Source organism: Ascaphus truei, chromosome 11 (genome assembly GCF_040206685.1).
Source record: "Ascaphus truei isolate aAscTru1 chromosome 11, aAscTru1.hap1, whole genome shotgun sequence".
In the NCBI taxonomy this organism is placed as follows: Eukaryota; Metazoa; Chordata; class Amphibia; order Anura; family Ascaphidae; genus Ascaphus; species Ascaphus truei.
Genome location: NC_134493.1, coordinates 54,527,128 through 54,580,129, shown reverse-complemented (window position 1 = coordinate 54,580,129; position 53,002 = coordinate 54,527,128). Strand labels below are relative to the sequence as shown.

The window sequence follows — 53,002 nt, the reverse complement described above, 5'->3', positions numbered from 1 at the left end:
CCGAACATCAGCCTCCACACCCGCGCGCACCTCCTCCTCTCCCCGTGTCTCCCGCGCTTTCAGCCCCCCCCCCCCCTCGGCGCCGCTACAGTCAGCGGGGGAGCGAGCGCCCGGGACACAGCGGGGGAGCGGCCACAACAAGCTGCCTCCCGCCTCAGATCCACGTGAGAGCTTCCGGACGCGTGAGTGAGCGGCCTTCACCTCCCCTCACCCCCCTTCACCTCACCTCCCCTCACCCCCCCTCCCCCCCCGGCGCCGCTACAGTCAGCGGGGGAGAGAGCGCCCGGGACACAGCGGGGGAGCGGCCACAACAAGCTGCCTCCCGCCTCAGATCCACGTGCGAGCTGCCGGACGGCTGAGGGAGCGGCCTTCACCTCCCCTCACCCACCCCTCACCTCCCCTCACCCACCCCTCACCTCCCTCCACCTCCCCTCCACCCCCCCCCTTCACCTCCCCTTCACCCCCCCCTTCACCTCCCCTTCACCCCCCCCTTCATCTCCCCTTCACCTCCCCTTCACCCCCCTCCACCTCCCCTTCACCTCTCCTCCACCCCCCCCTTCACCTCTCCTCCACCTCCCCTCCACCGTCCCCCTCCCCTCCACCCCCTTCACCTACCCCCCTCCCCTCCACCCCCCACCCCCTTCACCTACCCCCCTCCCCTCCACCCCCCACCCCCTTCACCTACCCCCCTTCGCACCACCTGCCCCCCACCTCCCCACCACCTCCCCCCCCTTCCCACCACCTTTCCCCTTCCCACCACCTCCCCCCCCTTCCCACCACCTCCCCCCCCTCCCCACCACCCCTCCCCCTCCTCCCCACCACCCCCCCCCCCCTCCAGAAACAGCTGCCCATGTCTATGTTGGTTAGAGTATATATAATATAATAGATCAGCAGACAAAGAAAGAACTCTGTAAAAACCAGATGCTACCTTGAAATCCCTTAAGCTGTTTCTGATACTAAATTAGCCTATCTCTGTGTATCTTTTTATTGTATACTCATACTCAAGATATGATTAGCTAAATAGATTGACCTATTATACTTACCTTAACACTCCAACTAATATCAGCCACAACAATATGGGGATTTTTAATACTGTATCTGTGTTTTTAAGGTCGATATAGACATAATAAAATGTTATTGTTTTTGATTTCTGCGGTGATTCTGACAATACTTACCTGTTGACGCAGCAATTCTGCAGGACAATCCTTGGTGTCCACAAATATACTGCATATGATTAGAGTGCTGCGTATAGAGGGTTGCCTTTCTGATCAAAATATCCTTTTGATCAACACTGTTAATATGATATACTCATCTTGCAGTTCTGCTGCAGCCGGCAGAGCTGTTATTAAAAAATAATATGAGATTCACAACGCGAACTACAGGAAGATTAGGAAAGATCTGAAAAAAACCTCGGTCAAAATTAACCTGCTTCCTCCTTGTGCACTCGACCTCTTCGGGGCACTTCCCGTGTCTGGCCCGTGCTCACCACCTAAGAGATCTGGAGAGAGACATGGCATCAACTTCATCTGGAGTGGGCAAAAGCCCAGAATTAAGAAAGGAAGCCCGATGACACCCTTACCCCCACCCCAAGTGGATTAACTCCACCGAACCTGCTACATTATTAGTGTGCACATCTTTTATCTAATCTCCTTCAGTTATACGACTGTTAATCCTCAAATCTCCTGCCAAATTTGTTCTTTTCCCCCCTACGTTCCTTGAAATGAGAAGGCCATTACCAGCCAGACAAATAAAATGTAGCAGGAATTTCAGACCCAAAGAAAAGGAAAATATTTTCGCGAAAACACGGAAAATTTTAACTTACAGGGTGATTGAATCTTCCTAGGGAAGATGATGACACAGGTCCATTGTTTTGTTTAACCTGTTAAGTGGGACTGCCCCTGACAAGCAGTTAACCTGAAAATCAGGGCATCGCTGTTCATTCCCGAGACCAAACTGTTCAGATGCACAGGAGTCGAGAAATGGAATTTTGGTTTCCATGGACATCAAATATTTATCCGCAGCCAGCAGCTCCCTTTCTGCTCTCGCTCTCTCTTTCCCGGCATCAAATGTTAATGCAGAGCACAGAGCCAGTGCGAGGAGCGGAGGCGGCCTTTGATGCAATATTTAGGTCTTCTTACTTAGACACGGCAGGCCGACCCCATGAGGCGACCACCTGCCTGGGTGCCTGCTCTCTCACCGCGAGCGGCCTTCTGGATAGAGAAGCAACATCAGAGAGGAGGGTTTCGTCTGTTGAACTGGAGAAGGTTTCCATTAGGTGCAAAGTCAGCCTGAAGAAGGACTCAAGTGGAAAGGGGAAGAGATGTTGTCTAAAAACGGTAATAACCCATCGGATGCCAGAGTGTCCTGCAGAACACGCACACAATATTCCCTGACTACACACACACACACACACACACACACACACACACACACACACACACACACACACACACTCTCTCTCATTTTACACACGGCGTAAACACATCAGTGACCACGCGTCACACTTAACACTGACAAACTCTTTCTTAATACATGGGCAACTTCAGCCCACGATCCGACTCGCACACACGGACGGGCCAAATCCATAACGTAGGATGGAGTATTTTGCAAGCAGTACTTTTAACGCTTTTGCAGGGATAAATGACATCTTGCACACATACCGGTGTTGCCCGGTTATAAGGCGACGTTTTTTTCTTCAATAAAAGTTAAAAAGTACATACACTACTCGCCTTATAATTGTGACCCGCCCACTTTGAGAGCCAATCAGCAGTTGGATGTATGAGGTAGGAAGGTAAAACCGAAGAAGCTTCACCCTCGGGTCCTGAAGCAGCCATGTTGCTTGTGGCAGGAAGCTCAAACCGAGTGAGACACAGAGACAGAGAGACACAGAGATACCCAGATACATATATATACAGTAGAGGCAACTCTTATTCGAACAAAAACCAGTGGCAATTCCCCAAAAAACCCAGGAAACACCCAGGTACATTCTGAATACATGCCTTAAACTTTCCTTAAACTAGCCCCAGCATTTCTGCATTGATTAATGGCCTATCAGATTAACAGCGGGGGGTCCCTGGCAGTCCCATTCAAACTGAATTGGACTGCCAGGGATCCCTGCTGTGTTAATCCTATGGGTCGTTAGTCAATGCAGAAATACCTTAAACGTGCCTCAAACTAGCCCAGAACATACCCAGCACACACCCAGCACACACCCAGCACACACCCAGCACACACCCAGCACATACCCAGAATGTAACCCGGCTAGTTTACGGCAAATGTTAGAATAAACGTTGCCTCTACTGTACACACTTGTCTGTCTCTGTATGTGTGCAAGTAAACTTTTTTCATTCCAGTCACTACTGAAATTAGGGGGTCGCCTTATATTCAGGGTTGCCAAATAATCGGGCAAATACAGTATCTACTGTACGCAGCCCCATACCCCCTCGTTCATCTGCGGGTGGGAGAAACCCCGAGATATAAACATGACACCTCAGCGTAAAATCGACAGTTATTTACTTTGGAAATTAACAGGATTGATAGGGTTACAAAAACAGGGCCCCAAATGCTCGTTTTATAACAATATCTAGGTAGAATTTACATTTTGGTCCAATGAAAGGTATCGTGTCTTGCAAAAAAATTCACCAATATCAAATCAAATCATACGAACAGTTAGACAGCAACTTTGTCAAAATAACGTAATACACCAAGATTATTATTCGGACGAGCTGACAATTTTGTGACATAATCAGAGGGAACCTGAGAATGGATTCGATTAGATAAGGGCGGCTAACTCGTCCTCAAGAGCTACAAACAGGTCAGGTTTCAGGACATCCCTGCTTCAGCACAGGTGGCTCAATCAGTGTCTCAGTTGAGCCACCTGTGCTGAAGCAGGGATATCCGGCAAACCTGACCCGTTGGTGGCCCTTGAGGACTGGAGTTGGCCGCCCCTGGATGAGAGGATCACCTCTTCACGTCCTCAAAATGCCCTATGAAGGGAATCGCTTTTATAAGCACATCCGCTGGCAGCCACAACATGCCTCATTCAGAGGAAAGAATACCAAGTGCATCAACCCCATGCTGCTGCTGCTGCTGCTGCTGCAAACACAACTGGCTTCTAAAGGTCATCTGCTCACAGCCATATTGTGTCATCTTCTATGGCAGGAAGTTCTTCCGTAGGAATTTGTGCCACCACGGAAGGATGGTCCCATGAGATTCCAGGAGTTACATTCTGGGCTGAAGAACGCTGGAGTGGAAATGGCATGGTACACCAGACCTGGAGAATCGCCGCCTAGAAGAAACCTGGCAGTGTAATAACGGGGTCAAGACAAGAGGGCAACTGGAGGTGCCTCGGAGAAGCTGGTCCATTCCAGGTGACTCTCACATCAATACAGCTGCAACTTGTTTGAAGCCAACGCCTCTTCTCCAGCTAGGGTTACGTAGAAGTGCGATTCACTGTATGGGGAGTTCGAAAACTCAACGCTGATAGGAGCAATGCCACCTCTCGATGACCTTATTTATAAACTCGCTATCTGCAAATGAAGAAGGGTGGGGGACCGTGCTGGTCCTTTCTTCCATGTAGTAACAGGAGAGGGAGTAGGGTGTATGATCCCTTTTATTGGACCAACAAGTAGTTGATATGTTACAAGCTTTCCAGAAGGTTACCCGATGAAGGACCCCGAGAGGTTGGAAAGCTTGTAACATATCAACTACTTGTCGGTCCAATGAAAAAAAGATATCATACTACCTTCTCCCTCTCCCTCCTGTGTTACCATATGCAAATATGTTCTCTATGGCAATGTCCATTGAACACTATGCAGTGGTTGTGTGGCTGCTTCCCCTCGTCTCTCTTAGTCCTGCTTGTCTCTCTTCTGCTTCCAGGGGTAGACGAGTTCACCGATGAACAGCTTCTTGCACAGGGATCCCCAGGAGTCCTTGGGGTAGCACCGGCTGGACGGCAGCCTGTAGCTTTGTAACACATGGCTGAACGGCAGAGGGTTGATCTGTAGGTGGTGAGGAGAGAGGGTGTGTTTTGGAACAAGCTCCCGGGTGACATTGCGTTTTATCAACGTGTTACAGGTGGGTGGGGATACCAGGCACTGTGGGAAGTCTAGTTACCATCTTACCACAGGAGCCGTAGGGGCCCCCGCTGCTCGTGATGGGGAATTAGCTTTAGGTGACAGAACTCCTGTGGAGCCATCTGGTGTGAAAACGAAATGGGGATTTCCCTCTTACCTGCATCAACAGTCTCAGGGGTTTCCCAGGCTGCTGCTCCAGCGTTCGGAACTTTACGCCGGCTGGAAGAGAGGGAGTGCGGTGTCACTACTGAGACTAACAACGGCTGCGGTGTCACGTGCAGGAAGGTGGGGAAGTAACGGATGCACCGCAGACTGGAAAGGAGTTCGAAATGCTGTGTGTATAAGCACTGGGAAATTTGACTAGTACAGGATGCTGTGTGTATTAGCAGCGGAGGGTCTCACATAGGATGCTGTGTGTATAAGCAGAGGAGGGTCTCACATAGGATGCTGTGTGTATTAGCAGAGGAGGGTCTCACATAGGATGCTGTGTGTATAAGCAGAGGAAGGTCTCGCATAGGATGCTGTGTGTATAAGCAGAGGAAGGTCTCGCATAGGATGATGTGTGTATAAGCAGAGGAAGGTCTCACATAGGATGCTGTGTGTATTAGCAGAGGAGGGTCTCACATAGGATGCTGTGTGTATTAGCAGAGGAGGGTCTCACATAGGATGCTGTGTGTATAAGCAGAGGAAGGTCTCGCATAGGATGCTGTGTGTATTAGCAGAGGAAGGTCTCACATAGGATGCTGTGTGTATTAGCAGAGGAAGGTCTCACATAGGATGCTGTGTGTATTAGCAGAGGAAGGTCTCACATAGGATACTGTGTGTATAAGCAGAGGAGGGTCTCACATAGGATGCTGTGTGTATAAGCAGAGGAGGGTCTCGCATAGGATGCTGTGTGTATTAGCAGAGGAGGGTCTCACATAGGATGCTGTGTGTATAAGCAGAGGAAGGTCTCACATAGGATGCTGTGTATAAGCAGAGGAGGGTCTCACATAGGATGCTGTGTGTATAAGCAGAGGAAGGTCTCACATAGGATGCTGTGTGTATAAGCAGAGGAGGGTCTCGCATAGGATGCTGTGTGTATAAGCAGAGGAAGGTCTCACATAGGATGCTGTGTATAAGCAGAGGAAGGGTCTCGCATAGGATGCTGTCTGTATAAGCAGAGGAGGGTCTCGCATAGGATGCTGTGTGTATAAGTAGAGGAGGGTCTCGCATAGGATGCTGTGTGTATAAGCAGAGGAGGGTCTCACATAGGATGCTGTGTGTATAAGCAGAGGAGGGTCTCGCATAGGATGCTGTGTGTATAAGCAGAGGAGGGTCTCGCATAGGATGCTGTGTGTATAAGCAGAAGGGAGGGAGGGTCTGACATTAGTACAGGATGCTGTGTGTATAAGCAGAAGGGAGGGAGGGTCTGACATTAGTACAGGATGCTGTGTGTATAAGCAGTAGACAGCCTGACACTAGTACAGGATGTTATAAATGCAGCTAGGCTTGCGACAAACCCCCGTAACAATCACGGTACCCACCTGCCAGCCTATAGGACCTGCAGAGGCGCAGTCCCAGGGCGTAGAGAGGGAGGGAGCTCAGTAGATCAACAACCAAGTGGATCACACCCTGAACCAGGACCACCAGCAGACGCAGCTGTCAGAGACACAGACAGGACACTCAAGAGACATCCACCGAGAAGCCCCCAAGCTCCAAACCCATTCACCTCCAATACATCAATCCCGTGCACTCTGAGCTTCTATAACGTGTCCATCACCAACGTGTCCATCACCAACGTGTCCATCCCATCCTTACAAGGGACTCACACGGGCGCACATATTGTGTAAACACCATTTTAATGTGTGTTCTCTGACACTTTTAGCTGCTCACCCCAAATACCACAACATGAAGCACTTGGTCCCACGGCACAAATTCACCTACACACAAACACACACACACACGGATACACATACAGACACACTGTGTATAAGTGTGTGCCTCAGAGAGAGAGGGAGACACACACACACACACAAAAAGGTACCAATGTGAAAGATATCCATCACATGATGAAGTGAGCACTTCTGAAACTAGAACGTAGATGGCTGGGTGCACAGCTAGATTGCAGAAGGAGGAACAGAATCCAGCAATCTGTAGGTCTTTGCAAATGTGAGATTTATTCACCGAGATGTGGATCAACGTTTCGGGGAACCTTGAGATCTTGACAATATATGTATGTTTGAAGTGTAACGGGAGATTTAAAAAACATTTTTTACTGTGATGTGGTGAAGAAGACTATTGAAGATAACAAAAAGCTTTAACATGAAGCAGCGACTTACAAGTGGGAAGGAGAAAATCATTGCACTCAAACAAGGCGATGGATCAACAACCAAACACTGTGCGAAAGGGCAGCGAGAAGTTGGAAGTTGGAATTGTGCAATAACACACAACACAGGGAATTTACCATGCGTCCTTCCAGAAGAAGAGGCAATAAAATCCACAAAGGACGGGAAGGCTCCCGGTGAAGATGGAATTACAACTGGGGGAGAAGAAGTAGAGAAAAACCTTACGTGCTGCTTGAAGAATGAAAATGACAGAGCAGTGTTGCAATGCCATAATAATCCTCGTCCACAAGAAAGGAGACAAAGACCTCAAAGGACTGCAGGCCAACCAGGCTACTTCCAGTCACTTACAAGATTTGTACGAAGATACGCGCCAATCGGCTGCAACAGACCCTGGCCATCGCCCAGCACAGAGAACAAGCGGGTCTCGCAGTGGAGATAACACAATGGACCACTTCCAAGAAGTAATGAATACGATGTAACACTCATTGTAAGATTTGTAGATTACAAAAAAAAAGCATTTGATTCTGTCTACATCTCAGCGGTCCTAGATGCATTAAGAAGACAACGTGATGAAGAAGCTCGTGTTGATATTGTAAGGAACACTTATCAGGTCACATCAACCATTAGATTAGATGAAGATACAAGCAAGATCAGGATGGGCAAGGGAGTGCGGCAGGGAGACACCGTGTCCCCAAAGCTTCTCACTGCAACACTTGAAGAACTGTTCAAGACATCGGGGAGAAAAGGGAATTTAAATCAAATGGTGAATATTTGAGTCACCTACAATTTGCAGATTAAATTGTTATTTTGGCCACAAATTCAGAAGACCTCCAGCGACAAATCAGAGAACTCGTCGAAGCAAGTATCTGAATCTCGGCAAGACCAAAGTGACGTTCAACATATGGGTCAGTTCTACAAAGATCAATATAAATAGAAGAGAACTAGAAGAAGCCGGAGACGGTGTCTGCCTTGGTCAGCAAGAAACAATAAATGGGAACCTTTCAAATTAGATCGATAGGAGAATGAAGTTGGGATGGAGGCATTTGGAAGAGACAAGGCTCAGGGTTCAGGGTTCAGGGTTCAGGGGAACCTTCCACGGTGCTTCAAGAGGGACGTGTTCTACCCGTGTGTCCTGGCCGCGCTCACGTGTGGATGGGACGTGTTCTACCCGTGTGTCCTGGCCGCGCTCACGTGTGGATGGGACGCGTTCTACCAGTGTGTCCTGGCCGCGCTCACGTGTGGATGGGACGTGTTCTACCCGTGTGTCCTGGCCGCGCTCACGTGTGGATGGGACGTGTTCTACCAGTGTGTCCTGGCCGCGCTCACGTGTGGATGGGACGCGTTCTACCAGTGTGTCCTGGCCGCGCTCACGTGTGGATGGGACGTGTTCTACCCGTGTGTCCTGGCCGCGCTCACGTGTGGATGGGACGCGTTCTACCAGTGTGTCCTGGCCGCGCTCACGTGTGGATGTGACCTGTGTGTCCTGGCCGCGCTCACGTGTGGATGTGACCCGTGTGTCCTGGCCGCGCTCACGTGTGGATGTGACCCGTGTGTCCTGGCCGCACTCACGTGTGGATGTGACCCGTGTGTCCTGGCCGCGCTCACGTGTGGATGTGACCTGTGTGTCCTGGCCGCGCTCACGTGTGGATGTGACCCGTGTGTCCTGGCCGCGCTCACGTGTGGATGTGACCCGTGTGTCCTGGCCGCGCTCACGTGTGGATGTGACCCGTGTGTCCTGGCCGCGCTCACGTGTGGATGTGACCTGTGTGTCCTGGCCGCGCTCACGTGTGGATGTGACCCGTGTGTCCTGGCCGCGCTCACGTGTGGATGTGACCCGTGTGTCCTGGCCGCGCTCACGTGTGGATGTGACCTGTGTGTCCTGGCCGCGCTCACGTGTGGATGTGACCCGTGTGTCCTGGCCGCGCTCACGTGTGGATGTGACCCGTGTGTCCTGGCCGCGCTCACGTGTGGATGTGACCCGTGTGTCCTGGCCGCGCTCACGTGTGGATGTGACCTGTGTGTCCTGGCCGCGCTCACGTGTGGATGTGACCCGTGTGTCCTGGCCGCGCTCACGTGTGGATGTGACCTGTGTGTCCTGGCCGCGCTCACGTGTGGATGTGACCTGTGTGTCCTGGCCGCGCTCACGTGTGGATGTGACCTGTGTGTCCTGGCCGCGCTCACGTGTGGATGTGACCCGTGTGTCCTGGCCGCGCTCACGTGTGGATGTGACCCGTGTGTCCTGGCCGCGCTCACGTGTGGATGTGACCCGTGTGTCCTGGCCGCGCTCACGTGTGGATGTGACCTGTGTGTCCTGGCCGCGCTCACGTGTGGATGTGACCCGTGTGTCCTGGCCGCGCTCACGTGTGGATGTGACCTGTGTGTCCTGGCCGCGCTCACGTGTGGATGTGACCCGTGTGTCCTGGCCGCGCTCACGTGTGGATGTGACCCGTGTGTCCTGGCCGCGCTCACGTGTGGATGTGACCCGTGTGTCCTGGCCGCGCTCACGTGTGGATGTGACCCGTGTGTCCTGGCCGCGCTCACGTGTGGATGTGAAACTTGGACCCTAAATGTGAAGATAAATTCCGAAGCTTCAGACGTATGGAGAGATGCATGCTGGGAATTACCTGAAGAGACGGGGAACAGAATGAATGGGTGCAAGAACAAACAACAAAAAGGTGAATTAAAATGGCGACTGGGCCGCACATATCGCACCAAGAAATGACCATCGGTGGACAGAGAAGGCGCTCGACTGGATTCCAAGAGAGATAAAAGACTAAGACGACGCCCAAAACAAAGATGGGAGGATGAAATCAGAACATGTGTGGGAGCGACGTGGAGAAGAGGCTGTAACCGCAGCACCGAGGAGAGCATTGGGGGGCTTCATCCAGCAGTGGGGAGACCAGGGCTGGAGATAGAGAGATATATTTACACTGACATATACAATGATGTATGCACATTTGCGCATGCCCACACATGTACAGCAATACGCACACATTCTTATATACTGTTCAAATTGTAAGCCTGTGCTTTTCTGCTTATATGGGTGCTTTGCCCTTATTTCCTGATCACGACTCCTGTATCATTTCCTATTCTGGCCCTTTCATTTATACATCATTAAATAACCTAAAACGGTCTCAGACATCAGGTATCGTATTCTCTTTCCTTTATAACCTTACAGAATGAGCATACATTGTATATAACCGTGAATATGCTAGCAAACGCCAGGGTGAGGGTGAGCAGGGTGGGACCTCGTGAGGAGCAGCAGGGTGGGACCTCGTGAGGAGGAGCAGGGTGGGACCTCGTGAGGAGGAGCAGGGTGGGACCTCGTGAGGAGGAGCAGGGTGGGGACCTCGTGAGGAGGAGCAGGGTGGGACCTCGTGAGGAAGAGCAGGGTGGGACCTCGTGAGGAGGAGCAGGGTGGGACCTCGTGAGGAGGAGCAGGGTGGGACCTCGTGAGGAGGAGCAGGGTGGGACCTCGTGAGGAGGAGCAGGGCGGGACCTCGTGAAGAGGAGCAGGGCGGGACCTCGTGAGGAGGAGCAGGGCGGGACCTCGTGAGGAGGAGCAGGGCGGGACCTCGTGAGGAGGAGCAGGGCGGGACCTCGTGAGGAGGTGCAGGGTGGGACCTCGTGAGGAGGAGCAGGGTGGGACCTCGTGAGGAGGAGCAGGGTGGAACCTCGTGAGGAAGAGCAGGGTGGGACCTCGTGAGGAGGAGCAGGGTGGGACCTCGTGAGGAGGAGCAGGGTGGGACCTCGTGAGGAGGAGCAGGGTGGGACCTCGTGAGGAGGAGCAGGGTGGGACCTCGTGAGGAGGAGCAGGGTGGGACCTCGTGAGGAGGAGCAGGGTGGGACCTCGTGAGGAGGAGCAGGGTGGGACCTCATGAGGTGAGGGGGGCAGGCTGACCTGCTACGTACCAGGGTGAACACCAAGTAGTAGAGGGCAGTGGTGGGCAGCAGAAAGAGCAGGATCGTGAATAGCAAGGTCCCGAGAAAAAGCTGAAAGAGAGGGATAAATTCAGTCATTGCTGGAAATACAATGTCCCCACCCTGCAGAACTCGATACCCCACAGCTTCCCCCCTGCAGCGCATCTCTCAGCCCCTTCATGATAAAGATAAGCAGAACATCTTGTCAACAAGCCCCTACCCACCAGAGATCTGCAGCTCTGTCTTCCAATAACCTCCATCTCCTTCAGGCCAACAGGTCTATAAAAACTCATGTCAATTAAGGGGGCTTTTTAGCTGCACACGTTCTCCTTGTCATGGTGAAGGAGACAGCTGATGGCGCGCCCACCACAGATTGACCAATCAGAGAGCAGTGTGCACAAAGGGTGGGGGGAGTGGGAGAGAGGACCTGTGTACCTGATCCAAATCATAAGAGCAGGAGTCCACACGCTGACGCAGGACGTTCCACTTCTTGCCGCGGAAGAGACGCCACAGGGACGAGAGCCCGTGCATCTTCATGCAGTAGAGGCTGACGGGATGAAAGGGAACCCGCCCATCAGAAGGGAGGAAGCAAACGGGAAGCCAAAATAAGGGAAGGTGACAAGATGATACAGTTTCCTTCGGCAGAAAAGAGATAACACATGACAAAGTAGAGATAGCTTTATGGATTACAATGGAACATCAAATCAGAAGAACACTGCAAGGTGTAGATGTTGTAAACTACTCTGACGACCGAATAGGCATCCCATGTAAGAAACAAAACGGCAGCCATGTTTAAAAGGCCTGACATCTTCTACAGGATCACTGCTTGGACTACTGATGTGCAGTGGCTTGACAGGCATCTGCTGGCCTTTGGGCCCCAAGGTTCACTCACCGGGCCCCGTACACGTAGAAGCAGTATATGTGGAAGGTGAGGAGGGCGATGATGTCAGACAGGATGGACAGAGCCACGGACAGCCCTAGGCAAGCGGACAACCCGATGTACCACAGGATGACTTCAATGAATGGGGACATCAGGCGGATGTAACCTGCAGAGAGCCAAGCGAGAGACGGATCACATCCACAGCCCGAGAGGTAGGTAGGTTCATTGTCCTTTGTGAGATCTTTATCAGAGCATCAAGTTACACGGGGGGGTGCGGATTTACACACTTGGGGGGAGGGGCACGGAGTTACACTCGTGGCGCACGGAGTTACTCGGAGCACATGGAGATACACATACTCGGGGCGCATGGAGTTACACACTTGGGGGGGGGGGAGGGGCACGGAGTTACTCGGGGCGCACGGAGTTACACACACTCGGGGCACATGGAGATACACACACTCAGGGCGCACGGAGTTACACACACTTGGGGCACATGGAGATACACACACACTCAGGGCGCACGGAGTTACACACACTCGGGGCACATGGAGATACACACACACACTCAGGGCGCACGGAGTTACACACACTCGGGGCACATGGAGATACACACACTCAGGGCGCACGGAGTTACACACACTTGGGGCACATGGAGATACACACACACTCAGGGCGCACGGAGTTACACACACTCGGGGCACATGGAGATACACACACACACTCGGGGCACACAGAGTTACACACACTCGGGGCACATGGAGATACACACACACACACTCAGGGCGCACGGAGTTACACACACTCGGGGCACATGGAGATACACACACACACTCAGGGCGCACGGAGTCCGTCTGGTTACAGTGATTTACAGGCAAGTAAACCGTTGTAGTCGAGTTAAGTCTCATTTTTCCGTCTCCCCGAGAAAACGCGTTTGTTATTTTGTGCCTTTGTGTAACAGGTCTGTCTGACCCCCACTCTATTTTTTTTAGAGAAGTTTTCAAAGTTATGAGAACATGAGCTTTCTGAACTGTAGTTCCACTTTGCCTCTTACTGTATATTAGGTTTAAAAGCCTGGCTTCTTTCTTTACCATTAATGACAAGGGGGGGGAGGGGGGATAAACAAACTTATACACACACACACAGTGGTCGACAAATCACCAAAAAATCTACTCGCCAAACAAAAAAAATCTACTCGCCACCTAGTACCACACGTGTGCTGCTTGGGCCAATAGGAGCTCGCCATGATGTTAAATCCACTCGCCTGGGGCGTGCAAATGTATAGGTTTGTCGAACACTGTATATATATATATTGTCCTGGAACATATTTTCCCTGTTCTGAGGCTGCCAGCACTCCTCGGTGTAAGATTGCTACAACTGTATCCTTCCCTTAGCTTCTAGACTGGAGAGGGAGAGAAAATAAATATAAATAAATAATATAATATTGATGTCAACATGAATACAAAAGAAACAAATTGTATTATAAATGTGTGCAGAGAACGCTAGAGGTGAAAGCAATTGTTAATAGGAGGACTGAACTTTTACATCAGGGGAGCGCAAACTGCCGGGCGCGAGATTGTTTTGGGGGGGGGGCGCGTCCCCCAGGCATTGAAATGCTGGGGGATCGCGCAAGGTCTCTGCAACTGAACTTACCGTGACTCGGTCGGCTTGGGTGACGCGTCGCTATGGCAACGTGGAGTCACACGGCGCCACCGGGTCACGTGACGTCACATGACCCTGCGGTGTCATTTAACGCTTCAGACTAGATATGGGGGGGCGTGAGCAGTGGGGGAGAGCAGGCGGGGGGGGGGGGGGGCAGGGCAAAAGGTTTGCACACCCCCTGCTTTAGATAATATGAAGGAGGCAGAGGTAATTATCTGCGTTAAGAACACACCGGCGTCCCAGTCTTACACCGCACGTGTAACAATGTTCCATTTCAGGCACAAAAAAAGCTGAAAAAAACACAGTACCACTTCCAGCTTTTCTTGTGCCTGAAATGGAACATTGTTACTGTACAAGCGCGGTGTAAAACTGGGACGCCGGTGTGTCCTTCACGCAGATAATTACCTCTGCCTGCTTCATATTACCTAAAGCAGCGGTGCACAAAGTGGGGTGGGGGGGCGCTGGATTTGTCTGGGGGGGCGCGGGCGGTTAATTAATTAAATTAATTAAATGCCGGGGGATCGCGTGAGGCCCCTGCAACTCAAAACTTACCTTGACTCTGCCGGCGTCACTTGTGTCATGTGACATGCGTCACATGACGCTGCGGATCACGTGACGTCAAGGTAAGGGGGAGCGCGAGCAGCAGAGGAGGAAAGGCAGGGGCGCAGCTGCAGACGTTTGCGCTGTCCTGATCTAAAGGTTTAGTCCTATTGACAATTGCTTTCACCTCAGGCTGGATTCCTCTAGCGTTCTCTGCACACATTTATAATACAATTTGTTTCTCTTGTATTCATGTTAACATCAACGTTATATTATTTTTTTATTTTGCAAGTGGGTTATTATGCCCGTTCTTTAATAAAATTGCTATTTACATTGTAATCAATTGGAGCGCGCGCTTCTCCATTTTTTGTTGTTTAGCCCAGGGGTGCACAAACTTTCCCCCCTGCGCCCCCCTGCCTGCTCTCCTTACCGGCTCGCGCCCCCCCCCCCCTCATCCTTCAAATAGTGACGCCCTGGGGCCACGTTGCACGTCACATGACCCTGTGGCGTCATTTGACGCCACGTTGCCGAAGACAAGGTAGGAGACGTCGCCGAGGCCTCACGCGATCCCCCTACATCTAGTTTAAATGCCGCGGGGAAGAGCGCGGGGAAGAGAGCGGGGAAGAGCGCGGGGAGGAGCGCGGGGAAGAGCGCGGGGAAGAGCGCGGGGCCTCTGCAACCGCTGCGGCCCCTTTGAAAAATCCCCTGGTTTAGTCAACCTCTGGATGTGATTTATCCTTTGAGATGCTGCCCTTGTCTCCTTATTACCCCCCCCCCCCCCCCCATTTAATATTCAATTCACTAACTGTATCACAAGTGGTATACAGGCATACCCCGCATTAACGTACGCAATGGGACCGGAGCATGTATGTAAAGTGAAAATGTACTTAAAGTGAAGCACTACCTTTTCCCACTTATCGATGCATGTACTGTACGGCAATCGTCATATACGTGCATAACTGATGTAAATAACGCATGTGTAACAGGCTCTATAGTCTCCCCGCTTGCGCACACCTTCGGTACAGGTAGGGAGCCGGTATTGCTGTTCAGGACGTGCTGACAGGCGCATGCGTGAGCTGGCGTTTTCCTATTGAGCGATATGTACTTACTCGCGAGTGTACTTAAAGTGAGTGTCCTTAAACCGGGGTATACCTGTATAGTTTATTAATATATTGTTTATCACTCACATTTCTTGAGGTTTATAATTAATCACAATGCATTAAACCACTATAATATTTATTTATATAAAGGGAAGCCGGGTCCCACACCCACTTACAGCAATAAGTCAGAGTACCTCCATTTAAGTGTTAAGTGTGGGCTCTGATGGAAGAAACGTATGCGTGTATGTCTTTGTATGAAATACAGTGCAATGTGTCAGTATATGAATGGGAGGTCCCTGTGCAATGTGTCAGTATATGAATGGGAGGTCCCTGTGCAACGTGTCAGTATATGAATGGGAGGTCCCTGTGCAACGTGTCAGTATATGAATGGGAGGTCCCTGTGCAACGTGTCAGTATATGAATGGGAGGTCCCTGTGCAACGTGTCAGTATATGAATGGGAGGTCCCTGTGCAACGTGTCAGTATATGAATGGGAGGTCCCTGTGCAACGTGTCAGTATATGAATGGGAGGTCCCTGTGCAACGTGTCAGTATATGAATGGGAGGTCCCTGTGCAACGTGTCAGTATATGAATGGGAGGTCCCTGTGCAACGTGTCAGTATATGAATGGGAGGTCCCTGTGCAACGTGTCAGTATATGAATGGGAGGTCCCTGTGCAACGTGTCAGTATATGAATGGGAGGTCCCTGTGCAACGTGTCAGTATATGAATGGGAGGTCCCTGTGCAACGTGTCAGTATATGAATGGGAGGTCCCTGTGCAACGTGTCAGTATATGAATGGGAGGTCCCTGTGCAACGTGTCAGTATATGAATGGGAGGTCCCTGTGCAACGTGTCAGTATATGAATGGGAGGTCCCTGTGCAACGTGTCAGTATATGAATGGGAGGTCCCTGTGCAACGTGTCAGTATATGAATGGGAGGTCCCTGTGCAACGTGTCAGTATATGAATGGGAGGTCCCTGTGCAACGTGTCAGTATATGAATGGGAGGTCCCTGTGCAACGTGTCGGTATATGAATGGGAGGTCCCTGTGCAACGTGTCAGTATATGAATGGGAGGTCCCTGTGCAACGTGTCAGTATATGAATGGGAGGTCCCTGTGCAACGTGTCAGTATATGAATGGGAGGTCCCTGTGCAACGTGTCAGTATATGAATGGGAGGTCCCTGTGCAATGTGTCAGTATATGAATGGGAGGTCCCTGTGCAACGTGTCAGTATATGAATGGGAGGTCCCTGTGCAACGTGTCAGTATATGAATGGGAGGTCCCTGTGCAACGTGTCAGTATATGAATGGGAGGTCCCTGTGCAACGTGTCAGTATATGAATGGGAGGTCCCTGTGCAACGTGTCAGTATATGAATGGGAGGTCCCTGTGCAATGTGTCAGTATATGAATGGGATGGCCCTGTGCAACGTGTCAGTACAGTATATGAATGGGAGGTCCCTGTGCAACGTGTCAGTATATGAATGGGAGGTCCCTGTGCAACGTGTCAGTATATGAATGGGAGGTCCCTGTGCAACGTGTCAGTATATGAATGGGAGGTCCCTGTGCAACGTGTCAGTATATGAATGGGAGGTCCCTGTGCAACGTGTCAGTATATGAATGGGAGGTCCCTGTGCAACGTGTCAGTATATGAATGGGAGGTCCCTGTGCAACGTGTCAGTATATGAATGGGAGGTCCCTGTGCAATGTGTCGGTATATGAATGGGAGGTCCCTGTGCAATGTGTCGGTATATGAATGGGAGGTCCCTGTGCAATGTGTCAGTATATGAATGGGAGGTCCCTGTGCAATGTGTCAGTATATGAATGGGAGGTCCCTGTGCAACGTGTCAGTATATGAATGGGAGGTCCCTGTGCAACGTGTCAGTATATGAATGGGAGGTCCCTGTGCAACGTGTCAGTATATGAATGGGAGGTCCCTGTGCAACGTGTCAGTATATGAATGGGAGGTCCCTGTGCAATGTGTCAGTATATGAATGGGAGGTCCCTGTGCAACGTGTCAGTATATGAATGGGAGGTCCCTGTGCAACGTGTCAGTATATGAATGGGAGGTCCCTGTGCAATGTGTCAGTATATGAATGGGAGGTCCCTGTGCAACGTGTCAGTATATGAATGGGAGGTCCCTGTGCAACGTGTCAGTATATGAATGGGAGGTCCCTGTGCAACGTGTCAGTATATGAATGGGAGGTCCCTGTGCAACGTGTCAGTATATGAATGGGAGGTCCCTGTGCAATGTGTCAGTATATGAATGGGAGGTCCCTGTGCAACGTGTCAGTATATGAATGGGAGGTCCCTGTGCAACGTGTCAGTATATGAATGGGAGGTCCCTGTGCAACGTGTCAGTATATGAATGGGAGGTCCCTGTGCAACGTGTCAGTATATGAATGGGAGGTCCCTGTGCAACGTGTCAGTATATGAATGGGAGGTCCCTGTGCAACGTGTCAGTATATGAATGGGAGGTCCCTGTGCAACGTGTCAGTATATGAATGGGAGGTCCCTGTGCAACGTGTCAGTATATGAATGGGAGGTCCCTGTGCAATGTGTCAGTATATGAATGGGATGTCCCTGTGCAATGTGTCAGTATATGAATGGGAGGTCTCTGTGCAACGTGTCAGTATATGAATGGGAGGTCCCTGTGCAACGTGTCAGTATATGAATGGGAGGTCCCTGTGCAACGTGTCAGTATATGAATGGGAGGTCCCTGTGCAACGTGACAGTATATGAATGGGAGGTCCCTGTGCAACGTGTCAGTATATGAATGGGAGGTCCCTGTGCAATGTGTCAGTATATGAATGGGAGGTCCCTGTGCAATGTGTCGGTATATGAATGGGAGGTCCCTGTGCAACGTGTCAGTATATGAATGGGAGGTCCCTGTGCAACGTGTCAGTATATGAATGGGATGTCCCTGTGCAATGTGTCAGTATATGAATGGGATGTCCCTGTGCAACGTGTCAGTATATGAATGGGAGGTCCCTGTGCAACGTGTCAGTATATGAATGGGAGGTCCCTGTGCAACGTGTCAGTATATGAATGGGAGGTCCCTGTGCAATGTGTCAGTATATGAATGGGAGGTCCCTGTGCAACGTGTCAGTATATGAATGGGAGGTCCCTGTGCAATGTGTCAGTATATGAATGGGAGGTCCCTGTGCAACGTCTCAGTATATGAATGGGAGGTCCCTGTGCAACGTGTCAGTATATGAATGGGAGGTCCCTGTGCAACGTGTCAGTATATGAATGGGAGGTCCCTGTGCAATGTGTCAGTATATGAATGGGAGGTCCCTGTGCAATGTGTCAGTATATGAATGGGAGGTCCCTGTGCAACGTGTCAGTATATGAATGGGAGGTCCCTGTGCAACGTGTCAGTATATGAATGGGAGGTCCCTGTGCAACGTGTCAGTATATGAATGGGAGGTCCCTGTGCAACGTCTCAGTATATGAATGGGAGGTCCCTGTGCAATGTGTCAGTATATGAATGGGAGGTCTCTGTGCAACGTGTCAGTATATGAATGGGAGGTCCCTGTGCAACGTGTCAGTATATGAATGGGAGGTCCCTGTGCAATATGTCAGTATATGAATGGGAGGTCCCTGTACTTCGAGACACGAATTGGAGACCGTTGTACTATAAAAGTTCCTGGCGCCCATTATTATACAACCTTGCTACCTGACCGCCCGGCCGGCTGAATGCCAGCGCCATGAGTCCAGGTAACACATGTGGAGCAGCCGTATACAAATCACACCGATGTGACCGCCCCAGGAAGCCGGGCAGGGAGATAACAGCGAGATGGATGGGATGATAATAGAAAGCGCACGTACCATGGTGTATTAACATAAAAAAGAGAATTTAATCAGGCTAAAAAGTGGAACGATGATCACTCACACAAGTATAAGAATAAAAAGGCATTTGAGAGGCCGATATTCACCACCCTGCAACCAGGATCTCTCAGTTCGGAAAAGGAAGACTATGAATAATGAATAAGGAAGATGAATAACGTCCTCATAAATCAATAGCTGGATCTGTGAGACTTGCAAACAGACAGACAGACAGTCCCGGACAGGAGAAGCAGCGGCCTGGCGGGACAGATCCCCAGTGTGGAAATAGGAAACTGCCCCGTAGCAGACAGACAGACAGTCCCGGACAGGAGAAGCGTCCAATGACATTCGCCCAACGCGTTTTGTCGCTTGCACAGCGACTTCCTCAGGGGGGTATTGAGGAAGGAAATGCCAAGGAGCGGGGTGTAAATGGTCTGGGGTAATTAAGCAACACAGTTGGCCAATCAGAAAAAGGACCGCCGACCCGATAACACTGGATATTCACAACACCCACAATACTATACTTGTAACATATCACAAACTGCAATCGGGATAACTATGAAACAAGCATGAATGGATCATGCAAAACAAGTAAACATAGTGGATCATCGTCTGAAAAACGAAACCAGCAATCAATTAGAGAAATGGGCAAAGAAGGACCCCCAAATTAGACTAAAGTGCTAGTGTCCAAACATTTGTTGAATCCTTTGGGAGGGAGGGTGTCCAATCTAAATATCCAAAAGGTGTCATTTTCCACGAGAGCTCCTGTTCTTTCTCCATATACATGTGTGTGTGTGTGTGTGTGTGTGTGTGTGTGTGTGTGTGTGTGTGTGTGTGTGTATAAAATATAAATTATACACACACGTATATATGTGTGTGTGCGTATGTACACATTTTATTAGCTATATATAAATAAAGAGATAATAAAGTGTGTTTGTATATAGATACATATGGGACAGAGGGGGAGTAGAAGTATCTGTTAGTACGCAGGAAAGGTAAACTCTTTAATACAGGCCTTTCCCATAAAAGCGAAGGAGGAGCACCTCACAATGACAGGATGGGTCACTGCCGCGGGCACCAAGCACAATGACAGGATGTGTTACTGCCGCGGGTGCCAAGCACAATGACAGGATGGGTTACTGCCGCGGGCGCCAAGCACAATGACAGGAGGGGTCACTGCCGCGGGCGCCAAGCACAATGACAGGAGGGGTCACTGCCGCGGGCGCCAAGCACAATGACAGGAGGGGTCACTGCCGCGGGCGCCAAGCACAATGACAGGATGTGTTACTGCCGCGGGCATAAAGCACAATGACAGGAGGGGTCACTGCCGCGGGCGCCAAGCACAATGACAGGATGTGTTACTGCCGCGGGCATAAAGCACAATGACAGGAGGGGTCACTGCCGCGGGCGCCAAGCACAATGACAGGATGGGTCACTGCCGCGGGCGCCAAGCACAATGACAGGATGGGTCACTGCCGCGGGCGCCAAGCACAATGACAGGAGGGGTCACTGCCGCGAGCGCCAAGCACAATGACAGGAAGGGTCACTGCCGCGGGCGCCAAGCACAATGACAGGATGGGTCACTGCCGCGGGCGCCAAGCGCAATGACAGGAGGGGTCACTGCCGCGGGCGCCAAGCACAATGACAGGATGGGTTACTGCCGCGGGCACCAAGCACAATGACAGGATGGGTTACTGCCGCGGGCGCCAAGCGCAATGACAGGATGGGTCACTGCCGCGGGCACCAAGCGCAATGACAGGATGGGTTACTGCCGCGGGCACCAAGCACAATGACAGGATGTGTTACTGCTGCGGGCGCCAAGCACACGTGGAAAGGAACTGCGCTCCAGCAGACATGTCGCCAAAGGCATTTCTTCAACAGGATCATAGTTTCTCTCGTGATAAAAGGTCCAGGGACCGAGATGTTGATCATGTTAAAGTAATCCATTAGATTACACAAATCCACCGGAGCATGCCCCTCCTTTGTAACGCAGCGACTTGTCACAAACGTGCCTGAAAGCGCCAAATCAGATTTGGTGCCCATGCAGAAACTTTCCTTATTCATTTTTGGGGCCTTGAGTTTGGTCAGCTGCCATGATCCCAGGGAGGGGTGGGGGGCGGGGGATAGGGAGGCCCTGGAGAGGGAGAGTGGGGAGGAGGGGGATAGGGGGGCCCTGGAGAGGGAGAGTGGGGAGGAGGGGGATAGGGGAGCCCTGGGTGGGGAGAGTGGGGCAGGCAGACAGGTGGCGGACAAGACATGCTTCAGCTTACTGATCCAGAGATGGATGTGGTACATGAAGAAGCGTCCCAAGACTTCGTCCAGAGTTCGGTTCATCTTCAACCCGGCGGGGGCTCCCATCAGCCACTGCAGCAGTCCCTGCAGCTCCAGGGCCACATGCTAGAAAGAGAGATGAGGGGGGTAACAGGAGGAGAGCAGAGGGGGGGGGGGGGAGAGCATGGGGGGAAAAAGGGGGAGCAGGAGAGCGGGGAGGGGGAGCAGGAGGAGGGGATAGAGAAGTTCAGGGCCAACCCCATGGTTATGAAGCTTTCACCTTACCCCTGCATTCTGCACATCATCTTGTACATTGCGGTGACATGCAATCATTAGGCCATGTGTGTATGCCACAGAGCCAGTATCTCTCTGGCAGTACAGTGCTCTTTCCTAAATCTGTCTCCGCATCTCCCCTCCTGAAATCCCTCTCCTGGCTTCCGATCAAATCCTGCATCTCACACATGCAATTCTCCTCCTCACGTTTAAAGCTTTACACTCTTCTGCTCCTCCTTACATCTCAGCCCTAATTTCTCGTTATGCCCCATCAGACTCTTGCGTTCTTCTCAAGGATGTCTCCTTTCTACCTACTTTGTATCTAAATCTCTCTCCCGCCTTAAACCTTTTTCACTGACTGCCCCACTCCTCTGGAATGCCCTTCCCCTCAGTACCCGACTAGCACCCTCTCTATCCACCTTAAGACACACTTGCTTAAAGAAGCATATGAATAGCACTGTGGATAATACTGGACACATGATACATAAAGCTTGGCCTCCTGCAGACGCACTTACCAGAACTCCCTCCTATTGTCTCTGTACGTTCTCCCTACCTACCAATTAGACTGTAAGCTCCGCGGAGCAGGGACTCCTCTTCCTTAATGTTACTTTTATGTCTGAAGCACTTATTCCCATGATCTGTTATTTATATTATCTGTTATTTATTTGATTACCACATGTATTACTACTGTGAAGCGCTATGTACATTAATGGCGCTATATAAAGACATAGAATACAATACAAAGCGACTGAGGACTTACATCGGCCGCGGGGATGAGGGCGTCGGCCAGCTGACCGATTCGGTTCCCTCTGTACAGCCAGGACATCAGCAGAATTCCCAAGGCCATGTCTAGCAGCAGTGACACCACAGTGTTGGCCTTTCTGGAGAATATACAAGGTGGACATGCTCACGTCAGTGCGATGAGTGGGCAGTGCCGGTATAACCAGCTGGGTGGCAAGGCTGAGGTGCAGTGATGGAAATGTTTGTGGGGTCGTTACATGAAGAGTAGAAAGGCAGTAGCACCAGTGTGTGTATATTATATATCAGGGGATACTGTATGACAGGATTGTAGCAGACATAGGAATAGTAGAGGATGTTGTACATGTGTGAGTAGTGGCAGAGGTGTGTGTGTGTAGGAATAGTAGAGAATGATGCATGTGTGTGAGAAGTAGCAGAGCGGTGTGTGTGTGTGTGTGTGTGTGTGTGTAGGAATAGTAGAGAATGCTGTACGTGTGTGAGAAGTGGCAAAATTGTGTGTGTGTGTGTAGGATTAGCAGAGTATGATGCACGTGTGAGAAGTAGCAGAGCTGTGCGTGTGCGCATGTAGGATTAGCAGAGGATGCTGTATATGCGTAAGAGAAGTAGCAGAGCGGTGTGTGTGCGTAGGATTAGCAGAGGATGCTGTATATGCGTAAGAGAAGTAGCAGAGCGGTGTGTGTGCGTAGGATTAGCAGAGGATGCTGTATATGTGTAAGAGAAGTAGCAGAGCTGTGCGCCTGTAGGATTAGCAGAGGATGCTGTATATGTGTAAGAGAAGTAGCAGAGCGGTGTGTGTGCGTAGGATTAGCAGAGGAGGCTGTACACATGTGTGAGAAGCGGCAGAGTGGTGTGCGTGCGTGCGTGTGTTCATGTGTGTAGGATTAGTAGAGGATTCTGTACACGTGTGTTAGAAGTACCAGACCTGTGCGTGTGTAGCACTCACCTCATGAACAGCGCGTGGTCCGGCGATCTGTCCGCGGTGCTGATCAGGGCGAGGTTCTCACGCCGTCTCCCAAGCTGCTCACAGGTTGCCAGCTTATTCCACAGGAAGGACAGAGGCCTCCCGCTCAGCACCCTAAAACAAGCAAGATCTCAGCGCTACAGTCACACCCAGAATAGTAATAGCAGAGGATGCAGTATGACAGGATTGTGGTGCAGTGTATGTCACGTGTGTGTGTCTGTGTGTGTGTGTGTAGGAACCACTAAGTGGATGCAAGGGAAAGACAGGGGCAGATAAAGGGATACAGAGCCTGGCACCCCTAGGACTGTGTTACTATGGGAGCAGAGATAAAGTACAGGGCCTCGCACCTCTAGGACTACATTGCAATGGGAGCAGATACAATGTACAGAGCCTGGTAGGACTGTATTGCTATGGGAGCAAGAACAAGGTACAGACCCTGGCACCTCTAGGACTACCTGAGTAAGTAAGCGAGCACAGTAACGCAGAGCCTGCCCTGGCACCTCTAGGACTACATGAGTAAGTAAGCGAGCACAGTAACGCAGAGCCTGCCCTGGCACCTGTATGCCTGCCACACTAAGGCAGCAGGCAGAGAAATGCAGAGCCCAGCATCTCTAGGACATAATCCCCTGTGTATCACAATGCTACTGCCACATAGTGCCCCTACCTGGTGTTACAGACCCTGGCACCTCTAGGACTACATGAGTAAGTAAACGAGCACAGTAACGCAGAGCCTGCCCTGGCACCTGCATCTCTAGGACATAATCCCTGTGTATCACAATGCTACTGCCACATAGTGCCCCTACCTGGTGTCACAGACACTGGCGATCAGCCAGAGGAAGAAGGAGAGGAGGGCACACACCGGCACAGACGCCTGCTTGCACAGCTCCACAATAATACTGGCCTCCATCCCATCGGACTGCCAGTGCGTCAGCTTGACCGGACCCTCATCGTACTTGTCCAACGCAAAGAGCGGCCGGCTCCTGGCCACCGTGTCAAACACGGCAGCCAGCTCCGCGGGGTCTGCCTTTGCAAGGGTGTCCGAGGGGTGCAGCACCGACAGCATCAGCTTCATCTGATCGTAATATACCAAGACCACCTCTTGGGCCTCATCCCCCGACCCCCCTGCCCCGCAGTCCCAGAACTTGCTGGCCGTCTCCCGTGCCATCCGCAGCCAGGGCTGGTGAGTGAAGATGCTGCCCAGGTCGCCCAGAAAGCTCTCCATCTGTTCTTCCTTCTCTCCCTTCCGGTGGCTCCACGTCCCCAACACGGAGAGGCTCAACCCGGTCACCTGCTGCAGGTCTGCCAGGTATCGCTTCACGAGGCCCGGGATGAAGGGGAAGTGCAGGGTGGCCAGAACCACGGCGGAGCGCTGCTCCGCGATCCAGCACCCGATGAGGAGCCCGCTCTCTGCCGCGGAGCAGCAGGTGGGGAAGAAGATCTTAACAGCCATGGCTCCTGCAGTGAAAAGCAATCATGGGTAGCATTAACCTTTTGACTGCACTAGGAGGTAGCTTCTACATTACGGGGTCTGGCAACCTGGGGGTCCCGTGACGTTCCCAAAACATGATTATTGGCGTAGGGGAGATCGCGTCCTATGGAGCGCAGAACGTGATCTGAAGTGATGGTGAACAAAAGGCGGGTGACGCCTCCCATGCCATCATCAATGACAAAGAGATCACGTGATCGCGAGTGACCACATCACTCAAAGGGTTTCGGTATGGGCTGAAGGAGTAGCTTAAGGCTGATGTCACTGCCTTTGCATCCCGGTGTCCACACTCCTTGTGACCTTGGACAAGTCACTATACCACCCTGTGCCTTTCAGTTAGATTGGAAGCTCTGCAGGTAGGGACGCACTCTGCCTGAACAATCAACGCCATTTAAGAAATAAATATATGATTAACAGAAACCAGCTTCAAATCCTAGCCTGCATATTCTAGCTCAGCGTATCTCAACACTTCGTGAGTTGGGTTATCCGCACTGCAGGTTTATTCACTTGCATGCCGCTATCCCAACCCCTTAAGAGCGTTATTAACCAGACAAAGGGGCCACGGTGAATGACCTTTTCAAACCGCAGGAGTTGGGTTACCAGCAACGTATCGCAGGCCTCTGAAATTTAAAGGGGTCCAGTCGCTGCAGTGCTAGCAACCCAACCACTCAGGTGCCCAAATAGAAAGTGTGTGTGTAGGGGATGGGGGGGGGGGGGGATGATTTGACCCCTTGAGATGCACTTCAGGAGTTTGGTTACGAGCAGCGCATTGCAGGAATCCCCTGGCCGTAATTATAGATGGTAACCCTACCCCTTAAGTACCCTATTAAAAAGAGCCAGGGGTTAAAGAGCAATGCGTTGCAGGCACTCCTGGTAGCCAAGTGGTTAAAGGGCTACAGAGCCCGCGTCAGCCCCAGGAGGTGGGTGGGTAATTACCGACACCGGCGATGTCACCTCTCCCTGTCACCTCCTCCCCAGCGTCCTGCTGTCCCCGCAGGCTGACATTCAGGCCACTTCCGGTTTCTCCACGCCCGTTGCTAGGAGACGCGGTACGCTATCTTGATGCGTCCGTGCGCTCCTAGCGCCGCGCCATTAGCGTTCCGCACTCAATACAACTGGGCCAGGGGCAGAAGGGGCCCACAAAGCATTCTGGTTATCTTGAGTCCTGTCACCTTTTGATCTTTCAAGTCTTCTTTACGAAGGGTATAATGTTTATTAGCAAACAGAGGCCCCTATACAGACCCTACAAGGGACTCTACTTACATTTCTATAGGGTCGCCCTATTAAAAGCCCAATATGTTGTAGTTTGAAAATCATATTTTTTTTGCAGGGCAATATCAGCATTCCATAAAACTCTTGAAGATCGTTATAACGGTTAGACGCCCTGTTAATGTTTATATATCTGGGGATAGAACAAGATGGCTGCCAATTCCTCCACTGGAAATCAAGCATGTACATTGTAATGGGAAATAAAAAAATCTGGGACTTTTTAATGGGATCACATTGAGCTTGGAACCTGCTGGTTCACTAAGGGGTGACCAGATGTCACTTGACACCATACACTCCGTTTGGGTATTACCCTATTACCCATCACATATAGACTTTAATGGGATCATCCATTAAAGGGTAAACCTCTAACACACATTACCTGTCCCCCTCATGATGATGGTTTTGTTCTTAAATATCGCTGACAGTGTCCATGGCATGTAATTTTGCAGGCACCTGCCCCCATGAGCTTACCAGCTAATGTTGGTGCTCGAGGCACAGGGAAGTGACTCGTCCAAGGTCACGAGAAGAGCCGACACTCGTTTTCCACCCAGGTCCACCCACTGCAAAGGCTGTGTTCCTATTACTAAGCTACTCCTTCAAACGTTAACGGGATCAGCCTCCCCTTAAATTCACAGTCACCCTCTAACCCCACGCATTCAAAGGGATCTCTTCTAAAGGGATCTCTTCTAAAAGTGGATCGCTCTATTACACCCTTAATAAAAGTCTGGAGTCCGTAATACACACCTTCATAACATATGTAGGAAGATTTCAATCACATGACGCATCTTTACTTGTTTAAAAAGGTTATGGATGCATCGCGTCTGGTAGAACGACTGATTGGTACAATTTCATTTAAAACAGAAAGATGTGTAATGTTTTAACGAACGACTAGAATTAGTACATATACATTATTAGTGTCACATTATAACAGCCGTACTGTTAAAATGAGACATATTGGTCCTCTATATAATTAAACTCTGCGCCGTGTCAAAGACATTTTTGGGTTGATACAGAGCAATGTATTCTGCACTGACGCTATTAACAGAATTTTTTGTTTTTTTGCCGAGTTATACTTGGCGGGCGATGTTGATGCACGGTTTCCATTTCAGAGTGCGCAGAAACATTATTTTGTAGTACATCCCATGTACATCTGTAAGCAGGGCCTGCGACAGGCGGAGCGATATAATAACGCGCAGCGCAATGTAATAACACGCAGCGCGATGTAATAACACGCAGAGCGATGTAATAACACGCAGAGCGATGTAATAACACGCAGAGCGATGTAATAACACGCAAAGCGATGTAATAACACGCAGAGCGATGTAATAACACGCAGAGCGATATAATAACACGCAGAGCGATATAATAACACGCAAAGCGATGTAATAACACGCAGAGTGATATAATAACACGCAAAGCGATGTAATAACACGCAGAGCGATATAATAACACGCAGAGCGATGTAATAACACGCAGAGCGATATAATAACACGCAGAGAGATGTAATAACACGCAGAGCGATATAATAACACGCAGAGCGATATAATAACACGCAGAGCGATGTAATAACACGCAGAGCGATGTAATAACACGCAGAGCGATGTAATAACACGCAGAGCGATATACTAACACGCAGAGCGATGTAATAACACACCGTGCACATGTAATACAGTGTAACAACAGTATATAAAAGTCCTTCCCAAGGCTAGGGCTTCTAAAGTCAAGGAATATCGATACAGTATAATATAAGTATCAGTCTATCAGGATTTAGCTGTTACAAATCAAGGAGTGAATTAGTCGCATTGTGCCTAAATAGGCAATCACAATTGTGCTCCGGTAACCAGCTGATACCCTAATGCAGGGAGGCTCAACTCCAGTCCTCAAGCCCCCCTCCAACAGGTCAGGATAGCCCAGCTTTAGCACAGGTGGCTCAATCAGAGAGTCATTTGAAGACTCAGCCTCTGATTGAGGCACCTGCGCTGAAGCAGGGACTGATTGAGCCACCTGTGCTGAAGCAGGGACTGATTGAGCCACCTGTGCTGAATGAAGCAGGGACTGATTGAGCCAGGGATATCCTGAAGCGTTGACCTGTTTGGGGGAGTTGAGCCCCACTGCCCTAATAGATACAGTGATATGGGTTAGATGAGATTGCGGTAGTCCGTTCTATCACCAGCACGGGCTCACGGAGGGTCACACATGTCCCCCTGACTTTGTTAGCAGCCCTAGCCTTGGGGGAGTAAGGACGTTGTATCTATATATTGCTGTTACACTGCATTATATGGGCACTTTTCATGTAGTTACACTTTGTCCTTAACCTGTCTCACTCATCACTAACCACCCAGTACCCATCGTTTGCATTCTCCATTCACCATTCTTTCTCAATTCTCCATAGGTCAGAGGGCATGTTATAAACGCCTTGTCTATAGGGGTTTTCCTGCTGTACAGGCTTTATTCACACCTTTTGCACCTACGTATTTTCCTCTTGCCTGGGTTGAGCAAGTACCTAGCACTGTGCTACACACACACACACACACACACGTATATATATATTTAGAACAAGCTTTCGAGAGTTTACCTCTCTTCCTCAGGTCGGCAATACTGATATACAAAGGTTTCTATGACCTAGACAAGGATTGGAATGCAGAACAGAGAGATGTATATGAGGTGGGGTGGGGAAGGCACTGGGAGGGTGTTAAAACAGATAAGGAGGGTGAGCATTGGGGATGGGGCCTGTACATTCTATATTCTTCCTTTTTTTCCATTTCCAATCCCTGTCTAAGTCACAGAAACCTTTTGTATATCAGTATCGCTGACCTGAGGAAGAGAGAACTCTCGAAAGCTTGTCCTATGACATAAATTGTTAGTCCAAATAAAAAAGGTTTCACCTAATACTGAAGAACTAATTTATTCTGCACTGGACTAACATGGCTATTTCCGTTATATATACACATATACACTTACACACACATATTCATGAATATGCTATGCATCTCTACCATGAGGTATAATGTTTAGGGGGTCTGAAATATCTTGAAAATATGCGCAGTACAACTACTTTCAGCAGACACACACACAAAAATATATATATCTATATATATCTATATATATATATATATATCTATATATATATATATATATATATATAAACACACATACTCACAGCTGTGGGCCTCCAGCTTCTCTCTGTGTATAACGGCGGTGCCTTGTGATAAGAGCAGAGCCTCCCAGTTGTGTAATATACAGATAACACGTGTCAGTACGCACAGGGCGGGCCTGTACTTTGGGGAAAGTGACTATCAGATCCACAAACGGCGGTGAAATTATTTTTATTGGAACCGCTTCGCTGCAGGGGTTAGGGGACCACCATAGGAATAGCTTGGAAGGGCCTCCATCCTGCACGAGCAGAGGGATATAGGGGCCTATGCAGAGAGCAGCGCTATAGTAAATCTCGCCATTTTTTGGAGAAATTCGCGCAGAAAACAGCAGAAAATGGCGAGCTACGAAAAACGCGCCATATTTTTTTTCTATTTATAAATCTCGCCGCGCGGCTGGCGAGAACCTACATCTCGCCAGTGTTAAAAATATCCGAATTCAGAAAGGCGCGATCGCCATCTAGCGGCTTGGCGCGATTTTCTACAATTACCTCCGCCAAAAAAAGTTGGCAAGAAGCTGGAGCTCGCCGGCCATAGGGGAAAAAAAAAAATGCGCGATTTTTTTCTCTCACTTTTCTGCAGCGCGCATCTCTCCCTTTTAAACTCGCCACACGCATTCATGCCATAAATTGCGAATTTCGCCCATTTCTGCATATGGAGAAAAAAACTCTCCATTACAGCTACTTTTTCTTAAACTCTCCAATTATTTCTAGCGCTGCTCTCTGCATAGGCCCCATAGTGGGAACTATTTGTATGTGCACAATGTTGCAGGGTCTCTCTGCTGAAGTCTTGGTGTTGGGAATATTAAATCCTCAGCAGCAGGTCACCGGGATTTTAGTCTCAGTTGAGCTATATTCAGTCATAAGGTTACTACTCCCTGCTTCATGTCTGTAATGTCTGTGACTCCCTGCCTGTAATGTCCTGTGACTCCCTGCTTCATGTCTGTAATGTCCTGTGACCCCCTGCTTCATGTCTGTAATGTCCTGTGACTCCCTGCCTATAATGTCCTGTGACTCCCTGCTTCATGTCTGTAATGTCCTGTGACCCCCTGCCTGTAATGTCCTGTGACTCCCTGCTTCATGTCTGTAATGTCTGTGACTCCCTGCTTCATGTCTGTAATGTCCTGTGACTCCCTGCCTATAATGTCCTGTGACTCCCTGCTTCATGTCTGTAATGTCCTGTGACTCCCTGCCTATAATGTCCTGTGACTCCCTGCTTCATGTCTGTAATGTCCTGTGACTCCCTGCCTGTAATGTCCTGTGACTCCCTGCTTCATGTCTGTAATGTCCTGCGACCCCCTGCCTGTAATGTTCTGTGACTCCCTGCCTGTAATGTCCTGTGACTCCCTGCTTCATGTCTGTAATGTCCTGCGACCCCCTGCCTGTAATGTTCTGTGACTCCCTGCTTGTAATGTCCTGTGACTCCCTGCTTGTAATGTCCTGTGACCCCTGCCTGTAATGTCCTGTGACTCCCTGCCTGAAATGTCCTGTGACTCCCTGCTTGTAATGTCCTGTGACTCCCTGCCTGTAATGTCCTGTGACTCCCTGCCTCTAAGGTCCTGTGACTCCCTGCCTGTAATGTCCTGTGACTCCCTGCTTGTAATGTTCTGTGACCCCTGCCTGTAATGTCCTGTGACTCCCTGCCTGTAATGTCCTGTGACTCCCTGCCTCTAAGGTCCTGTGACTCCCTGCCTGTAATGTCCTGTGACTCCCTGCCTGTAATGTCCTGTGACTCCCTGCTTGTAATGTCCTGTGACTCCCTGCTTGTAATGTCCTGTGACTCCCTGCTTGTAATGTCCTGTGACTCCGTCTGTAATGTCCTGTGACTCCCTGCCTGTAATGTCCTGTGACTCCCTGCCTGTAATGTCCTGTGACTCCCTGCCTGTAATGTCCTGTGACTCCCTGCCTGTAATGTCCTGTGACTCCCTGCCTGTAATGTCCTGTGACTCCCTGCCTGTAATGTCCTGTGACACCCTGCCTGTAATGTCCTGCGACTCCCTGCTTCATATCTGTAATATCCTGTGACTCCCTGCTTCATATCTGTAATGTCCTGTGACTCCCTGCCTGTAATGTCCTGTGACTCCCTGCCTGTAATGTCCTGTGACTCCCTGCCTGTAATGTCCTGTGACTCCCTGCCTGTAATGTCCTGTGACTCGTAGTTTGGGTGGTACACCAGGTACTTAGATCCCTTGTGAGCTGATCTGTGAAAAGTTACAGATTTAATATATGAAACTGAGATGCTCTGAATATATAAACACACAAACACACACACACACACACACACACACATTTTTATCCGCTGCGGCTTCCTATTGATTCGCAAGACTTGGCAGCCATTTTTAATTCCCTAACGGGAGCTGTAACTCCGGCAGCTACAGCTGTAATGTCTCCGAAAGACGTCCAAGGTAAAAGAACGTGAATAAACAAATGATTACGCGTATTAATTATTTATAGCAAAAAGTTTTCACGGTTCCAGAAATGTGTTCCCTGCCCTTCAGAGCTTACAATCTAATCGTTGCCCACTTCCCCATTAGCTTCTTGGGGTCACTTGTGGGGATCCCCCCGCCCCCCCGGGACTGTAGTAGGGCCTCACCCGGTACCGATAAACCTTCACACAGGCGTCTCCGGGGTCAGCCACATATAAGTGGCCGGACGGGGAGCATGCCACCCCGCTTGGCCTAAGGAGACCCCGGGATACCACGCAGATGGGGGACCCCCTGGGGGGGAAGAGGGTGACGCTTCTCTGCTGTTCATCGGCCACTAGGATATTCCCTTCGGGATCGGCGCAGACACCCGCCGGGTTCCCGAAACTGTGCCGGTGCATTTCGGCGAGAGAGCCAGCCGGTTTCAAGTTGCTCGCAAACAACTTGACGTCCCCACACTCTTCGCTCACCGCGAAGCCGCCATCTGGCGTGGCGCAGACGTAGCGCGGGCCGCGCAGGCCGGAGACGCGGCGAGCCCCGTGGACGCGGTAAGCGCGGTCCACCTGAAAGGCCTGCACTTCCCCGGCGGTGTATTCTGCCACCAGGATGCGTCCCGAGGAGTCCACCGCCATGCCCCTTGGCGCACCGAAATCTCCACCCACCCGCACCCAGGGGGGCTGGGAGTGGGGGTTGTAAACGCGCACGGCGCCCCCTGCCAGGTCAGTGACAGCCACAGCGCCGGAGCGAGTCACGGCCAGCCCGTCAGGGAGGAAGAAGCCCTCGTCCCAGCAGCGCAGGGTCTGGCCGGGCTTCCCTTGGCCATTGAGCTGGTGGATGTAAGGCCCGTCACCCCCGCACACATAGATGGAACCGTCGGGGCAGCAGTGGACGCAGTCGGAACCCCCGGGGGTCGGCGCGGGAATCTTCCGGGCGAGCTCGTCCTGACGGAACAGCAACAGGTTCCCCATGTCCTCCAGGTCCCGGCAGAACTGGGAGGACTTCTGGGAGAGCTGGCGGAGGTGCGATGGGCGGAGTAGGCCCAGGCCAGGCTGGGAGGAGAGAAGAGGCCCGGCTCGCTGCAGGGTGTTCTGGGAAGCGACCTGCAGGCTGCGCACGGCGCGGAGAAGGTCTTCCTTCTGGCGGGCGCACTCCAGGGAGTAGTCCATCCTGCCGGGTACGGGGAGAGCGGGCACATTAAAGAAGCGATAAATATGTGATCTGGGCACGCACAATAGAGGGGAACCCTATAGTGGCGCAACACAGATCCAAATAATAAACAAGTAGGATATAAAAAGTAACCTTTAATAAGTGACATCAAATAAAGATTGGACCGTTTGCTAGTGCTCTGTTTAAAGGAGCAATCCCTGCAATATCCTACTTATGTGTTTTTTTTAAAATAAATCAGTTCTGCAGTATTAGATAATATTTAATTTTTTTTTTTTTAATTCAAATGTTAATGCCATTTGTAATGAGATTTCACACACTGAGCATCCTGTGACTGCTACAGCAGGTTTTAGCCCACCTCCCCAGCAGTGCAAGATCTGTGCAACACTTTCCTGTTTGGGATCATTTGTTGCCAATGTTTCCAGCAGTTTGACATGCAAGCTGTAACAATAGACAATGTTACCTTAGTAATATAACTTACACTGACTGAAGGACTGATTGAAACTGAAAGTCGGCCATTTAATGAACCCTGGGAAGCAGGATCTTTGCTGATCGATCACGGGAGAACCAATCGAAAAGCAGCTTAGGTAATTCGTTTTCAATAAAGGTAATCAAAGCCAGCATATAGCAAAGCAATATATATATATATATATATTTACAAAGTCACATCCCCTTCCTCTTCTGAAACAGGCTCTGGCACACCCCTTTTCGAGCCCTGCCCTCTCTCTAGCAGTGCACCAATTGTATCTAGTGACTGCCTGGTCACACGATCTTCCCCACAGAAATTTGCATCTTTGTTCCTCTTCTGCTGCACTGACAGCCATTTAGTGAACCCCCAAGCCGAATCTTCACTGATCGATCACAGGAGAACGGATCGATCGGCAACCTAGCCAATTCCTTATCATTGTGTGTATTATGTTGGTGCACAGATTAAAGGTGGGGGGGGGTGGGGGGGTAAAAGTCAGCCTGGACTGCTGCATTAATAAGAGGTGGCCAGACACACGTCCAGTGTATAGGCAAAACTGTCACAATTACCGTCAGAACAACCCAACACCTAAGTGGACATATAACACAACCCAGAGCTGCCTCTGAGATATTATGTATCTAATGAGTGTTCTAAATATATCTCCCTTGCCCCTATAAATGACTCATTTAGTTCCTGGGGCACAAAGCAGCCGTTAATCCGCTGTATAACTATTCTCATAGATATGTAGGTATAAATTAATTATTGGCGCCAATGCGTCACATGATGTCACGTTGTCATGGCAACGGGCGTCATGTAACACAGAGACGTCACATAGCGTTCCCGCTGTCATGGCAATGCGGCGCGCAGCCATACTAACAACAGTTGCAGGAGGAGAGATGCCGGGAGGATGACGAGGACGCCGCCACCCGGAGGTTTACAACATAAACCCGTAGCTCGGAGATACGTGGCCAAAACCCGGAGTCTCCGGGTCAAACCCAGAGTGGTGGCAACCCTGTATCAGAACCTCATACTCCCTGTGCACCCTGCTCTGTGACTCCCTGTATCATAACCTCATACTCCCTGTGCACCCTGCTCTGTGACTCCCTGTATCATAACCTCATACTCCCTGTGCACCCTGCTCTGTGACTCCCTGTATCATAACCTCATACTCCCTGTGCACCCTGCTCTGTGACTCCCTGTATCATAACCTCATACTCCCTGTGCACCCTGCTCTGTGACTCCCTGTATCAGAACCTCATACTCCCTGTGCGCCCTGCTCTGTGACTCCCTGTATCATAACCTCATACTCCCTGTGCACCCTGCTCTGTGACTCCCTGTATCAGACTCCCTGTGCGCCCTGCTCTGTGACTCCCTGTATCATAACCTCATACTCCCTGTGCACCCTGCTCTGTGACTCCCTGTATCATAACATCATACTCCCTGTGCACCCTGCTCTGTGACTCCCTGTATCATAACCTCATACTCCCTGTGCGCCCTGCTCTGTGACTCCCTGTATCATAACCTCATACTCCCTGTGCGCCCTGCTCTGTGACTCCCTGTATCATAACCTCATACTCCCTGTGCACCCTGCTCTGTGACTCCCTGTATCATAACCTCATACTCCCTGTGCACCCTGCTCTGTGACTCCCTGTATCATAACCTCATACTCCCTGTGCACCCTGCTCTGTGACTCCCTGTATCATAACCTCATACTCCCTGTGCGCCTTGCTCTGTGACTCCCTGTATCATAACCTCATACTCCCTGTGCACCCTGCTCTGTGACTCCCTGTATCATAACCTCATACTCCCTGTGCACCCTGCTCTGTGACTCCCTGTATCATAACCTCATACTCCCTGTGCGCCCTGCTCTGTGACTCCCTGTATCATAACCTCATACTCCCTGTGCACCCTGCTCTGTGACTCCCTGTATCATAACCTCATACTCCCTGTGCACCCTGCTCTGTGACTCCCTGTTATCAGACCCCCAGGCTCCCTGTGCACCCTGCTCTGTGACTCCCTGTATCATAACCTCATACTCCCTGTGCACCCTGCTCTGTGACTCCCTGTATCATAACCTCATACTCCCTGTGCACCCTGCTCTGTGACTCCCTGTTATCAGACCCCCAGGCTCCCTGTGCACCCTGCTCTGTGACTCCCTGTATCATAACCTCATACTCCCTGTGCACCCTGCTCTGTGACTCCCTGTTTCATAACCTCATACTCCCTGTGCACCCTGCTCTGTGACTCCCTGTATCATAACCTCATACTCCCTGTGCGCCCTGCTCGGTGACTCCCTGTATCATAACCTCATACTCCCTGTGCACCCTGCTCTGTGACTCCCTGTATCATAACCTCATACTCCCTGTGCACCCTGCTCTGTGACTCCCTGTATCATAACCTCATACTCCCTGTGCGCCCTGCTCTGTGACTCCCTGTTATCAGACTCCCTGTGCGCCCTGCTCTGTGACTCCCTGTATCATAACCTCATACTCCCTGTGCACCCCGCTCTGTGACTCCCTGTATCATAACCTCATACTCCCTGTGCACCCCGCTCTGTGACTCCCTGTATGATAACCTCATACTCCCTGTGCGCCCTGCTCTGTGACTCCCTGTATCATAACCTCATACTCCCTGTGCACCCTGCTCTGTGACTCCCTGTATCATAACCTCATACTCCCTGTGCGCCCTGCTCTGTGACTCCCTGTATCATAACCTCATACTCCCTGTGCGCCCTGCTCTGTGACTCCCTGTATCAGAACCTCATACTCCCTGTGCGCCCTGCTCTGTGACTCCCTGTATCATAACCTCATACTCCCTGTGCACCCTGCTCTGTGACTCCCTGTTATCAGACTCCCTGTGCGCCCTGCTCTGTGACTCCCTATATCATAACCTCATACTCCCTGTGCGCCCTGCTCTGTGACTTCCTGTATGATAACCTCATACTCCCTGTGCGCCCTGCTCTGTGACTCCCTGTATCAGAACCTCATACTCCCTGTGCGCTCTGCTCTGTGACTCCCTGTATCATAACCTCATACTCCCTGTACACCCTGCTCTGTGACTCCCTGTATCAGACCCCCAGACTCCCTGTGCGCCCTGCTCTGTGACTCCCTGTATCATAACCTCATACTCCCTGTGCGCCCTGCTCTGTGACTCCCTGTATCATAACCTCAGACTCCCTGTGCACCCCGCTCTGTGACTCCCTGTATCATAACCTCATACTCCCTGTGCACCCTGCTCTGTGACTCCCTGTATCCTAACCTCATACTCCCTGTGCGCCCTGCTCTGTGACTCCCTGTATCATAACCACATACTCCCTGTGCACCCTGCTCTGTGACTCCCTGTATCATAACCTCAGACTCCCTGTGCACCCTGCTCTGTGACTCCCTGTATCAGACCCCCAGGCTCCCTGTGCACCCTGCTCTGTGACTCCCTGTATAATAACCTCATACTCCCTGTGCGCCCTGCTCTGTGACTCCCTGTATCAGAACCTCATACTCCCTGTGCACCCTGCTCTGTGACTCCCTGTATCATAACCTCATGCTCCCTGTGCACCCTGCTCTGTGACTCCCTGTATCATAACCTCATACTCCCTGTGCACCCTGCTCTGTGACTCCCTGTATCATAACCTCATACTCCCTGTGCGCCCTGCTCTGTGACTCCCTGTATCATAACCTCATACTCCCTGTGCACCCTGCTCTGTGACTCCCTGTATCATAACCTCATACTCCCTGTGCACCCCGCTCTGTGACTCCCTGTATCATAACCTCATACTCCCTTTGCACCATGCTCTGTGACTCCATGTATCATAACCTCATACTCCCTGTGCACCCTGCTCTGTGACTCCCTGTATCATAACCTCATACTCCCTGTGCACCCTGCTCTGTGACTCCCTGTGCACCCTGCTCTGTGACTCCCTGTATCAGACCCTCAGACTCCCTGTGCACCCTGCTCTGTGACTGCCTGTATCATAACCTCATACTCCCTGTGCACCCTGCTCTGTGACTCCCTGTATCATAACCTCATACTCCCTGTGCGCCCTGCTCTGTGACTCCCTGTACCAGACCCCCAGACTCCCTGTGCACCCTGCTCTGTGACTCCCTGTATCATAACCTCATACTCCCTGTGCACCCTGCTCTGTGACTCCCTGTATCATAACCTCATACTCCCTGTGCACCCTGCTCTGTGACTTTCTGTATCATAACCTCATACTCCCTGTGCTCCCCGCTCTGTGACTCCCTGTAGTAGACCCCCAGACTCCCTGTGCGCCCTGCTCTGTGATTCCCTGTGCGCCCTGCTCTGTGACTCCGTTATCAGACCCCCAGACTCCCTGTGTGCCCTGCTCTGTGACTCCCTGTATCAGACCCCCAGACTCCCTGTGCACCCTGCTCTGTGACTCCCTGTTATCAGACCCCGACTCCCTGTGCGCCCTGCTCTGTGACTCCCTGTTATCAGACCCCCAGACTCCCTGTGCACCCTGCTCTGTGACTCCCTGTTATCAGACCCCCAGACTCCCTGTGCACCCTGCTCCGTGACTCCCTGTTATCAGACCCCCAGACTCCCTGTGCGCCCTGCTCTATGACTCCCTGTATCAGACCCTCAGGCTCCCTGTGCACCCTGCTCTGTGACTCCGTTATCAGACCCCCAGGCTCCCTGTGCACCCTGCTCTGTGACTCCGTTATCAGACCCCCAGGCTCCCTGTGCACCCTGCTCTGTGACTCCCTGTTATCAGACCCCCAGAACCCCAGGCTCCCTGTGCGCCCTGCTCTGTGACTCCGTTATCAGACCCCCAGGCTCCCTGTGCACCCTGCTCTGTGACTCCCAGTCCACGTGGAGACACAATACCTGGGCTTCATCTCCAACCAGAGACTGCAGACTGTCAGTTCTTACTAACATAGTGTCAGTCTCACTGATTTTCAGCATCTGCATCTCACAGAGAAATATCACTGTCCCATCAAAATGTCATCCTTTTTTTTAGGTCCACACAACCCCCAAATCTCACTTTTTCTGTTCCCCGACGTCTCGGAAACGTTTGCTCTGTGTCTGAGGTCTCCCGGCTCCCGGCCAGATCTAAACGCAATTATAATCACCCTGCTGGAAGTTAATGCGCTCTCCACACTTCCCTGGATATTGACTGTTGTTAGAGACCAACATTGAGTGACACTCCTCACATCCCTACACAAACATTCCTTTAATACCAGCTCATGAGCCAATTCCCAGAGGCGTGTTTTCCCAGAATCCTCTGCCAGAGATATGTTACCCATTAACCCACCATTTCCCCATGAAAGGTATAAACCAGTCAAATCCAGTCACCCAACAGGTCAGGTTTTTAGGATATCCGTGCTTCGGCACAGATGGCTCAATCAGTGGCTCTGTCTTTCTGCGCCACCTGTGCTGAAGCAGGGATATCCCTAATACCTGGCCTGCTGAGGGCCGTTGATTACTGGAATTGGCCAGCCCTGGGCTGTGAACCAAGACATGGAAGCTGCAGTAACTGGGCAGCGGAGGGGGGAGAGAGGGAGCAGCGGAGGGGGGGAAAGGGAGCAGCAGAGGGGGGAAAGAGGGGGCAGAGAGAGGGAGCAGCGGAGGGCGGAGAGGGAGCAGCGGAGGGCAGAGAGGGAGCAGCGGAGGGCAGAGGGAGCAGCGGAGGGCAGAGAGAGGGAGCAGCGGAGGGCAGAGAGAGGGAGCAGCGGAGGGGAGAGAGGGAGCAGCAGAGGGGGGAGAGGGAGCAGCTGAGGAGGGGGGGAGAGGGAGCAGCAGAGGTGGGAGAGGGAGCAGCGGAGGGGTAGAGAGGGAGCAGCCGGAGGGGGAGAGAGGGAGCAGCGGAGGAGGGAGAGAGGGAGCAGCGGAGGGCGGAGGGAGGGAGCAGCGGAGGTTGGAGGGAGGGAGCAGCGGAGGGTGGAAGCAGCGGAGGGGGGAGAGAGGAAGCAGGGGAGAGGGAGCAGCGGAGGGGGAAGAGAGGGCGCGGAGAGAGGGGGGAAACAGAAGGGGGATGAGGGGGCAGCAGAGGGAAAGTGGAGAGGGGGGATGGAGAGGGCAGAGGAGGGGGCACAGGAGCGTGATGGAGGGAACCCTTAGAGGGGGATTGAGGGGGGGGGGGGTGGTGGATGGAGTGAGGCAGGTAGTGAAGGTTAAATGGACGGCAGTGCTTTTTGTCGCACCCCAACTTGCTGCTGCCCGCTACTTATTCTGGGCCAGTGACAGCCGCCGAGCCGTGACAAATCCCGCCCCACTATTCCAAGCGGTTTCCCCCACCGCCACGGCTCTGGCAACAGGACGGGGAGACGGAGGCCGGCGGACTCTGGGAGAATTCCCTGTCTCTGCGCCGAGATAGGCTTTAAATCCGAGTGATGCGCAGAATAAATCCGAGGGATGCGCAGAAAATCGGGGAGAGTTAACAGATATCACTAGCAGATATTGTAATTAACACGGAGCAGGGGGATCACTTCACAATGTGTGCATGTCATGTTTATATGTCTGTGAGAATTGTATGTACTGCACATTAATGGCTGCCACAGGATCTATATCTGGAGATTCTGGGTCAGGAATATCCTTGTGTATGTTGCGCTGGCCTTTCTGTTTCTGTTTATATGCTCAGATGGTTCTGGACCATTCTCCTTATAATTCAGTTTGCCAGGACTGTAAGAACATGTTGCCCACATCAAATAAGGCTACGGTGTCTTCCGAGGACCATACTTCCTCATAACAGACTGTTAATTCCAGCGAGAGACACACCCACATGCGTTTCAAGACTCGTTTTCACATTCCTGCCCCGCCTACTGCCCAGGTTATTGGTGAAATCGGATACCTGTTTGACCTGCGGGGTTCTGATTGGTTGGTTTGAGGAGCACCAAGATGGCGGCGGTGTGATGATCAGCATTGTGTTGTGCAACAGGTTAGTTGGTTGTGGGGAGAGTTGGGGGTGAGTTGAGGCTGGGCTGGTTTAATTAACTCTGCCATTCAGCAGACTCCAGTGGAGCCTCATCCCAGGGAGTCACCGGAGTCTGGGCTTTTTAAAGTGCATTTATTTATACCCGGAAACTACAGAGATCACTCATTAGGCCCTGATAGGTGGGTGATCTGCCCAGTAGGTCAGTCAAGTCCTGTCCCTCCTAGGGGCAAAGTGTACTAATGGCAGTGACATGGTTAAGGGATCAGTCCCTCCTAGGGGCAAAGTGTAATAATGACAGTGACATGGTTAAGGGATCAGTCCCTCCTAGGGGCAAAGTGTACTAATGACAGTGACATGGTTAAGGGATCAGTCCCTCCTAGTAGCAAAGTGTACTAATGGCAGTGACATGTTTATGGGGTCACATCTGGGTCATTTATGCGCTTTTTTTTAAATCTCCAAATCTTAGACCTTTCATTTTTTTAAAGTTTTATGTAAACATTATGAGCTGAGACATGGGAGAGGTTTGATTTCCTCTGGCTTCTCCCTACTGTCTGATGCCACTAAAAGTTTGCACAGGCAACACCCTCTCTGTCTCCCTCCCCTTATCTCTATTGTCTCTGATAAGGACAGGGTGGGATGAGGGTAAAGCACACACTTGATTGGCAGACACTACCCCATTCTGTGTGTCTATCTCTGTGTGTATCACTCCCCTGACGTCCGGTGCAGATATTATAGGGGTCACTGCAATCCAAGTCAGTGCCCGCTGAGTTCGCATCGCGGCTTCGTGAATCCTGGCCTGTGTAATTCCCACCTTCTGGCACTAGGTGGCGTATAGCTCATTCCAGTTCCCTGTGTTTTATATATAGAGATTTCTTTACGTAATGCTGAATTATTTATAGTAGTCTAGATATAAATACTTTGTTTGCTTCGAGTTTTTGCTACATTTTTCCTTGCCATACACCCCACCCCCAGATACTAATATATATATATCTAAGACATGCAAATGAACAGTGGTTGACAAATCACCAAAAAATCTACTCGCCACACAAAAATATCTACTCGCCACCTAGTACCAAACGTGTGCTGCTTGGGCCAATATTTACTCGCCCGGGGGTTAACTCCACTCGCCCGGGGCGAGCAAATGTATAGGTTTGTCGAACACTGCAAATGAACATACAGTAATATTTACAGTTGCGCTATATATATATATATATCTCCCACTGCACACCTTTTGTAAAGCACTGTATACACTGTGGGCTCTTTATACATTTTTATTTACATACACGTGCGTGCACACACACACACACACCACTAACATTCAGGGACTATTTAACACCTCAAGTCATAAATCGCATACTACACAGGGGGGAGGGATAGACTTCAGTCACAGATATATTCCAAGAGACACTGTTTTTGAGTAAACACCTTGCCTGCTTTATTCAATGTACCATCGCCGGAAGAAGAGATCAGAGATCTCGAAAGCTCGCACAAAAAATATATATCTATATATATATATATATATCTATCACAGTATGTATAGACATGGCCTTTCGCACTCATGGTAAGAGAGTTCTCTCATGTCCGTTGCATAAATTTGTATTCATGCAGCCGTCTCTGTTTCGGGGTTTTAAGATTACCTTTGAGTATGGCCATCCTCAGATCGTTCATCTTATGGCCAGTCAGAGAAATGTTCGCTGACAGGACCGTCTCTTGTTCTGCGTGTGATGCTGTGGCGGTGCAGGTTAATTCCCTTGTTTAGCCCCTGCCCCGTCTCACCTATGTAGTAGCAGCCCCCTGGGCATTTCATGCACATGATGAGGTACACGACATTGCTGGAGGAACAGGTGAACCTTCCTCTGAGTTTGTATTCCAGATTCCTGTGTGGTATTTGTATTGTGTATTTGTGATATATATATATATATATATATATATATATATATATATATATATATATATATATATATATATATATATAATAAAATAAAAATAAAAAAAGTGACAAACCCGTGTACAGCAAATAAAAATATCACGTGTGAGCACATTCACATGTCTCTGCCAGGTCTGCCGCCCTGCCCTTCCCCATTATCTCTTAGCATGCAATGCTACCACTGTAGCCAGGGATTCTGGGTAATGCCTGAGCCATGTGAATGTGCTCACAAGTAATATTTTTATTTGGGATACACATGTATGTCCCGTACGGCACACCTCGGAGCACGTGAGCTGCATACAGGACAAGGGTTAATACACAGCTCTCTAGCAGTCCCACGTTTCACCTTCGCAAAGGTCCCTCAAATGAACAACATCTCCCCTCACTCTGTCCCCATATACCACCTGTCACGGACAGCACACGTGGGCACGTGACTTAGATATGCAACCAGGGTTAATACACACGGCTACTCTCGCCAACTCGCCATTCTCCTGCGCGAGCCGCAGGGGGAAAAGTTTGCGCACCCCAGTTCTAAACGACACATCACTTTTTTAGTGAGCCATCAGTGATAACCTCCTCCCCTTCCTGATATCGCTCTGTGTGTTATCCCACCACTCTGCGTGTTATCCCACCGCTCTGCGTGTTATCCCACCGCTCTGCGTGTTATCCCACCGCTCTGCGTGTTATCCCACCGCTCTGCTTGTTATCCCACTGCTCTGCGTGTTATCACATTGCTCTGCGTGTTATCCCATCGCTCTGCGTGTTATCCCATTGCTCTGTGTGTTATCCCATTGCTCTGCGTGTTATCCCACTGCTCTGCGTGTTATCCCATTGCTCTGCGTGTTATCCCATTGCTCTGCGTGTTATCCCATTGCTCTGCGTGTTATCCCATTGCTCTGCGTGTTATCCCATTGCTCTGCGTGTTACCCCATTGCTCTGCGTGTTACCCCATCGCTCTGCGTGTTACCCCATCGCTCTGCGTGTTATCCCATCGCTCTGCGTGTTATCCCATCGCTCTGCGTGTTATCCCATCGCTCTGCGTGCTATCCCATCGCTCTGCGTGTTATTATTTTGTGTGGCTGGCCCCTCTGGCAGCAGAGAGGTTAATAGGCATGCTTGTTCCATGTCCTCCCCCCACGGGTCGCGCGTGTGTGAGGGTTTGGCAGCTCCCCTGTCTGTAGGTTTGGGGAGGGGGTCTGATCTCCCCCCCCCCCCCCCCCCCGGGCCTGTTGAATATTTCATGCCGTCCGCAGAGGAATGAATGTAAGGAGACTCGTCCTGTATTTCATCCATTAAAAGCAGCCCTGGGAGGCATCTCATGTGCCCGCTGCGCGCCAGGGGCAGGGACCCCCGTGGGGCAAGGGGGGAGCCCCTCAAACTCTCCCCTGGGGCAGTGTACAGAGCGTGCAGAAAGGGGAGACAGGGCCAAACTAGTAACACCCTCACTGCCACCTCTCACTATCTGTCTCTGATTTTTTCTCTCTCCTCTCTCTCCCATCTTCTCCCTCTCCCTCTCTCCCCTCTCCCTCTCTCTCTCCCCTCTCCCTCTCCCTCTCCCCTCTCCCTCGCCTCTCTCTCGCCTCTCTCTCGCCTCCTGCAGAGTTACATGTGTGTTGCGTGAGATTGGCCCGTCTCACGATACTCTGCACATTGTATTGTAGAACAGATGCCTGTCACGTGTCTCATGATGTTCTGCACGTTGTATGTAACAGCTCCCTGTCTTCTGATACTGCGCACATTTGTATGTTACATGTGACTGCACCGTCTCATGATGTTCTTCTGCATGTGCTATGTAACATGTGATTGCCCCTTGTGGAATGATGCGTGGTATATTGCATGTTACATGTATTTCCCCCATCTGCTGTTCGGCACATTGTATGTTGCATGTAGCTTCCCTCTCTCACGGTGCTCTGCACATTGTATGTTACATGTAGTTTCCCTCTCTCGCGGTGCTCTGCACATTGTATGTTACATGTAGCTTCCCTCTCTCACGGTGCTCTGCACATTGTATGTTGCATGTAGCTTCCCTCTCTCACGGTGCTCTGCACATTGTATGTTACATGTAGCTTCCCTCTCTCACGGTGCTCTGCACATTGTATGTTGCATGTAGCTTCCCTCTCTCACGGTGCTCTGCACATTGTATGTTACATGTAGCTTCCCTCTCTCACGGTGCTCTGCACATTGTATGTTGCATGTAGCTTCCCTCTCTCACGGTGCTCTGCACATTGTATGTTGCATGTAGCTTCCCTCTCTCACGGTGCTCTGCACATTGTATGTTGCATGTAGCTTCCCTCTCTCACGGTGCTCTGCACATTGTATGTTGCATGTAGCTTCGCTCTCTCACGGTGCTCTGCACATTGTATGTTGCATGTAGTTTCCCTCTCTCATGGTGCTCTGCACATTGTATGTTGCATGTAGCTTCCCTCTCTCACGGTGCTCTGCACATTGTATGTTGCATGTAGCTTCCCTCTCTCACGGTGCTCTGCACATTGTATGTTGCATGTAGCTTCCCTCTCTCACGGTGCTCTGCACATTGTATGTTGCATGTAGCTTCCCTCTCTCACGGTGCTCTGCACATTGTATGTTGCATGTAGCTTCCCTCTCTCACGGTGCTCTGCACATTGTATGTTGCATGTAGCTTCGCTCTCTCACGGTGCTCTGCACATTGTATGTTGCATGTAGCTTCCCTCTCTCACGGTGCTCTGCACATTGTATGTTGCATGTAGTTTCCCTCTCTCACGGTGCTCTGCACATTGTATGTTGCATGTAGTTTCCCTCTCTCACGGTGCTCTGCACATTGTATGTTGCATGTAGCTTCCCTCTCTCACGGTGCTCTGCACATTGTATGTTGCATGTAGCTTCCCTCTCTCACGGTGCTCTGCACATTGTATGTTACATGTAGCTTCCCTCTCTCACGGTGCTCTGCACATTGTATGTTGCATGTAGCTTCGCTCTCTCACGGTGCTCTGCACATTGTATGTTGCATGTAGCTTCCCTCTCTCACGGTGCTCTGCACATTGTATGTTGCATGTAGCTTCCCTCTCTCACGGTGCTCTGCACATTGTATGTTACATGTAGCTTCCCTCTCTCACGGTGCTCTGCACATTGTATGTTGCATGTAGCTTCCCTCTCTCACGGTGCTCTGCACATTGTATGTTGCATGTAGCTTCCCTCTCTCACGGTGCTCTGCACATTGTATGTTGCATGTAGCTTCCCTCTCTCACGGTGCTCTGCACATTGTATGTTGCATGTAGCTTCCCTCTCTCACGGTGCTCTGCACATTGTATGTTGCATGTAGCTTCGCTCTCTCACGGTGCTCTGCACATTGTATGTTGCATGTAGCTTCCCTCTCTCACGGTGCTCTGCACATTGTATGTTGCATGTAGCTTCCCTCTCTCACGGTGCTCTGCACATTGTATGTTACATGTAGCTTCCCTCTCTCACGGTGCTCTGCACATTGTATGTTGCATGTAGCTTCCCTCTCTCACGGTGCTCTGCACATTGTATGTTGCATGTAGCTTCCCTCTCTCACGGTGCTCTGCACATTGTATGTTGCAAGTAGCTTCCCTCTCTCACGGTGCTCTGCACATTGTATGTTGCATGTAGCTTCCCTCTCTCACGGTGCTCTGCACATTGTATGTTGCATGTAGCTTCCCTCTCTCACGGTGCTCTGCACATTGTATGTTGCATGTAGCTTCCCTCTCTCACGGTGCTCTGCACATTGTATGTTGCATGTAGCTTCCCTCTCTCATGGTGCTCTGCACATTACGTGTTTCAGGGCTTCACACCATGCTGTCCGTGCACAGAAAGTGCTCTCTCCCGGAGAGGCTCATCCGGGCCATCTCTTCCACCCGCTCCGTGCCCGGTGACAGCGTGGCGTCTCTGATCCGGAGGGTGAGCGGGTTTGGTACCTGGGTTAGGGGGGGCGGTGTGGCGTCGCTGATCCGGAGGGTGAGCGGGTTGGAGGGGGCACTGTGTGGAGTCGGAGGGTGAGTAGGTTTGGGTGCTGGGTGCGCGGGCTGTGTGGATGTCTGACCTGTGTTCTGACACCTCTGTGTTCCCCTGTGCGCAGGGCGTGGATGTCAACTGTCCCCACGACACCCTGATGCCGCTGCACTGCGCCTGTATGGTGTGTGACGCAGAATGCGTGGAGCTGTTACTGGAGAACGGGGCTCGTGTCAGTACTCTCTACCCCATCTCCATCCTTTCGCTCTCTCTCATCTTTGTTTCTACGCCCTTCTCCCCCCTTCTCTCCACCCTTCTCTCCATTTTCTTGGTCTTGCACGCTCTCTCCCTTCCATGACCGCTCTCTCTCTCACTCTGCCCTCTTCATGACCGCTCTCTCTCTCTCTGCCCCCTCCATGCCCGCCCTCTCTCTCTGCCCCCTCCATCACCGTTGTCTCCCTCCCCCTCCATCACTGCTCTCCTCCATTTTTGTCTCCCCTCCCTTAGCCTTCCTTCTGCGCTGCTCTTTCAGTACTCTTACCCCCTCTTTCCTCCCCCAATGGATCGCTCCTCTCACCCCTCTTGTTATCCCCAAGTAGATCTTTCCTCTCCTCTCCAATTACTCTCTCCTCTCTCCCCCTAGTCTCAACCCCCCACCCCCCCAGTGCATATCTTTTCTCATCTCTCCCCAATGGATTGTGCTAGCGCCCTCCCCCCACCAGTGGATTTCTCCCTGCACCCCCCAGGGAATCTCCACCTTCTACTCCCTGCACCCCATCCTGTCAGCCCGCACCCCCAGTGGATCACTCCTCTCTCCCCCCCCCTTCCCTAACCTTTCCTCTCCTCGCCAGTGGATCACTCCTCCCCCCTCCCCACCCAGTGGATCTTCTACATCTTTCCACTCCACCCCCTCCCCCCTGTGGATCCTCCCCCCAGCGGTTCTCATCTCTCCCCCCCCCCCTCTCAGGTTGACTCTGTGGACGGCTACCAGCGCACGGCCCTTCACTACGCGGCAGAGAAAGACGACGCCTGTGTTGAGACGCTCCTGGAGTTCGGGGCCGACCCCAACGCGCCCGACGGAAACCAAGACACCCCCTTACACTGGGCGGCCTTCAAAAACATGGCGGACTGCGTGCGGGTACTGCTGGAGGGGGGCGCCAAGGTGAACGCCCGCGACTACAACCAGGACACCCCGCTGAGCTGGGCCGCCATGAAGGGCAACCTGGAAAGCATGCGGCTGCTGCTGGCCCACGGGGCCCTGCCCGAGGCCCGGAATTCCAAGGGGCAGTGCCCGACGGGGCGCCTGGTGGCACTGATGGGCCGGGGGCTGGGAGGCGAGAGGGAGGAGCAGTGCCTGGAGCTGCTGTACCGGGCCAGCGGCCGGCTGCAGCTGAGGATGGAAGGGGGAGTGCCCCGCGAGGCTGCCCGCGATGCCCAGCTGTGCCAGCGCCTCGCCAGGCTGTGTTCGGACCCGGGCACCCTCAAGGGCCTGACCCGGCGGGCGGTGAGGGGCAGCATGGGCGAACGCTTCCTGCCCCAGGCCGTGCAGGCGCTGCGCCTCCCCAAATCTCTGCAGGACTACGTCCTTCTGATAGAATAGGTGTGGGGGGGTTAGGCAGTGCCCGGCAGCCGGGGGGTGGTGAGAAGACGGGCGAGGGATGAAGTTGCAGTCCCACCACTGAGACGTCCCAAATAATCTGTTTGGATGGCACAGGCCGCGCCTCTCGCGCTGATCACTAGCGGCAGCGCGAGTCCTGCTCACGTTTGGTGTGTTGATAGAAAAGCGATATTCACGGGTCCTCTTAAATTGCGTTTATCCAACCTTACCCGCCGGGCCTCACAGGTTTTTTTTTCCCTCCCCCCTTTATTGCTCTTTCCTTCCGCCTCTCTCCTCTATTCTCTCTCTTTCTCTCTCCCCTCTTTTTCCTTCTCTCTCCCCTCTTTTCCTTCTCTCTTTTCCTTCTCTCTCTCCCCTCTTTTCCTTCTCTCTCTCCCCTCTTTTCCTTCTCTCTTTCCCCTCTTTTCCTTCTCTCTCTCCCCTCTCTTTTCCTTCTCTCTTCCAATCTCTTTTCCTTCTCTCTCTCCCCTCTCTTTTCCTTCTCTCTTCTCCCCTCTCTTTTCCTTATCTCTTCTCCCCTCTCTTTTCCTTATCTCTTCTCCCCTCTCTTTTCCTTCTCTCTTCTCCCCTCTTTTCCTTCTCTCTTCTCCCCTCTCTTTTCCTTCTCTCTCTTCTCCTTCTCTCTCTTTTCCCCTCTCTTTTCCTTCTCTCTTTTCCCCTCTCTTTTCCTTCTCTCTCTTCTCCCCTCTCTTTTCCTTCTCTCTCTTCTCCCCTCTCTTTTCCGTATCTCTTCTCCCCTCTCTTTTCCTTATCTCTTCTCCCCTCTTTTCCTTATCTCTTCTCCTCTCTTTTCCTTCTCTCTTCTCCCCTCTCTTTTCCTTCTCTCTTCTCCCCTCTTTTCCTTCTCTCTTCTCCCCTCTCTTTTCCTTCTCTCTCTTCTCCTTCTCTCTCTTTTCCCCTCTCTTTTCCTTCTCTCTTTTCCCCTCTCTTTTCCTTCTCTCTCTTCTCCCCTCTCTTTTCCTTCTCTCTTTTCCCCTCTCTTTTCCTTCTCTCTCTTCTCCCCTCTCTTTTCCTTCTCTCTCTTCTCCCCTCTCTTTTCCTTCTCTCTCCCCTCTCTTTTCCTTCTCTCTCTTCTCCCCTCTCTTTTCCTTCTCTCTCTTCTCCCCTCTCTTTTCCTTCTCTCTCTTCTCCCCTCTCTTTTCCTTCTCTCTCTTCTCCCCTCTCTTTTCCTTCTCTCTCTTCTCCCCTCTCTTTTCCTTCTCTCTCTTCTCCCCTCTCTTTTCCTTCTCTCTCTTCTCCCTCTCTTTTCCTTCTCTCTCTTCTCCCCTCTCTTTTCCTTCTCTCTCTTCTCCCCTCTCTTTTCTTCTCTCTCTTCTCCCCTCTCTTTTCCTTCTCTCTCTTCTCCCCTCTCTTTTCCTTCTCTCTCTTCTCCCCTCTCTTTTCCTTCTCTCTCTTCTCCCCTCTCTTTTCCTTCTCTCTCTTCTCCCCTCTCTTTTCCTTCTCTCTCTTCTCCCCTCTCTTTTCCTTCTCTCTCTTCTCCCCTCTCTTTTCCTTCTCTCTCTCTCTCTCTCTCTCCCGCTTCTTTCTCCCTTGACCCTTTTCATTGTGACCGGGTTCTGCCATGCATTGCCGGCCCCCTCAGCAAGGACAGGGTTAATGCCCAGGGATCGGGACATCTTTACGCTGCCCCCCCCCCCCTAAAGGAAACGGCGACGAGAGGGAGAACTTGAGTCCAGCTCTCCCCCCTCACCCCGCCGGCCCCCACAGCACAGCGGGACACGAGACCCGGACCGGTGCCCCTGCAGGGGGTGGCTGAGCCGCTGACCCCCGTGCGCTGTGTGCGCTGTGTGCGCTGTGTGCGCTGTGTGCGCTGTGTGCGCTGTGTGCGCTGTGTGCGCTGTGTGCGCTGTGTGCGCTGTGTGCGCTGTGTGCGCTGTGTGCGCTGTGTGCGCTGTGTGCGCTGTGTGCGCTGTGTGCGCTGTGTGCGCTGTGTGCGCTGTGTGCGCTGTGTGCGCTTACACAATAAAGCTGGGTTCCGACTCGCACAAACCCTCCTCTCTGTGTGTGCGCTGTGTGCGCTTACACAATAAAGCTGGGTTCCGACTCGCACAAACCCTCCTCTCTGTGTGTGCGCTGTGTGCGCTGTGTGTGCGCTGTGTGTGCGCTGTGTGCGCTGTGTGCGCTTACACAATAAAGCTGGGTTCCGACTCGCACAAACCCTCCTCTCTGTGTGTGTTCTTTCCTGGGCGTTTAACCCCTGGATTGCTGGGGCCCTTAGGCCGTTTATCCCAAGGGGCGGCCAACTCCAGTCCTCAAGGGCCACCAACAGGTCAGGTTTCAGGATAACCCTGTTGGTGGCTTTTGAGGACTGGCGTTGGGTCACCCCTGGGGTAACCTTGCTGGAGGTCTGTTACCTGTATCTTGGGGTTACCGCATGCACGTAACCCCGTCAGTGCTGGACAGGCCTGGGTAATTGGGTATACGGGGGACACAACCCGTGTGTGGTGTATGATGTGTGTGTGTCAGGTGTGTGTGAGGTGTGTGATGTGTGTGGTGTGTGTGTGTGTGATGTGTATATATACATTTTTCAGCAACCCACGGAGGTAGAGTCAAAAATAGCTTTTTAAATGGATGTATTTTGCAGACTTTTTTAACCCGATGGATATCGGGGGCACTTGTGCAGCGGGGTTGAGGGTCTCAGTGGCACTTAACGGGTTAAGAGCGTCTCAGACAGTTACAGATTGTCCTGGGGGTGCTGGCCTGCGGTTCTCCATTAAACCGAAATGTTCCACTTTCTGCTCAGCTGACCTTTCCAAAGATTCCCTCAGATAGCAGAGTCCAGCGTGTCACTCAGCGGCTTAACCCCTTCCCTGCCAGGGCCATCCCTCTCCAGCGGTGAAGGGAGAGGTGGGGGGGGGGGAGAGGGAGGTGGGGGGGTATGAGGGAGAGGGGATATTGGAGAGAAGGAATGGGGAGATATGAGGGCGAGATGCGAGGGGGAGATATGAGAGAGAGAAAGGAGGGAGGGGAGATATGAGAGGAGGGAGATATGGGAGGAGATATGAGAGAGGAGGGAGGGAGAGGGGAGATATGAGGGAGAGGTGAGAGGAGGGAGGGAGAGGGGAGATATGAAAGGTGGAGGAAGAGGGGAGATATGAAAGGGGGAGGGAGAGGAGATATGAGAGGAGGGAGGGAGGGGGGAGATATGAGGAGGGAGGGAGGGGAGATATGAGAGGGGGGAGGGAGAGGGGAGGTATGAGAGGAGGAGGGAGGGAGAGGGGAGATATGAGGAGGTAGAGATATGAGAGGGGAGGGAGAGAGAGGGGAGATATGAAAGGGGGAGGGAGATGAGAGAGGAGGGAGGGAGAGGGGAGATATGAGAGGAGGAGGGAGGGAGAGGGGAGATATGAGAGAGGATGCAGGGAGATGGGAGATATGAGAGGAGGAAGGAGAGGGGAGAGAGGAGAGAGGAGAGGGGAGACATGAGAGAGGAGGGAGGGAGAGGGGAGATATGAGAGGAGGGAGGGAGAGGGGAGGTATGAGAGAGGAGGGAGGGAGAGGGGAGGTATGAGAGAGGAGGAGGGAGAGGGGAGATATGAGAGAGGATGCAGGGAGATGGGAGATATGAGAGGAGGAAGGAGAGGGGAGAGAGGAGAGAGGAGAGGGGAGACATGAGAGAGGAGGGAGGGAGAGGGGAGATATGAGAGGAGGGAGGGAGAGGGGAGGTATGAGAGAGGAGGGAGGGAGAGGGGAGGTATGAGAGAGGAGGAGGGAGAGGGGAGATATGAGAGGATGGAGGGAGAGGGGAGATATGAGAGGAGGAGGGAGGGGGGAGATATGAGAGGAGGGGGGAGATATGAGGGAGGGTGGAGATATGAGAGAGGAGGGAGGGAGAGGGGAGATATGAGAGGAGGGAGAGGGGAGATATGAGAGAGGAGGAGGGAGGGGGAGATATGAGGGAGGGGGGAGATATGAGAGGAGGGAGGGAGAGGGGAGATATGAGAGAGGAGGGAGGGAGAGGGGAGATATGAGAGAGGAGGGAGGGAGAGGGGAGATATGAGAGAGGAGGGAGGGAGAGAGGAGGGAGGGAGAGGGGAGATATGAGAGGAGGGAGAGGGGAGATATGAGAGAGGAGGGAAGGAGAGGGGAGATATGAGAGGAGGGAGAGGGGAGATATGAGAGAGGAGGGAGGGAGAGGGGAGATATGAGAGAGGAGGGAAGGAGAGGGGAGATATGAGAGAGGGAGAGGGGAGATATGAGAGAGGAGGGAGGGAGAGGGGAGATATGAGAGAGGAGGGAAGGAGAGGGGAGATATGAGAGAGGAGGGAGGGAGAGGGGAGATATGAGAGAGGAGGGAAGGAGAGGGGAGATATGAGAGAGGAGGGAAGGAGAGGGGAGATATGAGAGAGGAGGGAGGGAGAGGGGAGATATGAGAGAGGAGGGAAGGAGAGGGGAGATATGAGAGAGGAGGGAGGGAGAGGGGAGATATGAGAGAGGAGGGAAGGAGAGGGGAGATATGAGCTTAGCCGGCGGGGGTCATGTATGTTAACGAAAGGGTCCTGCGCGTGTCCTTAACCTCACCCACCTCGAGACCTATCCAGATAATGATCATGCACTATCTATATAGGGGGGGGGGGGCACTATCTATATAGGGGGGGGGGGGGCACTATCTATATAGGGGGGCACTATCTATATAGGGGGGGGGACCCCAGACACCTGCAGGCAACGATTAACTCCTTCGCTGCCACTAGCAATGTATTAACCCTTGGCTCAGGTGTTAACCTTTCCCCTGCCATGCACCCTCTGCTATTCCTGTGTAACACACACACACACACACACACACACACACACACACACACACACACACACACACACACACACACACACACACACACACACGTACATTATGTCCTGTACAGACATCCCCATCACCCCCACTACACACACAGCCCAGTCCCTACAACTAGCACCCACTACTATCCCTGTCCATGCATCCTGAACCCCCCCCCCCCCCCCAATCTATTAGAGCTCCCTGCCTATCCCAATACTGAGCCCCCACCACCACACCCTGTCCCTACACCCTGGCAGCCACTACTATTCCTGGAAGGTTTACCGAACACAACCCTGTCACTGC

General features: G+C 51.6%; 3 protein-coding genes across 6 annotated transcripts; 1 reads left to right on the top strand and 2 right to left on the bottom strand.

The window, feature by feature from the left end:
* Window positions 1-3,496: 3,496 nt before the first annotated feature.
* PIGQ (phosphatidylinositol glycan anchor biosynthesis class Q) lies at window positions 3,497-29,578 on the bottom strand. 3 transcript variants are annotated; one of them, XM_075566394.1, is made up of 11 exons: window positions 29,506-29,578; window positions 24,394-25,045; window positions 23,573-23,704; window positions 22,631-22,751; window positions 21,597-21,723; window positions 12,216-12,369; window positions 11,759-11,870; window positions 11,315-11,395; window positions 6,602-6,716; window positions 5,233-5,294; window positions 3,497-5,000 (listed from the first exon to the last, which is right to left on the bottom strand). In XM_075566394.1, the coding sequence occupies exons 2-11, from the start codon at window positions 25,038-25,040 to the stop codon at window positions 4,848-4,850; spliced, it is 1,704 nt and encodes a 567-aa protein (XP_075422509.1). In that variant the 5' UTR covers window positions 25,041-25,045; window positions 29,506-29,578; the 3' UTR covers window positions 3,497-4,847. The 3 variants fall into 3 exon arrangements, with proteins under 3 accessions (XP_075422509.1, XP_075422510.1, XP_075422508.1); XM_075566395.1 differs by lacking the exon at window positions 29,506-29,578 and adding an exon at window positions 27,090-27,178; XM_075566393.1 differs by lacking the exon at window positions 29,506-29,578 and adding an exon at window positions 26,013-26,121.
* Window positions 29,579-31,892: 2,314 nt separating this feature from the next.
* Window positions 31,893-38,716, bottom strand: NHLRC4 (NHL repeat containing 4). Its single transcript, XM_075566390.1, has 2 exons — window positions 38,549-38,716; window positions 31,893-33,086 (listed from the first exon to the last, which is right to left on the bottom strand). Exon 2 carries the CDS (start codon window positions 33,083-33,085, stop codon window positions 32,027-32,029), a length of 1,059 nt encoding a protein of 352 aa, XP_075422505.1. The 5' UTR covers window position 33,086; window positions 38,549-38,716; the 3' UTR covers window positions 31,893-32,026.
* Window positions 32,524-50,085, top strand: ASB8 (ankyrin repeat and SOCS box containing 8). Of its 2 annotated transcripts, none has more exons than XM_075566392.1 (4): window positions 32,524-33,093; window positions 46,144-46,259; window positions 46,438-46,542; window positions 47,278-50,085. In XM_075566392.1, exons 2-4 carry the CDS (start codon window positions 46,155-46,157, stop codon window positions 47,908-47,910), a joined length of 843 nt encoding a protein of 280 aa, XP_075422507.1. In that variant the 5' UTR covers window positions 32,524-33,093; window positions 46,144-46,154; the 3' UTR covers window positions 47,911-50,085. The 2 variants fall into 2 exon arrangements, with proteins under 2 accessions (XP_075422507.1, XP_075422506.1); XM_075566391.1 differs by lacking the exon at window positions 32,524-33,093 and adding an exon at window positions 40,240-40,441.
* Window positions 50,086-53,002: the final 2,917 nt, after the last annotated feature.

What these genes read in the sequence shown, in the direction of transcription:
- PIGQ (XM_075566394.1), bottom strand. Translation starts at nt 25,040, where the DNA reads ATGGCTGTTAAGATCTTCTTCCCCACCTGCTGCTCCGCGGCAGAGAGC. An exon ending in GCCAGTGTCTGTGACACCAG is followed by an intron (nt 23,705 to 24,393) that starts GTAGGGGCACTA and finishes TGCTTGTTTTAG; the next exon opens with GGTGCTGAGCGGGAGGCCTC. An exon ending in GACCACGCGCTGTTCATGAG is followed by an intron (nt 22,752 to 23,572) that starts GTGAGTGCTACA and finishes TATATTCTCCAG; the next exon opens with AAAGGCCAACACTGTGGTGT.
- NHLRC4 (XM_075566390.1), bottom strand. Translation starts at nt 33,085, where the DNA reads ATGGACTACTCCCTGGAGTGCGCCCGCCAGAAGGAAGACCTTCTCCGC.
- ASB8 (XM_075566392.1), top strand. Translation starts at nt 46,155, where the DNA reads ATGCTGTCCGTGCACAGAAAGTGCTCTCTCCCGGAGAGGCTCATCCGG. An exon ending in TGGCGTCTCTGATCCGGAGG is followed by an intron (nt 46,260 to 46,437) that starts GTGAGCGGGTTT and finishes CCCTGTGCGCAG; the next exon opens with GGCGTGGATGTCAACTGTCC. An exon ending in TACTGGAGAACGGGGCTCGT is followed by an intron (nt 46,543 to 47,277) that starts GTCAGTACTCTC and finishes CCCCCCTCTCAG; the next exon opens with GTTGACTCTGTGGACGGCTA.